Source organism: Polypterus senegalus, chromosome 1 (assembly GCF_016835505.1).
Source record: "Polypterus senegalus isolate Bchr_013 chromosome 1, ASM1683550v1, whole genome shotgun sequence".
In the NCBI taxonomy this organism is placed as follows: Eukaryota; Metazoa; Chordata; class Cladistia; order Polypteriformes; family Polypteridae; genus Polypterus; species Polypterus senegalus.
This window is the reverse complement of record NC_053154.1, coordinates 47,148,594-47,220,682: the sequence shown is the minus strand read 5'-3', so window position 1 is coordinate 47,220,682 and position 72,089 is coordinate 47,148,594.

Sequence of the window (72,089 nt, the reverse complement as noted above, 5' to 3'; positions counted from 1 at the left end):
GAATGAGCAAAAAGACAGTAGATAAAGACATAACTATTAAGTATAATTTTCTACAAAAAATATGGTTGTGAAGTAGATACCCTCTTTATGGAGTTTACACATTTTCTGAGTGTCCATGTGTATTTTGTTCAGATACTCTCAGTTTAGGCAAACTGGTGAATCAGCTTTGGTATACCATGAGTGTGGATTTGTGAGTGACTATGACCCCTGATGTCATGGCATTGCATGCCCAATAAAGTCAGGCATGCCCTGCATAATAGTATAAGCTCTTTTAGAAAATGAATGCATGCATCAGTGAATTAATGAATTGATGAATGAATGCATCATTTCAAACGAGTAACAAGAAGCACACCATTCTCTATGTTTAAGATCTAGGTAGGGATGAGCAAAGTGAGTTGGAATGTGCACAACATATGTAGTGCAATTATACACTGTCATCGAGTTGGGGAATAGCACAGTCCATAAAAAAAAAAGAAAATGTAGTGACACCAATCGGGTCATCCCATTTAATTCCCTTAACAAAACATCTCTCAAAGGTGCAATATCAACAGTAATGTCCAAAATTCAAGGAAAACCTCTGTGGGCAGATTAGAGCCATTTCCTCAGTGGATTTCTCGAATAGGAGGGAGCTCTGTTCTATGGTCAGTTCAGTTCAACAAGTGATGCCAGGGAGTCTGGGCTTTATAGGGTTCTTGACTGAAATGGGTGGAGTTAGTTGCACTCATGGGGTGTTTTGTCAGAGAGGAAGGGTAATGACACAGTCAGTGACAGCGCCCTTTCTCATCCCAAGATGGTACAACATATCTCTGATGATCCTAATGTTGACAACACACAGGTAATTAATATTTAACTTTCTGATAATAACGGGGATCCATAAGTGTGATCTGTCAGTCTCCAACTTACACAGTTCAGAGAGCTGCCCACGTTGTCAGTCCTCATAGCCGTTTCTCATGTCTAATTACAAGGAAACTGCAATTGCAGATAAGCATCGACAAATGTTTCCTAAATGGTTTACATGCATGAAATCTTTGAACACAGACTTAGATTCAAGAGATATATATATATTTTTTGTTTTTCATTTTATTCTTCCCACGCTGTGAACTAAATATGTGCAGTAATGGAATGAAGAATGTTTGAGCATGTGTGTGCGAAGAAGGAATGAGACTACGTGTGGGTTGCACCCGACTGAGAGAAATTGTCGCAGTAACCTTCTCCCATTTGGTCAACAGCACGCAGCAGCTCCAAATGGCCTTTCAACGACTTGCAGTCACGTGGCCGTCTGGGTCAAAGGTCACAATATGTATTTCATTTTGCCTTTTCCGTCCGGGGTACCTGTCGAAGTGAGACGAAATGCGAGAAGCCCAGTCTTTTTAAACGACCTTGAAAAATATTTTATAGAGGCAAGTATAATATCAGATGGAATTTTTGACTTAGAACAAAGACTTTTAAAAACTTCATAGCTCTTGTATAGGATAAATGAAAGCAAAAAAAAAAAAAAAAAAAATCTGGCCCAAGTTTAATCCTACTTCCTTTTCTTTCACCACCACACACCCCCCAGCAAACCTGTAACTTGAAGGATGGTGAATTAGTTTTGCAGGGCTTGTAGCGCTGATGTAGGCCACTACCGCTTCAAAAGGTCAGCACTAATGAAATGTGAAAGCATACAACTTGTTATCTTAAGGAAAGTAAAACTTCAGGTACTTCTAAAGCTAACATATTAAAAAAGAAAGGGAAAAAATATCTGGTGAAAATGAGAGACGTACATTTTCCCATATAAGCCACATAGCTGGATGCATTCCTTGACCTCCCGCAAAAATGCCATTGGTAACATCTTCAAACTGTTTTCCAAAATACTATTTTTTTGGGCCCTTATATTCTGCAGGCCCTCCTCTCCCGCGTTTGGATTCAGACCACACCAGAAATCAAAGGAAAAAGAAGATAGCCTCGGAGCAACAGATGGATCGAGTGAAAAAGTCTCAACCACTCCAACACACATCCAGCTTAATTAGAGACTCAATAACAGAGTTTTTCTGATAATTATACACTTTAATACACAGCACCAAGCTGTTTCCTCTTCAGCTATGAGAAATTGAAGATACTTCTATAATTAGCCAATGCATCCATGAGAACCTTCTTCTTGATTGCATTCAGGGATGTATCGCATTTTCCGTGCCTTGCATATTTTACATCCCAGCCCATTGAGTCCTTCAAACTGGGGAGCCTGAAGTTCTTGTGCTGGCCTGCTGCACTCATTGTCATTAACTGGAGAGTCATTACTGGAATTTCTAGAGCCCTTAATGGTCGTCCCTTTGTCTTGAAAAAAAGAAAATGGTGAGACTGGGGCTGGTGGTTGGTGGGATGACTCTGGGGCCGGGGTCTGCATAGGGGGGGTGTATGTGTGTGTGCTAATTTCCCTCCTTTAACATGCATAGACAATACTTGACACCGGCGGTTTGTCTTCTGTCACCTTTCACTCATGCAGATGTGGGTTTTTACAGCCTGTACGTGAGTGAGGCTACTGTCTGGTGTCAGAGAAGCAAAGAAAATGCAATTCTCAGGAGCGACTGTAGTTTAATGATGAGACTCAGAGGTGCTGGCATTGGCCAGTTTATGGTCAGTCCAAAACGCCAGCTCGTACTTCATCTGTAAATTAAGACGACAAGCTAAGTACAGACCTGTATAAACTGAATTCATTTAACACATCTGATAATTACTGGCAAGACAAGAAAACACACAGCACCCCACCCTTAACTGCAGGAAAAAAAATTAACATTAGCCTGTTTAAATATTGGACAAAATATACAAAAAATGAAAAGGGAAATTTTCAGGGGAATATATACCCATTGATTTTCTGACCCCACATAGTGGCAATGAGTATTACAGAGGTAAACAATACAATATAATTTATTTTTGTATAGCCCATAATAACACAGGAAGTGCCACAATGGGCTTTAACAGGCCTTGCCTTGACTCTCTAAGAAGACAAGAAAAACTCCCAAAAAAAACCCTTGTAGGAAGACAAATGAAAGAAACCTTGGGAAAGGCAGTTCAAAAGAGACTCCTTTCAAGGTAAGCTGGGTGTGAAGCGGGTGTCAAAAAGAAGGGGGTAAATACAATTTAATGCACAAAACAAAACACAAGTAATCCTCAATACAATATAATAGTGCAGATATTACAAGTACAGAGCAGAATTCAACAGTAGATGATATCACATAATATGATTTGGATTTATTTAGAGTCCTGGAGACCTCGACCATCATGCTGCCTCTCCCTATTGGCCATTCCACAGCTGAGACAGCGCTGGCCAAGCCAATCCAATGAAAGGATCCCTCTACCCGATGATTCCTGCAATCCTCCATCAGAGATGACTTTACGTTAGGCAGGCAAAACAATTTGTCATGTGGGCTGTGGCACCAAGTGCCACATTTGAGTACTGAAAAGAGAAACAGAATAGGTGAGTGTTAGTAACAAATTATAACTCATATCATATTACTTATGTTTTAGTGCTAATGACCAACAATAGAAATGCAGTCTGTACTGTTAATCAGCAGCTCTAGTCAGGATATGCTAAACTGAAGTAGCAAGTCTTCAGCCAGGATTTGAAAGCTGAGACCGAAGGGGCATCTCTTATAGTAGCAGACAGACCATTCCACAGTTTAGGGGCCCTGTAGCTAAAAGCTCGACCTCCCACTGTTATTTTATTTATCCTAGGAATCATAAGCAGACCAGCATCTTGAGATCTTAATTTTCGCTCTGGTTTGTAAGTCATGATATGTTCAGACAAGTAACCTGGACCTTGGCCATTTAAGGTTTTATATGTTAATATGAGGATTTTAAAATCTGCCCTAAACTTAACCGAGAGCCAGTGTAAGGATTTAAGAACTGGAGTTCGGTGTCCTTATTTTTTTGTTCTTGCAAAAATTCCTGCAGCAGCATTTTGGATTAACTGGAAGCTATATAAAGAACAATTTGAACAACCAGTGAACACCGCATTGCAGTAGTCAATCCTACTAGAAATAAAGGCAAGAATTAATTTCTCAGAATCCTGTTTATTTAGATACTTTAGTAAACAGACTTGAACAAGATGCCTGTCTATCACAGGGCACTGACACTCTCTCAATCATCTGTCCTTTTTCTATTTAGTCCACTTTCAGTCTCAGAAGGTTGGAGCCTTTCCTTGCAGAACTGACCACATGGCAGGAGCCAACCCTAAATAGTGTAGAAGTCCATTATTGGCACACTAACATCTCCCACTATTCCATCCATTCATTTCTCCCATCTATTATTCCCATTGCTGGGGTAAGGGGAGCTCATGCCACTCCTGAAACTCTAAGCGCACAGCAACAAAGGGTTAATTTTCTACTTCATCATAGTGCACATCTACCAACTGTGAAGGATTGCCGGCCGTTTATCCCAGCCAATACCCCCAAGCCGCCAGGTGGAGCCCTCCTTGTAGCATAGAGGTCCCCAGAAGACCAGCAGGGTATCATAGACAATGTGGTTTTTATGCACAGCCCTGCTGGATGCCATGGGTGCCACAAGAGGGAGCTACAGGGAGGACCGAGGACTTCTTTGTGCCCTATGACCCGGAAGTTCGTCATAGAAAGAGCAACGGGCTTCCAGGATGAAGAAATGAACTTGTACCTGAGCCGGAAGTGATTGAGAGTCACATGGACTGGGGATGGAGAACACTTCCGGGTCAGGAGATATAAAAGGACTGTGGGAGCTCCCAGATGGCGAGCTGAACTGGGTGGAAGGGTGGCAACGCGTCTGGGAGCTGGAGGATTGATTTCTTGTAGTATTTGTGTGAGTTTAATGAGTATTGTGGTGGAGAGTGTGCTTTGTGCACTGTGGCAACAAAATAAAGTCAACATTTGGACTTTTATCTGGTGTCTGGAGTCGTGGACAGGGGCTCAAGGGAGCAAGAGTGCCCCCTATCTACCACACAACACACTCACATTTGCCCAACCACCAGTCTAATTCAGTTTTCTAGTCATGCAGAAGCACAGACTATCTTGGCACTGGGAAGCATCAGACAACTCACCCTGGACAGGATGCAAAGCTCTCACACAAACTGACACTAAAAGCAGTCTACTTATTTAATTCCCTAATTTCACTACTAGGGGTGTGGGACCTGGAAACTATCCTGCACAGAGCAGTCATAAAGCAGGAACCAACTTTGGATAGTGGAAGTCATTCATGGAGAACATGTACATTCATATTCGTATCTTGGCTTCTTCTATTTTCGAATCTCAGGGAGCTAAAGACTAACTTGGTATCATTCAAATGGAGATAAGGTCACTCATTCATCCCTTTATTGTCCTATGGTGCAGTTTAAGCACTTCTATGGTGGAAATCAAAGTGCTTATCCACTCAAGGTGCTAGTATTCACTGTTTGTTTCTGCTCCTTGGTTCTCCATACCAATATGATGCACTTTACCCAATATATAAATGGAGCTTGCATTACCCCTTTGGAGTTTTGATCGGGATGACATTCATACATTAGAACAGAAAGTTGCCCCCTTGAGGATTAAAGTAGGAGGTTTAGAGTAGGAGGTTCTGTTTGCAATCAATTTCTACTGGTACACACCATTTACTGCTGGTACAAAATGGAAAAACGTCAGTAATCCTAACTGGTGCATACCGGCCGCTTCAAGCCCTGGTTAAAGGAGTATTGCTTATCATTGCAGGGGAGTGAGGGCTCCCACATCCAGCTGTTCAATACACCATCATTACTCTACAGAATTCAATACTTTCCATTAAGTAAGCTTGCTTCTTGGGGAGCCAGAGCCTATCCCAGAATTCAACACTACCATTAAGTGAGCCTGCTTCAGTAGTAGAGTCAATCCTGTCACGACTAACTGCCAGGTAGCTCCAAACTCGAGAAAGAATACCAGTCCATCACAAAGCAATCTTATTCACACCAAGTATCATTAAATACATCATTCTAGTTAATCTGTGGGAGAAGTTAAAAAAAAAATACCTGCTGCTAAAATTTGAACCCAAGGCCAGCAGATGTAGAAATACTACAGATCAGCAGATTATTAATTCATTTTCCTGTTTTCAGTCATTTTCTAACCTGCTTAGTCCTGAACAGGGTCACGGGGGTCTACTGGAGCCTATTCCATTCTTCTAAAATGTCATTTTTTTGTTGTCACATATATTTGATGTAAGCACATCATGTGCTTAATTCAATTTTTATATTTATGAAGAAATTGTTAATTATGTTTTGTCCAGATCAAAAAACAATTCAAGCATATCCTCCAATTCCTCCTTACTGTGTAAACAACAATGGGAGAAGGTGAGATACAGTAGGTAACTCCAGAAATTCCCCCAGAATGTGAATGCAGCATCAGGCAGTTAGGCTGAGGTGCCAGTTCTTTGTTTGTATGTCTTCAGGTGACCTGTAACAGTAATACAAGTAGCCATTTAAAGTCACTATAATGCACAAATAACATGTACTGCTTGGGTGGAAAAGTGGTGAGTCCTGCTACTTGATGAGTTCTGGTTTTAAGTCAGTGTGAAGTTTGCAAGTGAGTTCTCCCTTCAGTGCTCTGACTTTCCTTCTACATTCCAAAGATATTAGGCTCATTAACAATTAGAAATGTCCCCCATGGATGTGTGCGAGCGTGGACACTGGACTAAATTGGCAAATGATCCAGCTGTTGCTGCTGGGATATGTTTTTGACTATGCAACCCTGAATTGAATAAAGTGAGTCTGAGAATGTTAGGTTAACTTTTATATACAGCATATACTAAGAGATTTCCATATAATTCTGTAAAAATAATAGAATTAATATTCATCCTAGACTGAATTTAGGCAGGCATTTGCCCTGTGTTGGCTGGGATTGGCTCCAGCAGACCCCCGTGACCCTGTGTTCGGATTCAGCGGGTTAGAAAATGGATGGATGGATGGATGGATTCTTGCAAGTGTTTAAGCCAATTTCTTGCTTCTTTGCATCACTGATATACAGTAAATGGAACTAGTAAGCCTTGATGACTGACTGACCACAACATATCCCCCTGCCCTTTGCTCAGTGGAGCTGACTGACAAATGGTACAAACATCATTCAGAAATAACACCAAAGTCCGCTTTAACACAGCTTTACAAATATCACCATGTTAATGGTGAATATATAAAGAAGATGACTCATTGCCACATTTTCCCTGAAGAGGCCACATGCACAGTGTGATGACTTCTCACTGAATAATGCCAATTTGTACAGTTGTTCAAGGTTTTTTTTTTTGTGGAAATGTAAATTAAATCCACATAAGTGATCACATATCTCTGCACATATCTTGCAGGCTTAATGCCAGGATTCCGACAAATAGGGTTTTCAAAATGCAACCAAGCGACTGGTAGAGTTCATTAGTGTTACTGTCTGAAATTGTTTGAATGCAGTGGTTTTCGTGATTAATTCCAGGGTTGTTTCACACATTTTTTTCAATGTTCCTGAGTCAGACACTGCCTCCCTGTCACTCTGAACTGATCTGGATAAGCTGTTTGGAAAAACTGATAAAATGATAGATTGATAAACATCAGCTCAACATAGACCTCAACATCGGCATATAAGGAGCTGAAAGCAACACTGAGACTCCCAGGTTGGCACTCATATCAAACTCCCAGTTTTAACTTTTGGATTCTTCCTTGTGCACCTTATCACTCATACAGCAATGTGAAGTTAAATGACAAATGACTGATAAAGAAGAAAGGTGGTTAATGTTATGCCCCTATCTTATTTTAGATGTGAAAAGATTTGAAGGATAGCATCTAGCACACAACACCAAAAAAACTATTTAACTACTGAGAGGCTGATTCTGCAGCAGGTCAGGAAATATTATTTTCAGTTGAGTCACTCAGGAATGTTATTACATAGCACTGTGTTTCCCAGGGACTAAAGATGTGTCATACGGCTGAAAGTGTGACCTATTGCCTGTGGACACATTTTTTTGGAGTTCTTTCAAATTAGGATCTACTGTATAGAGGAGGCAGGTTTGATTTTTACTTTTTTTTTTTTGCCTAAGTAGATTCTGAGATAGGATTATTAAAAAAATAATAAACAAACACACACATACTAAATAAATAAATAAATAAATAATAAGGTGGCTTAGTTGCAAAGAGGTTAAGATTGCCACTCTGGGTTTGAATCCTGTGCCTGGACTCGACCAATGGTCAATTCATGAATGAACTCATCAGTTCCAGTTCAACTGAAGAACTGGAATTGAAATTAAAAAAAAAACATACAGAAATCTGGAAGCTAAATTTAATCCTGGTAAATTTCATATTTTTTTGTTTTTCTTGCCACATATCTGAGATTAAATGTAGTGATATATATGTATGTTTACATATTGTCCTACACTGACACTGGGAATGTGCCTTTAAAACCACAGGAACGTATTGAACCCAGCTCAACAGGACAGCTTAATTAACTTAGTTGTTCACATGCTCTCCTCTTCATTCTGTAGAGTAGAAGACGATGCACAGGAGAAGCAGTCACATCACTTCTGGGATGAGCTCAGAAGCCCCTTTCTTTCCACCAGTCATTTAAACAAAGTCAAACCTGGAAGTCACCCATCATCGCAGGACCAGCCTCTGCAGGAGGCAGATCTTGCCCCAGAAGAGCACCATATTGAGCCAAGACAGAAATCTACTGGATGGTGGTGTCATGCCCTTTGTTCTCTGTTTGTTTTCATTTGTGACAGCCTCTTTTTATTATAAAAATGAAACTGGATGCCCAAGGGTTCTCATATATATATATATATTGTCACACACGTGCGCTTAGGAGGCAGTCAACAAGCCCTGAGGTGAGTGAAACATCACGAGATGAAGGGTTGATTTATGGTACTAATGCCTCTCTCTCTTTTTAATCAGACCAAAAGAAGAAAAATAATTAATTGTACTCACCACTCCAGCTTCCAGATTCACAAAATGGCCGTCCAAAGTCACTTCCTCTCCTGGCTCCCGATGATGACGTTACTTCCAGTCTTGTCCTTTCGATGACATCACTTCTGCCCACCCGTTCTGACGTCATCTGCCATATCACTTCCATCAGCCATGTTTTCCTGTATAAATGCCATGTCACTATTTCTGTTTATGAGTTGCTTTGCTTTTTGATCACCTTTTATCAATCATCTTGGGGACATTTCCCAACTCTTTTTTATATTGTGGAAAGTCTTTTTCCCGACATATATATATATATATATATATATATATATATATATATATATATATATATATATATATATATATATATATATATATATATATATATATATGTCAGGTAATGTTAATTAGAAGAATTACTAATGTAAAATAAACTAAATAAAAATGAGAGCTGACATGGAGTACAGGGTAAGAAATGAGACACTGGTAGAAATATATTCGAAGGTATGGTTTTGATTATACTATTTTAGCTGTTAAAGGAATACTTGAATATGAAATATAATTGAATGCTATGAAAAATACATTTTAAAATACAGCCTACCGTACAGTAATTGCCAAATATTTTGCAAAATGGGTGGCTTCAGGTTTTGCGCTGGCAATTCACATTGTTTTTATATTATTGTGCAGTGTGCTCAGATGCATTTTAATTCATTGCAAAAGAGCTTTATTAGCATAAAAAGTTAACTTGATCACAAAAATTTATTTTGGCCTTGGTACAATATGATCAGCTAAAAGTATCCAGCAAGCACCAGGACCATCTTCTCCTGAGGAGTCAGCTCCAGAATTGTTTTGCCATCAGGGAAGTATTGCTCAGTATTGGCAGCACGTGGGTATGAGTACATCTGCACGCACAGTGAGGTAAAGATTTTTGGACAATGGCCTTGTATCAAGAAGGGCAACAAAGAGCCACTTCTTTCCAAGAAAAGCATCAAGGACAGACTGGAATTCTGCAGGAAGTACAAGGATTGGACAGCTGAGGACTGGTGTAAAGATATTTTTTTGGTTAAATTCTCCTTCTGGCAGTTTGGGATAATTGGAAAATCGATTGTTCAGAGAAGGAAAAGGTGAATGCTACCATGAGTCCTGTGTCACTCCAACAGTGAAGCATCCTCAGACAATCCGTGTGTGGTGCTGCTTCTCATCCATGGGATTGGGCCTACTCACAATTCTTCCCAAGAACATGGCCATAAATAAAGAATAGTATCAAAATGTCCTCCAAGAGCAACTTCTCCCAACAATCTAGGCACAACTTAGTGATCATCTGTGTATTTCCAACATGATGGAGCACCATGTCACAAGGCAAAAGTAATAACAAAGTGGCTCAGAAATTATAACTTGAAATTATGGATCTGGGGCCAGGAAACTCCCCAGATCTTAATCACATTAAGAACCTGTGAACAATTCTCAAAATGTGGATGAACAAGCAGAAGCCCACATATTATGATCAACTTCAAGCACTAAAAAGAAAAAATAGATCACCATCAGTCAGGACTTGGCCGAGAAGCTGATATCCAGCATGCCAGAGAGAACTGCAGAAGTTATGAAGAAGAAGGATCAACACTGTAAATATTGACTCTTTACATAAATTTGATGTATTTGCCAATAAAAGCCTTTGAAACTTATGAAATTTTTATAATTATTCTTCAGTATACCATAGAAACATGTAATAAAATAATCTGAAATGCTGAAGCCACATTTGTGTCACTGCCAAAACCTTTGGCCACCACTATACATTACCTCATGAACTGCTAGACGCATATGTTGCCTTGTTGCTATACTGCAATATTTGATGGCTCAAACCTTAAAACACAATAACGAGCACATGTTTATCAATAAATTCATATTAATTTATTCATACATTTCACAATATATTATGACATTGAATCATCATTACAACTTCAAATTGCTCAACAATAAGATTACATCTCTCAGACTCAAATATATTGTTACTGATACTGAAAATACATTCCTCAGATGCAGATTAAGTTGGGATTTCTACAGCCTGGGATGCATGTTATGTGGTGTAACAGAACAAATAAGGAAGTTACCCAGAAGTCACACCTTCACCATAGGTACATTTGTCCTTTACCTAAAGTCATGAATATTCACTCAATTCACCCTAATTTTATGTAATGGTTTTTTGTTATCAAATTATAAACAGTATAATTGTTTTGTAAAATAGAATGAAACAGTGAACACTGAAAACTGATCCTGCAAAACTTGTTTAATATATATATATATATATACTAGACATTAAGTTGATTACAATAACGGGTGCTAGAACAGTAGTGCATAAACATTAGTAGGAACAGTCTATATTAAATGGCAAGGGACCTTGTATGTGGTTGTAATATGCATCACTTTATTGTGTGCCTTTAATTTTCTCTCGCAGTAATACTGGTTTGTATCTCCTTAAAATGGCAGTAATTTTCTCTGACAGTAATACAGTGGAACCTCAGTTCATGACCATAATTCGCTACAAAACTCTGGTCAAAACCCGATTTGGTCGTGAACTTAAGTAATTTCCCCCATAGGATTGTATGTAAATACAATTAATCTATTCCAGACCGTACGAACTGTATGTAAATATATATTTTTAAGTTTTTAAGCACAAATATAGTTAACTATACCATAGAATGCACAGCATAATAGTAAACTAAATGTAAAAACATTGAATAACACTGAGAAAACCTTGAACAACAGAGAAAACTAACACTGCAAGAGTTCGTGCTATAGCGCTAGGAAGTGCTTGCTAAAAACACTTTTTTTTAATGAGTTTTAAGCACAGGGAAAAAAATGAACATTTGAAAAATCCGTAATTTAATAAACAACCAAGAAAAGTAACATTGCAACAATGCACGTGAGCGCCGGTGTGTGTGTGTCTCTCTCGCCCACCTGTGTGTGTGTGTCTCTCTCTCTCACGCGCCTGTGTATGTCTCTCTCTCTCTCTCTCTCTCTCTCTCGTGTGTGTGTGTCTCTCTCGAGCACCTGTGTGTGTGTCTCTCTCTCGTGCGCCCGTGTGTGTGTGTCTGTGTGTGTCTCGCACGCCTGTGTATGTGTGTCTCTCTCACGCATATATATATATATACATATATATATATGCAGGTGGAGTCCATTTATCCATTTATAACAAAACTAATGGAACCATAAAAATATTTCATTATAATAGTAATTTCATTATAATGAATATGGAGAAAATTGCATATAGTATTATGACTGGGTTTGGCTGCGATTTGCAGTGCAAGGACAGCTCTGCAGATGTTCTGCTGCATTTGGTAAACAGTAAACTAAAGGCAAAGTAATTTGTTGTCCACTGCAGGATCAGCCCTACTGTGTAATGTGCTTGTCGCACAATGTTTAGAACATTTAACAGCAGGCTTTGATCTGCTCTTCCTTGCACTCTCTTGATCTCTTTTCTCCAGACCATGTCTGCCACAGTGTTTGTTCCGAGCTGCTGGTGTTTTTCTAATCTGACCATGGGAGCTAAAGCAGAACGATTGCCTGTGTCGGGGCTCCTATTTTGAATGAAGTCTTGAGACTGTACCTGCCTTCTTTATACAGTAATAATGTACCTGCATTTATTTTCCTTGGAATCCTGGACTCATCCTCTGGTCTCTCATGTAACTTTTTGACCCAGCTTGACAATATCTGTATAAAAAACAGTGCTTCTTCAATGGCAAAAAATATTTTATTTGAAAATGAGAATTTACATGCAACTTTTTTTATATAGAGTAATACATGTATGAAAATACAGAATGAAAATGAAACATACTACAAATACTAGATGGCTCCAGATTAGTTGGATTTTTGCACAGCCTTGGTTTCTGTGGGAGCCACCAGGGAGTGCTGCACAGCCCTACTTTGGGTTTCCACAATACCTGGGAGTATTTCCAGACAATGCTGATGAGCTACCCGAAGTGTTCCCAGGTGAAGCATAAAAGGGACTGTTTCGCTTCACTTGAGAAGCCACAGTCAGAAGGAAGAGGATGAAGCTTGCCAAAGGAGGAGTGGAGGTGGAAGACAAAGACAGAGACAGAGAAAAGTGTTTATACTTTTGTGCTTTGTACTGTATTCTGGTACTGTGCAGGTGAAAACGATTTGGGAAACATTTTCTCAAACTAAAATAAATGTGTGTTGTGCTAGACTTGTACTAAGTGTCTGTCTGTATTGGGTTTGGGCAGCTGTTTTTATATATATATATATATATATATATATATATATATATATATATATATATATATATATACATGCCAGAGAGTCACCTTTCAGGTTCAGCTAAAGTAAGTAGTACCACCCCCAGAATGAGAGGGGTCATTTTCACTATTAGTCACCTTTTTCCCTCACAACCTCAAACCGCCCTTTGAAGGCACTGAAGCAAAGGAAGGCCCTCCTCTTTTCGTCTGCCTGTTATAAAAGTTTAGTGCTCACAGGAAGCTGGTGTCTCATTCAAATGCTGACCTTGATTCTGTGCAGACCTAAGCCAGAATCCATAACTTGTTCTTCCAGAGAGAACTGTATTCTCTAAAAGCACATATTTTTCATTACCATTCATATTTATGTGTGAATATATGTGTGAGTATATATATATATATATATATATATATATATATATACACACACACAGGGTGGGCCATTTATATGGATACACCTTAATAAAATGGGAATGGTTGGTGATATTAACTTCCTGTTTGTGGCACATTAGTATATGTGAGGGGGGAAAACTTTTCAAGATGTGTGGTGACCATGGTTGCCATTTTGAAGTCGGCCATTTTGGATCCAACTTTTGTTTTTCAATAGGAAGAGGGTCATGTGACACATCAAACTTATTGGGAATTTCACAAGAAAAACAATGGTGTGCTTGGTTTTAACGTAACTTTATTCTTTCATGAGTTATTTACAAGTTTCTCTTTGTTTACAGCCATTGACATGTCGCAGAGGTTAACACGTGAGGAGCGGATAGAAATTGTGTTGATGTCTGGTGAACGCAGTAACCGGGTCATTGCAGCAGATTTCAATGCAAGACACCCTACGAGACCACCCATCTCCCATGCTACAGTTAGCAAACTGCTTGCTAAGTTTCGTGAAACTGGTTCAGTGTTGGATTTGCCAAAATGTGGACGCATGAAAACTGTCACTAATGAAGAAACATCAGTGGCTGTCCTAGCTTCATTCAGCAAGAGCCCACAGCGTAGCACTCGCCGCATGTCACTGGAGAGTGGCATTAGTGAACATCCCTTCGGCGGATATTAGCTACTCACAAATGGCACCCTTACAAACTCCAGCTACTGCAGCATCTCAACGAGGATGACCCAGATCGGCGCTGAATTTGCAGAATGGGCAAAACAAAATTGGAACAGGACCCTCAGTTTACACAGAAGATTTTGTTCAGTGATGAGGCAAACTTTTATGTGAATGGTGAAGTTAACAAACAAAACCACCGCTATTGGTCTGACACTAACCCACATTGGATAGATCCCTCCAAGACTGTTGGAACAAAAAAAATGATGGTATGGTGTGGTATATGGGGTACAAAGATAGTGGGGCCATTCTTCATCAATGGATATGCGAAACTGCTACATGATGATGTGTTTCCCTCTTTATGCACTGAAGCTGGCACGTTCCCTGAGTTTTTCCAGCAAGATGGTGCACCACCACATTATGGGTGTCAGGTCCGAGCATTCCTAGATGAACAGTTTCCTGGAAAGTGGATTGGTCATCGTGGGCCAGTTGAATGGCCCCCAAGGTCTCCCGATCTGACCCCCTTAGACTTTTATCTTTGGGGTCATCTGAAGGCAATTGTCTATGCTGTGAAGATATGAGATGTGCAGCACCTGAAACTACGGATACTGGAAGCCTGTGCTAGCATTTCTCCTGTGGTGTTGCTATCAGTGTGTGAAGAGTGGGAGAAGAGGGTTGCATTGACAATCCAACACAATGGGCAGCACATTGAACACATTTTATAAGTGGTCAGAAACTTGTAAATAACTCATGAAAGAATAAAGTTACGTTAAAACCAAGCACACCATTGTTTTTCTTGTGAAATTCCCAATAAGTTTGATGTGTCACATGACCCTCTTCCTATTGAAAAAACAAAAGTTGGATCCAAAATGGCCGACTTCAAAATGGCCACCATGGTCACCATCCATCTTGAAAAGTTTTCCCCCCTCACATATACTAATGTGCCACAAACAGGAAGTTAATATCACCAACCATTCCCATTTTATTAAGGTGTATCCATATAAATGGCCCCCCCTGTATATTTATATATATATATATATATATATATATATATATATATATATATATATATATATATATATATATATATATTGTGGCTGACAGCCAGGTCCCATGGTGGTAGCCTCCCTGGCAGACGGTGATCCCCCAACCTGTCACATGGCTTCATGGGAGATGGAGTCTTCCACAGCCTGGTTGGGGGCTCGGATGGCAGCTAGGGGGAGCTGCATGGAGTCAGCAGCCCAGCTGGACGAATCTTCAGCCCCTCCCGGGTGGGCTATAAAAGGGCCAGTCGCCACCACTCAGGAGCCAGGAGTCGGGAGGAGGAAGACTATGCTTGAGGAGGAGTGGTGGTAAAAGGGAGAAAACTGTTGGTGTGTTGGAATAGTGCTTTTTGAACTGTGTATTGCCTGTGGGTCACGGGGAAGACGTGTGCTCACGGGTAAAGAGAATAAAAGTCTTGTGTTGTTTCATACGGGCCTCTGTGTCTATCTGTGTCGGGTCAGGTGGCCATATAGCGCCTTTGTTACAATATATATATATATATATAAATAAATAAAATGATTAACACTAGAATTCCAGAAGCCTACAAAAAAACACGTAATCCCAGGTCACCTTAAATTCCTTCGCAACTCTCCTCATCAGCGTCTTTTGTTTTGTAAATGTGTCAATCAGCGCAAGTAGCCTACTGTCCCATCCCCCCACTGTCGGAGCTGAATTTCTGCAAAATTCTCTGAGCGAAAGTGTGTTTATCTGTTTTTTGTATTTATATATCTGTATTTGGAATACATGCATTCATGTAGGATGAAAGAAAATGCGAGGTAAGAAATGCTGAACACATGCCTAAAAGAGAAACTTTTTACATGTTATACTAATAATGACATGAAGTGTATAATGTGTGAAGACTTTAGTCCAAATATAAACACGTGTGCTTTTATTCAAGAATATAACCAAAAAAAAAAAAAATCACTCGATTTACATGTTGCTGTCATTGAGTTAAAAACCCAAGCTCAAATGTCAATCAACAGAAAGTTGATATGTATTCTTGGATGGTGCAGAGGTAAAAACCGCCACCTTATAACCAAAAGGTTGGGGGTTTGAGTCTGGGTACTCCATGTTTTGAGTAGTGAGCTGCTATTATTATTACTATAATATAATAAAAAACATGCATTTGATTGGAATCTGTAACACTGGTGTCAGTTTTGGCTACTTTTAAAAGTTAGTGCTTGATTTTTACTTTTCAGTTTTATTCTGTCAGTGACGTTCACATGGTACAATGAACTTGCCTCTCCCTCTCTGAGTTGATGGCATTTATCTCCATTCTTTTCACAAGAGCAGTGATGAACCCAGTTGGTGCGGTGATTGATGCCTGCTCAGAAATATTTGTTGTACTGGCAATCAAAGAAACGATGTCCCATGACTGCTATCAGACTACCGTGGCATTTGCGCTTTGACAACAAAGACACCCATGAAAAGTGTGAAAAACGACAGATTTACTGTGATTTCAGACATGTGGCAACGTTTTGTTGAGAACTGTGTTTTGAGTTACAACTCAAGGCAAAGACTTTCCGAGTCTGTGGTCATAAAGCTTATGGAGCCGTTTCTGGACAAAGGAAGAACCGTAACAACAGACAGCTTCCTCACAGCGATTTCACTGGCTAATAGACTGCTGCACCGCGACACAACTCTGCTTGGTACCATAAGTAAAATAGGACTTCCACGTGCAGCTAAAGTCACTTCAGTACACGTGCAATTCGCCACACTGGTATTTAGATCTGCCAGTGCTGTGTGCAAAACTGATAACCAGCCTCCTGAAGCAGGGTTAGTAGTCTGAATAATTGTAATGGTAGGTCTGTTCTATTAAATTGAAAGGGACAGTGGAGGTTACTAAGGTAAGGCACAGAAACAGAATTGTACACCACACAGGAGATGTTAGAACAACTTGGAAGGGCAGAGTGGCCAAAATCCTACTGTCCCATCTCATCATATTCTATTAATCTGTGCGTTATTGTGTTGCAGTATTGAATAGTCCGTTATCCAATGACTTGTCATAAACATTGAGGGGAAGAAATTGAAAAATTTAGCACTAGAAGACCTCAATAATGCTTTAATTTAAATAAAGCATTAAAAAATCAGAAGCATTTGAGGACCCTGATCTTCACTATGCAATTTTTTGAATATTTTTCTTAATTCAATATAGAAATACTATATTTCTATTGTTTGGTGCAACGAATAGGTTGATGTAAATTCTTTGCCTGAAACTTGTTTTTTCATTAAACAAAACAATAACTATAAAAATATAAGAAACAGCATCATCAACAACAACAATAGTAATAATAATAATTCCTGAGTAACATATGAGACACAGACTTGACAAAATTTAACCAGATTATCAACATGGTAACATAATTTTAATTCTAGGCTTTGAATGTATTACTATAGTCTGATTTGATTTAAAATATGTCCCAAATGAATTTACATTAGATTTACATTAAAACTGGCATTAAAACCACTGTAGCACTGTATTGCCTTGTTTTAAAAAGCTAAGGCTCAGCATAAAGAACAATCAAGCTTACAGATTGTGAGATCAGTAAGTATTATTGTGCAAATTATTACAGCTTGTTGTATTTCACTTATTGATATCTAATAATCAATTGTTCCAGCCAATATACAGAGTATAACATTGTAAAAATTAATCCGAATGAAGTAAAGCTCTGTGAAATATTGCTCAAAAACAAAAAGTTATATGTCTGAACAAGAGGTTTGTAAACTTGTTAATCACAGAATAAGGCTAATGCTAAATTTTCCTGGATGGTGGCTGAAACTGTCCAGTACTGGTTGGAGGGTTGCAAAAATGAAATAACTTTTGAAGATAAGCCTTTAAGATTTAAATTTCACTTGTGTCACTTTAGCAAGGCTGATGAAACTATGGATGACCAATCAATTTTAAGATTCCTGCAGAGTGACACAGGAACTAACCACAAATGGTGCATTAGCATAATAATCGTAATAGCTAATCATAGGCTAAAAAACAATAGGGTTTTTAAAATTAAATTATATGACTGGGTAACATAAACACCAAGATATGTAGGCGAAAAGTACTTTTAAAATGAAATGGGCAGTGAGGAGTATTGTTTTGTCATTGATCACAGACATGCGACTGGGAGACAACTTGACGGCTCAGCCAGTTGTAATTCCACTGCCTGCCAAGGGTTGGCACTGTCACCTAATACTTTTTCAACTTTTGCTTTCTACAGATCAGATGACTGCCAACTTCCGAATTGACGTCTCCTTGCCCCACGCCTTCTGATCCAGCTTCCTTTTAAGGGGCAGGGCCTCCATCTTGAGCCTGGACTTGGCCAGACTCCAAGATCAGGCTGTTTCTAATGAGTTTGGACACAGTTTGTGTGAGGAACTTGCAGATTTGGGTACGACTGCCGATCCTCATGTGATGTGGGAGACCTTCTGTGACAAGACCCTGAAGTTTGCTGCGGGCTGTGTTGGTGTTACCGGTGTTCCCAGAAGGAGGTGTTTCATCTCGCAGGGTGCGCTGGATATCATTGAGAGGAGTCGCAGCGCATGGCTCAATGGCAACTCTGGTCTGTACCGGGAACTGAGAGGGACGGCTGTGAGGGCTCTGAGGGCAGATAAAGAGGTGTTTGTTAGAGGAATATGTGAGCAAATGACACACCATCTGTGGTCTAGTAACCCACGTCCTGCTTACAGAAGAATTGAAGCATTACGCACATCTAAATCTGTTCTTCAGAGAGTCGCAGTCAGAGCGGCTAATGGAACGGTCCTTACGGATGACACTGCAGTAGTGACCCACTGGGCTGGCTACTTTGAGCAGTTGTTCAAAGCTGATCCTCCAGCTAGGACGTTGGATATCTCTGGGTCCACGGTTCTTGATGCTGATCCTCCAATTAGCTGTGAACCATCCAATCTTACTGAGATTGCACAGATGGTGAACCAGCTGAGGGTGGGATGGCTGCTGGGGTCTTTGGTATCCGGGGTGAACTTCTCCAGGCTGGAGGTAAGGCTGTCCTCCTGGCACTGCAAGCAATCTTTGCTTCAATTTGGAAAACTGGCATCATCCCAACTGACTGGAAAATGGGACTTATCGTCCCTATCTGAAAAGGGAAGGATTTCAGCAACTACAGGGGGATAACACTTCTTTCTGTTCCGGGTAAGGTCCTTGCTAGGGTCATCCTCAATAGGATCCGTGATCACTTGCGCACCTACCAGCGATCGGAACAGTCTGGTTTTACGCCTAAGAAATCTACCATCGACTGTATCCTGGCACTGAGGGATCGCTTGGAGCGCAAAAGCAAATATCGGCAGAGTTTCTTTGCAACCTTGGTTGATTTTCACAAAGTGAAAATGGACTGGGTGTTGGGCAAGGCCGCGGGGTCAAGCGGCTGTGGGGCATCTGTTGGTGAAGAAAGATTCACGGATCTTGACTTTGTTAACAATGCAGTGATCTTCGCAGAGTCAATGGAGGCTCTGATCGAAGTGCTCGAGAGACTGAGTGAAGAGTATGAGTGTCTGGGCTTGCCAGTGTCCTGGAGTAAAACCAAGATCAAGGCCTTTAATGACCTCTTGGGCACAGCAATCAGCAGTGTGTCTGTTTGCGGAGAGAGTGTTGACCTTGTCGAGAGGTTTTCTTATCTTGGCAGTGATATTCATGTCTCTGGTGATCCTTCCTATGAAGTCAGTAGACAGATTGGGAGAGCATGGGGGGTCATGAGGTCACTGGAAAGGGGGTGTGTGGCGCTCCCAATATCTCTGCAAAAGGACAAAGGTCCAAGTCTTCAGAGTCCTGGTGTTTCCTGTCTTGCAATATGGTTGCGAGACATGGACGCTATCCAGTGACCTGAGATGAAGACTGGACTCCTTTGGTACCGTGTCTCTCCGGAAAATCCCTGGGTACCATTGGTTTGACTTTGTGTCAAATGAGCGGTCGTTCATGGAGTCCCAGGCGAGGCGTATTACCTGCATTGTGAGGGAGCATCAGTTACGGCACTAGGGCCATGTGGTGATCCGGCTCGTAGGATCCTCATTGCTGGGGACCTGACTGGCTGGACCAGGCCAAGGGGTCGCCCACGTAACACCTGGCTGCGGCAGATAGAGGGTAATTTCCAGAGGCTGGGACTGGACCGCATGTCTGACTGGGGGGATTGCAAACTGGGATTCCGAGTTATTTCGTAGTGGGTGAGGCAATGTGCTTTACCAGTGCATGCTCCCCAATTTGACTTGACTTGGCCTCCATCTTTGCCTTAGTCAACAAAGTGACCCCAGTCTGAAAAGACCTATACAGGGTTTGACTTCGAAGTGCGCCAAATCTTTCTAGCTGTCTTTTGTTTTTTATTATACATGTCTTTCAAGCAGTGACAATAATATGACCTGTGCCATTCTCAACATCACCAGATCAAGCTGCAAAGGGCTTGTCAAACCAAAACAGCCCACCTGTCATATCTAACACAAAATAGATTGATAACCTCAATTAACAGATATGATGCTCCAAAGCAATTTCACAATATAGTGTACTGGTGCATTTGAGTTTTTCTCTGTATATCATTTCTGGCTACATGGCAGTAATGGCTGGACATGCACTAGGGCTGTTTTTAACCAGTTATTTAGTATAGCCCTGTTCCAGATAATTGATTCTTCACTAATTTGCTTTTTGTGCCATTTCCTTTATTTGTGGGTCACCCATTTTGGCCCTGAGTTTTGCATCGCCTTTACTTCTATTAATTTTCTCTTATATGAAAGCCCAAATTAAGACCTCCACAAGCCTCTTGGTGATTTAACACAATCCAGCACACGGACAACCTGTAGTTGACAAGATCGTTTCATCAATCAAGTTGGTAGGGGTGTTCCCCCGCAAAGACTAGATAGTTTCATTGTGATGCAGCGTGGATTGGTGACTCCTTGCTGTCACACTCAGAACACCCAGATGGTAGAGCCATCCCTGTTGATAAAAAATCAAGTCATTGTTTAAACTCTACCTGTTTTCTTGACATTTGTGCCTGAGCTACTTTTCCAGTTTCCAATTTCTTTCAGATTTTTGGCTCCATTTTAACAGTGCTTTATCTGTTGGAGTGTATCTTGTTAGCTTGAAGTAGCATGGGTTTCACTCAGTTTAAAGAAAGTCTGGTCAAATCCCTGGCAACTCGCAGCTTTATTTTTTTGGCTTTTCCATTTTAGTTAAGGTACTGCTTCTGAGGTTAGTGAATCAAGTGAAGATCATATGGCTTCTGATATAAATGCCAAGCACAGTACAAAGATCACACAGAATATTGATTGATTCTGCTGTCATGCACCTATTTGTTGTTTTTGGTCAAAGGCTGGCATTTGTTACATAACAGCCCATACCATGCCATATTATTCTCAAAGTTGTTTAATCAAATTCTAGAAGACACAAGATGAGAAACAGCCCTGGACAGGGTGCTGGTACATTATAATGTTTACTCACTCCCACACCTACCTCACACTGGAGATATGTGGAGTCACCTGCACTTTGAAGTTGTGGGGGGAAAAGTGGAATACCCAGAGGAAAACCCAAGCGGATATGGAGACAATGACGAGATCTGGCAATTAAGCCCCACATGCTGGATGCATGAGGCGTCAGTCCCGTGCAACATCTGACAAAGTCATCTTGTGATTGAGACAAACGATCAGAGAGGCTGACCAGATATCTTCTACATTTTGTATATACATGGGTAAAATAAAAAGTACATTTGAAAATTACGAGGAAACCACCATGGGTAGCAGCTGATACAATAAAACACTTCTGCGATGGTTTATAGGTAATTCGCACAGGCACAGTGCAACGCTCTGCCATTAATCTAGCTGAAGCCAAGGCCAAAAGACCCTGTATGCGCTGCTCTTGGTTTGCACTGTTGTTGAAAAACGCAGTGTTGTGAGACTTCTTTGGGTAGAGGAAGTGAAACCCACTGTTGCTCAACAAAGCATCCATATTCATTTGACCTTGCCTTCATCTAGACTAACAGTATGTGTTTGTACTACCCATAAGCCATTGCGAACACGTATTTTGTCAGCTTCTATCAGTTTATGCATAGTTTTCAAATTTCCTTTTTCTTTTTCATTTACCCCCATACCTTCCCAGTGTAAGTATTCCAATTTACTCAGAAAAATCTTTATTCATCTTGTATTTTAGATGTGACTGATCTTTCAAATCAGTAAATTATGCAGATATTGCATTGGTACACATTGTTGCAAATTGTACATTGCTAGATGTGTATCAGTGCACTACATTTAATTACCAATCACATCAGTTATATTCAAAGCAGGTAAAACGTAACCAATCATATGTCCTTTGATTGTGAAGCTTGTTAACTGAGGACCGAATTAATCCTACAGTTTTTGCTATCAGCCTGGTTTGTACACATGCTAAGAAAGAAGGGTGCAGCAATTAAAAAGAGATGGAGCAGTTCAGCAAGTAAAGTTTCTCTTATTTAGGTAGTGCTTCCTTCATAGCACATTCTCCACTGTGTGTGTCCTGATGAGCTGTCTCCCTGTTTGAGGTGGGCCTCTACCTTTGGCCTCATGTTGCTGTAATAGAAATGTCTATTTAGATTTTCTCAAACGTCATGCAGCTAATTTTTTAATTGTTTGTCTTTCTTTACATATCAGGTTCTCCGTTCGAGGAGTTTGTATGTTCCCCCTGTGTCTTCACGGGTTTGCTCCTATTGTTGAAAGAGGTTAGGTGACATGCAGGTCAGGTGAGCTGGCAATGCTAAATAGGCCTTGGTGTGTGTATGTTCACCCTGCAATGGACTGGCACCCTGTTCACGGTTCGTTCCTACCTTGTGCCCTATGCTGGCTGGTATAGGCTCCAGTGTCCCAGTGACCCTGGTCTGCTTTAAGCGGGTTGCAAAATGACATCGACATAACATATTTTATAGTTTTAACCATTTTTTTAAATAAAAAACTTGAGAAAACTGACTTAATTTGCTTATTCTAGTCAGGATATGGGGCATCTGATGCCTCACCAGACCATAATGGATTGGAGGCAAGAACTTACCCTCAAAATGAGACAGCATGCATCCAGACATGGCAGAACTTAAAATTCTGATCAGATATGTTTTCTTGTATAGCTGGAAATGGAAGTCTCCACAGGAAACCCCCATTTAATACACTGGGAGTGTGCTTCCTTTATAGAGAAGGCAACTCATCCAGAAAATGAACCCAAATGAAGCTAGGTGGTAAATCTTCCCAATATGCTACCATACCACCAAATTTTGACATTTTGGAAAAAAAGAGCATTAAGAGATAGAGTTTCAGATCAGCCTCGCTCATCCCAGCCACATCTGAAGTACTCTTTCACTTTCTTCAAGCCCATTGCAGCTGGTTTTATTTACTGACTATTTTGGTAAATATCTATCTGTTTTTGGGTCTAGATGAATGGGGGTGGTGTCTATTTTGGATCTGTAATAATATACATTGGCAGTAAAAGATACAAAGTCCAGCCAGATTTTTAAATGTAACATTTTGCTTTTTTTCTTCTTCAGTAACCACAAAAACCCAAATCAACTGCCACATCAGATGTTCTGCAAACCAAGCTCATTTTTTGCTGGGGTTTTCATAGCCACACCCATAAGTGAAGATTTGTCAGGCAGATGTTACTCAGACAATAGTCATTTTTAAATATCTGCAGGATGGCTATCATTATGAGGTTGCTTCAGAGCTTGAGCACCCACTGAATATTTCTTGTGGGTGCAAAAGGCTAATAGGAGCCGTATGCAAAAACTAGAAAAGGGCAACAGAGGGGGTCCCGGGCAAACAGATCTTTTTATGAGATGGTAAGCTAAATTTACTCAGCCTGTTGACTATAAATGGATAATGCAACAACTTACAGAAAGGAATGTTATGCAGAAAAAGACAGTAATTTCGAGAGATAGAAATAGATTTTTAAAACGAGACATTCTGCACTTCATGAAGTGGTAAAAGTCAGAGCTGAAAAAGCACAAACGATACTTGTTTGATGCCATAATAATAATATAACGTAAAATAACAGTCCCAAACCATTTAATCCATTTCAGGGTCTTGGTGTAGCCTGAGCAGTTTTGTGCACAAGATCAGATGCAAGGTATTTACAAGACATCATAATAATAATAATAATAATAATAATAACATGGAGCAAAACAATGTGTTTAAATATCTGGGAGTTGATGAAAATGATGGTTGAAAATGCAAAGAGATGAAGAGCAAAATCACAAAAGAGTATTATTACTGCACTTAAAAGCTGACTCAAGGTCAAAATTAGTGCCATTTACAGCTGTTCCTACTTACAGTTTTGGGACAGTATATTGGAGGAAGGATCAAACTGATAGGACGGACAGAAAGACGCGCAAACTTCTAATGATGCACAGACTCCACCATCCTACGGCTGATTCTGATGGTATATCAAGAGACATGACAGTCAGTTTCAGTCTACATAAAATATAGCCTTAGTTACATTGGACAAGGCAAAGAACAGTTAAAAAATGGCCAAGTACTCTCTGATTAGCAAAACCAGTGGCATCTGCTAGCAATACCTGTTTACTCAGAATTGAGATCAATGCTTCAAATAGAAGATCAAGTGTCAAAGAACAAATCTTCTTAAAAGCAAAGCACTACATGGACAGTTTAAAAAAGACTTAGACTGTACATCTGTTGACAAAAAACACCAGTTTACCTTAGATATAAAGCTCAAATCTTAAGGGAGAAACAGAAAACTTGATTGTTGCTGCACAATACCAAGCACCCAATACAAGGTATTACCAATATAAAATTCTGAACTGTCAATGTAGAATATGCAATGCAGCTAAAGAAACCATTAGCCATATTTTATCAAGTTGCACTACACTGGCAAATACAGAATATATGAACAGACACAACTGGGTAGCCAGATATATACATTGTTTGATTTGGAAAAGAATTGTCTGAGCAATGGAATCAGCATCTTGCACAACCAGTTATTTACATCCAAGACTTTTACAAATCATAATGAATAAATCCAATCATCCAGCTAACACAAAAGGAGAATGTTTTTATAACAGTTAAGATAAAACAAATGTTATTCATACATGATGACCACAACATCACAGTCAAAAAAAAAATATCTAAAGTACAAAGAAGTACAACATAAGTGGAACACCAAAAGCTAAGGACATGCAAGTGGTAATTGGTTCACTGAGGTACATGAAGAAAGGTTTTGAAAAGTTCTTGAAGTTGACCCCAGGTAAACCAACAGTGTCTGCAGTGCTACTAGGATCTGCACATGACCGGTGAAAACTCTTCTTGCAGAAAAAGTCTTTAGGACTTTGGTTGAGTCACAGAAACACACCAAAAAATCCTTGAGACAAAAAAAAACAAATAATAATAATGACAATACACTATGAATCTAGGAATATCTAGATTGCTTTTGAAGGAAATTTGTCTTAGAGTCATTTGCCTTATCAATTCATTTCCTGAAGATTCATTATTTTTGCATTACACCTTTTATTTTGATAGCAGAGACAAACAAAGAAGATCCAGCTCTAGATGACTATCACTTTCAGGATAGGCAAATTTATGCAGGCTGTGAAAAATTCACAAGACAGTGGAGGTTCACATGCAATCTCAACAGTGTTTCCTGGTGTTATGAGTGGTGCTAAACAGGTGTCTGTGCAAGTGTTCCCCTCAATGGACAATTACCAGGGCTGGAAACAGCAAGTTCGGAAAATGTGCTTATATTATTATTATAAACATCAAATATTTATGTGTGTATACATGGCATAAAGGTACAGTTAATTTATATGAAACATAACTTGACTAAGATAACAGGTTCATGCCAGTATTCTTTTGTCCATTTTGCTTGATATTCAGTGGTCTTAAACACATACTGAAAACTTTCCATTAGTCTGTTCCAAAAAGACAACAGGCTACAACCACATGTGATATATTATGGAGTGTTTGTATTGATTAATTTACTTCCATACCCCAAGTAGATTATCCCCATGCTTATTATGATTAAATGTCTTCTTTCCTTGCTGAAAAATATTGTGTTTTTCCTCCCATATCCAAAAAATGTTCATGCTAGGTTCATTTGTGACTTTAATTAGACACTATATGAGTGAGGGTGTCTTTCAGCAGACTCATACGAAGTCCAGGCTTGGATCCTGCTTGGCATTGAGTGCTGCTTTGATATCTGCTGACTTTGTGCAACTCACAGTTGGTATGATGTCATGAACCTATATAGAGAAATTACAGCACCGGACCTTCAATAAGATTGATTTGTTCATCCTTTCCATGTAGAGCCAACATTTAACAACCTGAAAAACTGAGTGAATTCTTTCCTAAATATAAGAAATTATCTTCCATATTGTTTTTTCTTAAATATGTGGATAGTGAAGTTACGACAAAATATAAAAAATTATATATATATATATATATATATATATATATATATATATATATATATATATATATATATATATATATATATAAGTGGAGGACTGCCGGCTTTTCATGCCGGTCCTCACCCCCAGGCCGCCAGAAGGAGCTCTCCCAACAGCAGGATAGTGCCCCGAGGTCCAGCAGGGCCTCATGGACTTTGTAGTATTTATACACAGCCCTGCTGGATATCTTGGGGGCCACCAGGAGTTGACCCCTCCGGGTCAGGGGCTATAAAAGGACGATGCCTCAGTCCAGACACTGAGCTGAGCTGTGAGGTAGGAGGGCGAAGTGTCTGGGCGAGGAGGAAAGAGAATAGTGTTGCTGTGTTGGATTTATTTGTAATTTATGAGTGTAGAGTGGAGGGTGCTTTGTGCACGGTATAATAATAAAAAGAATAGTTATTATACTTTCACCTGGTGTTCAGAGTGGTACCTGAGGGCGTTAGAGGTGGACCACGCCTCTATCTGCTACACTGGCGTAGCCGGCAGGATTCACTGGCCGTCCGTTGGCAGGGGACCTGCATTTAAAACAAAATTTGTAGTGGCAGGGAACCCTAAGAAGGTCCCTCTTGAAACCGCGGAGGTGAAAACCCCACCCGCGACAAAGAGCTCTGCAAGTGTGAGCCGTAAAAAACAGCAGACCGCGATGGGGAAGAAATCTGGGAAGAAGACGGTATATACCCAGAAGACCTTGGTCCCAGATGGGCTGGAAATGCTGTGGGCTTGCCTTACAGGCGGTGAGGAAGACCGGGCGCAGTTTAGAGCCGAGCAAATCCGAGCGGGGCAACAGCCGGAACGTTGTAGGATCGCGACTCCCGAAGATTATTACAGGGAGTTGGAGCGGGATCAGCTACGTTCCTAGGTAAGTGCTGGGAGAGCAATTGCACCGCCGGAAACTTTTACTTTTTGTTTTGCAGAGGCCTGTCTGCACAAAGCGGACAAAGAGCACGCCCGCCTCAGACCTAGGCAATATGGCCGCGACAAGAAGAAACCAGGCCAGTCTAGGAGTCCGCAGAGGGGAAGCCCATACGGCAAAAGCCACCACGTGACCTCACGCGATGGAGGCCGGGAAGACGGTCAGAAAGGATCCATCGGTGAGGTCAGTAGTTCCCCGACGGAGCCGAGCTTCCTGAAAGGGAAGGGGACGGCGAGCGACGCAGCGCCACAATTTAAAAGAAATAAAGAGGAGCGGGATGTGACTGAACGATCTGCCGACAAATTAAAAGAGGCAGATTGCAGTCCGCCGCTGCAGGCTACCTGTTCCTCTTCGGACTCCATGTCCCAGAAGCCTCCGCGAAGACCAGCAGAGCACGTGCCAGGAGCGGATGTGCTCATTGGCTCCCGGCTGGTAGGTGAAACGAATGCGGAAGCAGACTTAACCCCAGCTGAAATAACTAACTTTGTGGACTTGCGGGAGCTCGAAAAATACCTCGAGCCTGTGTATGCATTCTTCCAGGGACTGAAGGAACTGAAGGCTCGTTTGGAAGAGCTGGGAGCTACAGCCGAGGCACCGCTGAGAGGACTATTGGAATACCTGTGGCGATTAGGTCGAGAAGGCCCGGTCTCGAGTGATTTGGCGGTGCAGGTGAGTGAAATCTGTGCCGAATATCATAACGGGATACAGTGCGATCTGACCCCGCTATTAATAAACGGCGAGTGTCAAAGTGCTGTGAACCCGACAGTGGAGTGTGGCATTATGACTGACTGGACGGGGGAGGAGGCGATCGAACCGAGGCATGCGTGTGACGTGGCCTTCCGGAGCGAGTCGCCACTCCAGACCCCGACCGGTGTAATAAGGGCGTTGTCGTTGGTTACCGGAGGGGCAGGGGAAGTGCCAATCACCCCGGTACAGCTAAACAGTGCTGTTACCCGGAGCGATACGGTACTAATGACGCCGACTCCGAAACAACATAGAAAAATGGGTGTGCAGGCAGCAAAGAGGCTCTCTTCTTTCCATAAGGAGCCTCTGGCTGAGCACAAGCCCCAGATCAAGCGGGAGATCCCCAAAAGAAAAGGTGGGTCTCCCGACATAATGGAGAGAGAGGCTGAGAGCAGTAAAGCGGCCGTAAAACCCTCCTTGGCAGAGAAAGGGGCGGAGATGTCGCTAACGGAGTTCCAGAGGTGTTTCTGGTCTCGCAGAGGGAGACAACCAGGAGGACTTCGCCGGTGCTACAACTGCCGGCGGCCGGGCCACGAGTGGCGCCATTGTCCCCGGGGGGGCAGAAGGTACGTCGTTCCCCCAAGGTTCGCTAGAGGACAGGGACAACGCAGCCAAGGTCCGGCTGACGCGTCCTCCTGGAGGAGGACGTCCCTCATGGGGCTGGACGCTCCGCCCCAGAAGTCTTCGCTAAGTTGGGGGTAACTGTGGAGGACTGCTGGCTTTTCATGCCGGTCCTCACCCCCAGGCCGCCAGGAGGAGCTCTCCCGACAGCAGGATAGTGCCCCGAGGTCCAGCAGGTCCTCATGGACTTTGTAGTATTTATACACAGCCCTGCTGGATACCTTGGGGGCCACCAGGAGTCGCTGTGGGGGGGCTTATGGGCTCTTTTCTGCCGTATGACCCGGGAGTACGTCACGGTTATGTGACAGGAAGGAACGACGTGCTCCCGGGTTGAAAAAAAGAACTGTTTGCCCTGACCCAGAAGGAAAAAGGAACTGTGGACTGTTGGGACAGGAACACCTCCGGGTCAGGGGCTATAAAGGACGATGCCTCAGTCCAGACACTGAGCTGAGCTGGGAGGTAGGAGGGCGAAGTGTCTGGGCGAGGAGGAAAGAGAATAGTGTTGCTGTGTTGGATTTATTTGTAATTTATGAGTGTAGAGTGGAGGGTGCTTTGTGCACGGTATAATAATAAAAAGAATAGTTATTATACTTTCACCTGGTATTCAGAGTGGTACCTGAGGGTGTTAGAGTTGGACCACGCCTCTATCTACTACTATATATATATATATATATATATATATATTGTGAGCTGGGGGGCTGATCGCACCCCTAGAGGATACAGACACTCTTCAGAAAACACCTCCTAAAATCGCTGACAGACTACCATCACGTTGCTCCCATACTTGCTGAGCTTACTTGAGGCTGCTCTGTCACACGATATGCGTCCTGCACATCTGCATGCTTAAAAGCTTGAACAGCACCTGTCGGTTTTGATTTTGATTGCATCTCTCTCTCTCTCTCTCTCTCAGACATTCATAAGCTTTTGAAAGAGACATATGTGTGTTTGCAGTGTTCGAATAAAGTTCCTGTCTCTACATCCTCCTCTGTTTCTGTGCAAATCTGTGACTCAAGGGTGACAATATATACATTAATATATATATATATATATATATATATATATATATATACTTGCTGTGTAAGCCTGTGCTGTGAAAAGTCCAGGCTCCTAGAAACCATTGAAATCATCAGAAAAAAATATTGAAATGGAGAGTCTGTGGTTTCATTTTGTGGACGTGCTCGCCCCTCTTGTCTATCAGCGGCTTAGTGAGTTTCTCTCTCTTTCCTTGGCAGTTTCACTTTGGTGACAGAGAAACTTTCTTTCAGCTTCATGCTGCAGCCTCATACGTCTTACATCTTCCGAGTCGTTAACTTGGGGCCGCCTTACTGGGTTTTTGAGCTTCATGCAGTAGCCTTGCACTTCCAGGCTGGACAGACAGACAGACGGGTGGACAGACAGACAGACAGGATGGTTTACACCCAAACACACATTTATTATACACTAGCAAAATACCCGCGCTTCGCAGCGGCGAAGTACTGACTTAAAATTTTTATTAAGAAGAAAATTAAATCTTATTAAACTGAGGGAAAATATACCAATAATTATTTGTTAAGGATCTCTTTGTATACCACATTGTCAGTTCGGCCCTCCGGTTGTAATATGACCAAGCTGTGCGCTGAGCTTACTCTTGAGCATGCAACGTACAGTTGGCCATATGAAAAGTAATCTTGTCTCAAATCGCACAGATTGGATTGCTGCTGTCATAATTGGTTTGAGTTTCATGGTTTGTTTCAATTACGTTAATATTTGCAGGACTTGTGTTGAAGTGACATTCGGCATCTGTCAAGCGTTGTAAGCACGCAACCGGTTTCATCGATAACTTCACATCCAGCTTTTGAGTGTTTAAACATTCATAAACATCAAAGTGTCCACTACTGAAATCGTCACCGGTGAATCTAAGATGTTTAAGAGGCATTGGCGGTTGTCGAAAGGTGTAAAATATTTGGTCATTTCGGTACACTTGAAAGTGACAACCGAACAATTCAGCAGCAGCCATCAACTCACATGCAGAACCATAGGTGTAGGGCTTAAGCATTTCACTCTTATAGTGCTCCTGTGTAGTCTAATTATCTCCTGTATCATCATCAGTCCACACCTTGAACTTTTCCCAGTCTTTCAATACATAAGACACAATGTTCCTCCAGATATCAAGAGTGAGCCTGATATGGTTGTGCAATATGTAACAAAGAGAATGGAAAAGGGTAGGTGGTATCTCCGGGCATGGATACCACTCGATAATTGATAGTTCTTTGATCGATAGTGATCACCTTGCTAGACATGTTAATAGGGGTATGGTTGGAACGATAAAGGAAATGGGTACCTGAACTAGGTAAAATAAGTCTAAAATACCTACACAATAACTATAATCGTAATAAATGAACAATAAAACAGCGGAGAAGCCATGGATTAAATAAAAAGGTTGTAGTTATCAGCAGCGAGACGTGAATCCTGTGGCGAAGCAAGGAAGGGAATGTAGAGACCGGAGCGATGGACGGCCTTATATAGGCAGGCAGCCAACAACGTTGGAGGCGTTGGGATGGTGGACCCAACGGCACCTCACACTGTGACGGAGCTGCAGTCTATGGACATATATATGTGCGTAAGTAGGATTCAGTTAGCGTTGGGAACCTACGTACCAAACTTCTTGAAGATGGGCCCATAAGTAACCAAGATCATTGGAAAGTTCAATATGGCGGCTGACAGTTCACAATTTCAAAATGAAACCTGCTTAACTTTTGTAAGTAAGCTGTAAGGAATTAGCCTGCCAAATTTCAGCCTTCTACCTATACGGGAAGTTGGAGAATTAGTGATGTTGGAAAGTTCAATATGGCGGCCGGCAGTGGCGTCATACCACTGAAATAAGTACGTACATCGGTTTCGGTTAGCACAGGGAAGCCGCCTACCAAATTTCGTGAAGATGGGGCCATAGATAAGAAAGTTTAACATGGCAGACGTTGTCGACCGTTATGACCGTTACGTGTAAAATTTCGAAATGAAACCTGCTTAATTTTTGTAAGTAAGCTGTAAGGAATGAGCCTGCCAAATTTCAGCCTTCTACCTACACGGGAAGTTGGAGAATTAGTGATGAGTGAGTGAGTTAGTGACTCAGTCAGTGAGGGCTATGCCTTTAATTAGTATAGATTATTTACAAAAGTGTACCACACACAACCTAGTGCCCCTGCACCAAATCACCCTGAGTTCAGGCCTCTCTCAATAATCCCTCTTCTCCTGACTGCCTCCATTCCTCTCCACTGAGCTCTGGAGGGAGGTGGTCCCTTTTATGTTCACCCGAATGTGCTCCAGGTTTCTCCCGATGAACATCCGCCGGCACCACCTGGTGTGGCAGAAATGACGGCTGAGCACCCGGAAGCACTCCGGTTGTCCCTGGTTTTCCGGAGGTGCTGGCGGAAGTGCTGACGTCCAGGGCTCTTCAGGCATCCAGGCGCCCCCTGGCGGTGACCACGGGCCCCTATAGGGTTGTTCTGTTCCCACTTTTTTTTAGCTTTCTTTTACAAGAATGAATTCACCATATCAATTTTATGTGTCATTTGTTCAAGTATATCAGATTATCAAATGATCTGTTGGCATTGCTTACATGAAGATCTAATGTTTGCCTGTTCTAGTATATTGAAAAAGTCATATACCATATATATATATATATATATATATATATATATATATATATATATATATATATATATATACTCAGCAAAAAGAAACGTCCTCTGACTTTCAACTGTTTTTACTTTCAGTAAACTTAATGTGTAAATATTTGTATGAACACTAAAAGAGTCAACACCATAAGACATAAACTAAAAATGTTTCACAATGTGTCCCTGAATGAAGGGAGGCTCAAAATCAAAAGTACCAGTCAGTATCTGGTGTGGCCACCAGCTGCTTGAAGTACTGCAGTGCATCTCCTCCTCATGGACTGGACCAGATTTGTCAGTTCTTGCTGTGAGATGTTACCCCACTCTTCCACCAAGGCACCTGCAAGTTCCTGGACATTTCTGGGGGGAATGGCCCTAGCCCTCACCCTGAGATCCAACAGGTCCCAGACGTGCTCAATGGGATTGAGATCCGGGCTCTTCCACTGCGAGGATGATCAGCTGTCCTTCCTGTCTCCCTGTAGCACTGTCTTAGGCGTCTCACAGCACGGACATGGCAATTTATTGCCCTAGCCACATCAGCAGTCCTCATGCCTCCCTGCAGCATGCCTAATGCACGTTCACACAGATGAGTAGGGACCCTGGGCATCTTTCTTTGGGTGTTTTTCACAGTCGGTAGACAAGTCTCTTTAGTGTCCTGCGTTTTTAGAACTGTGACCTTAAATGCCTACTTTCTGTAAGCTGTTAAGGTCTTAACGACCATTCCACAGGTGCATGTTAATTAATTGGTTATGGTTAATTGAACATGCATGGAAAACATTGTTTAAACCCTTTACAATGAAGATCTGTAAAGTTATTTGGATTTTTAAAACATTATTGTTGAAATACACAGTCCTGAAAAAGGGACGTTTCTTTTTTTGCAAAGGGACGTTTCTTTTTTTGCTGAGTATATATATATATATATATATACATATTCACACACAAGTATATTTGTATATACAACAATATATAAAGTACATATACACATGAAATTTCACATTGCATATGTGAATATACAGAATATACGTAAGTATATTTACAATAAACAGAGTACATATACAAGTACACATACATTTTTACATTGTATATATGAGTACATATACACACACGCATATATATATGCATATATATCTACATATATATATATATATATACAGTATATATATGCATATTTATTTAATGTTGATAATTTCAATGTGCCTTTTCCTTTTTGCACACTATAAGTAAATAGTATATTGTTGGAGATGCTTCTAATTAGTAAGTTGTACGGAGACCTCGGGCCTGGCTGCATTTGCATTCATGAAAAGTAGCCCGTTAATTACTCTCCATGGCTGCCGCTCCTGTAGGTTGAGAAAATAATCCTTCCAGCTTTATTTTCTCTAAAGAAAACAAAATGTAATCTGGTGAAAAGCCATGCTTTTGCTAGCATCCCCAAGCCTCCTCGTCCAAGCTGTTCACATCGTTTCAGCAGTTCATTAGGGATGAATGCCTGCCTTTGAGGGAGGAAGGGAGAGGGAGAGCAGCACAGAAAAGATTTGATAAAAGATGAAGGGGACTGCACAGAGACACAACAGCCATCGGGACGGCCAAGTGGGTGGCTTATCAAATTCCAAGGATGCCACAGGAGGTGAAAAAGGGAAATCAGTTAAGCCGGGAGGGAGCCGCATTGTTTATTGCACTGAGGCCTGTTTGTTTGGGTGTTGGTTACAAAAGCAGCGGACAGTCCACGATGGCAGGTGGGGTAGGGCATGGATGAGCCGTGTCTTTACTCAGGTGGCATGATTTGAGCAGCCAAACGTGCATGTTTTATTTATGTGTTTTTTGTAAGCAAATGAAACAGGTTTCTTCCCGTTCAGGTGCACAGAGTGTGACTCATCCACAGAAGCCTCCTTGTTTTACTTTAAACACAGTACATGCAAAAAGGGAAATCTGAGGCAAATCGTAGTTGGTTAGAAAGCACTTCCTCATATCAGTGATAACGTTATTAATTACAACACCTCTATTGAATGTCCCTTTCGTTTTTTGCAGGTCAGTTATTCAAATCTTCATAGAACGAAAAGGACTTGGCAGCTGTTCCAGTGGGTGAGGTGAATGGGTGGCGGGTGAAACAAGTGCAGTGATGAGCTCAGTCACAAAGGGAACCGGAGAGGCCAGGAAAAGACTAAAATTACTAAAGAACGTGGCTTGGATGATGCCCCTATCTCTTAAGGGCTTCCCCTCAGTAAATGAAAAGCTTCAGTCGCATACATAGCCACGCTACTCACTGTGAGACAATGTCTGACGATGTGCCCACTTGAAACTGTGAATAAAAACATCTCCAGGAAGCAGCTGAATGATTAAGGCTACAGTTCACATTTGGACTTAAGTAAAGGGAGGAACATCTGACATACCTGTTTTTAGTTTTATGCAGATTCAATGTGAATTAAATTAAAGTCAAAATAGCTTTGGGCACAATTCTCCCGTCAAAATGATCTCAGGGCACTAGTTTGCATCATTATTTAGATTTATAATTGGCCTGGGGTGACCTGACCAGAGAACAGGTGACTGTATCAACAAACCATGCTTAGGTCCCCCATGACCAACTAGTTAGACAAAAAAGTGCAAATAAAAATAGCTTTCAAAAATATTCTTAATTATCTACACAGACCTGCATGAGAATCTTTTATTGCATAAAAATGGATTCTTCTGGTCAGCTTAAGTTCTTTTCACGGAATTACATCAAAGATGATCTCCATGAATGTTAACCCATAAGTCACCCTAATTCGGGGAGCTCATAAGAAATGTAATAATTGATTTCATCAGGTAAAAGTACATAATAATACACAACACAAATAAAACACAAAAATAGTTGTGCCAAATACCTGAAATATTAAAATGAATGCTTCAATTGAATATTTAAAGTCTACATATTCTTCATTGCTGTGGTGGGTTGGCACCCTGCCCAGGATTGGTTCGTGCCTTGTGCCCTGTGTTGGCTGGGATTGGCTCCAGCAGACCCCCGTGACCCTGTTCGGATTCAGCGGGTTAGACAATGGATGGATGGATGGATGGATATTCTTCATTGTAATTCAAAATTGCCATTTTGCCTTTTGATAAAGGTCCACAGGGGGCTAGATCCCTAGAAAAGGATCACAAATCAGAAATAACATAATATTCATAATCAGTGACCTTGAAATAGCATAAAATGATACCCCACATACTTAAGTTTGAATTTTTTTTAACCACCTGGAAGAGGCTCTTTGAGGGATAGGACCACCAGGAAAGAATCAAATATCAAAAATATGATCACAGTCATGATCAGAGACAATCGAAATTGCATAAAACGATACCCCACAGACTTGTATTACCGATCCCCATTTTTCAAAGTTTTGTGAAAATGAGTAACTATGACCTCTTGTATCCCATTAGGGCAGTGGTGTCGAACTCCAGTCCTTGAGGGCCGCAGTGGCTGCAGGTTTTCATTCTAACCATCTTCTTAATTAGTGACCACTTTTTGATGCAAATTAACTTCTTTAGCCTTAGCTTTAATTAGCTTGACTCAGTCCCCTTAGCTGTTTTTTTCCTTAATTAGCAGCCGGACAGTAAAGACATAAAACAAGCAGGACATGACCAGCTCACCTATACCCATCAAACAAAATCTGAAAATAAAGATGAAGGTCTCAGTAAGGTTGATCCCTTAGCTTACCAAAACATTTTAGGAGTTCTTAGAAAAAAAACAGAATATCAACATTTTTGGAAATGTCTGCTGTGGCAAAAAAAGAGCAGCAACAAGCCATGGAATTGAATAACGGGTTTAATTAACAGCAGGAATCAGCTTCTCATTAAGGAACCGGTTGGAGTTTGAAGCCCCAATTTAGCTGGTCATCTGTTGGCTTGTTTCACGTCTCATTTCTGTTTGGCTGTCATTTATTGAAAAAAAGAATCAATTCAGAGGACTTAATCTTTAAAAACAGGGCTATTAAAATAGAGGGAAAAGAAGTTAATTAGCAGTGAAAACTGGACACTAATTAGAAAAAGGGTTAGAAAGAAAACCTGCAGCCACTGCGGCCCTCCAGGCCTGGTGTTTGACACCCATGCATTAGGGGGTGAACCCCAGGAGTCAGTTGATGTGGCATGCACAACTTCAAGTCCTTCTGGTCATTTTTGATGAAGACACCTATTGGTTAATTCTTTATCATAAGGGTGTAATTTCTTAAAATAATATGGTCCAAAACTGAATGTCTATAGAGGTAAAAAGCTTGACGTTTGCATAAGTAAATATCATAAGAGCCAAACACTATTTCATATCTGGAGGTGAGTCAGGATACACTGGACAAAAAAAAAAAAAAAAACTGAAGAGATTTTAAAAGTAATTCATGTAAACACAAAGCTGGTGTGAACGCTCAAGATCTCATGAAAATCACCCTTAAAACATCCAAGTAATATTTTCTCTCCTAGCAGTGGTGAAGGAATTCCATAATTGTTGCCTAGATTTCGCATGAGAGCGGTGCTGATGTGCATGATAGAGGGCACTCTTGAGCCAAACCCCCAAATGAATGAATGCCAAGAAGGCAAAGTATCTAAAAAGTGTGCTTTTATTATAAATAAAGATCACACAAAGTGACCAAAACACATGATAAACAGACCTTCCTAAAAACAACGTTAATTCCTTGTCGTCATGATGTAGTGGCTGACCACAAATTCACACACAGTCCTCACACTCTGTGTCCTTTTCTTCAACCACCAGTTGAACCCTCACTGTCTGACCCTAAGATCACTGCTGGTTTGACTGAAATGAGAAACATAGTGATATTTAACGAAAAGCATTAAGCTCTTTGGACAAAACAAAGCAGGAACAGATTTGATTTAATTCATGCAACTGTTAAAGTAAATGTGTAGTTCATGTCCCAGTATCTCAGAATTTACGAAACTATGAGAACGGCTCAATGCAGTAAAAATAAACCAGGCCACCTTCACACTAAACGCCAGTGATCCATCATTCTGCCAGTCACGCAAATATCTTGAGTGTGTTTCTCATTTTTTTTTGTTTAAGAAGCAGAATGAATAATGAATGCCATAAAAGCAGAATTCAGTGAATTCAATAGTGTCAATCAAGGGTTCAAAGCTGCACGCTAAATCACAACTTCTATGTGATTCATATATTGCTGAGCCTTAACGACAGGTTAAACTCTTCCCTATTTAATGAATAAACATTTTTGCCCCATTTGTTAATCCTTTTTACTGAGATTCACATAAAAATGACCATATAAACCTATAAAATAACATTTTCTACTGTCAGTGTGAGTTAATGGAAGAACTTTCTCTGACAGGACCCCCAAAAGCCTTGCACTATTAATGTGAATTTCAATTAACTCACCTTATTAGCACTTTTTTATATATGTTTTTGTGTAAAACTAGACACTTGTGATCAGTTGCAATACTGGTAATCAAAAGTGATTTTGATTACAAACACGCAGACAGACATGTTAAATAAATAAAACCATTTCAGAAATGTATGATGAAAATGAGAGTAGTAAACAGAGGTGTACAGTATATGAAATTAGCGTCTAATCTTTTTGACATTGCTCAGGTTTTGTTGCACACTTGGAAAATTCCAGTGCTAAATTAGAAAGAACGAAAAAGGGATGCTTCAACGTGAAGTTAAATAAGCTGTTGTAATGCTTCATGACCAGGCTGTTGAAATCATTAATTTACACTACTACAGTAAATTCAAAAATGGCAAGAATTGTAGCTGTACAACCTGAGTTCTTAAATCCATTCATATATTTCAAGGTTAAGTTGATTTTAAAAATGTTCATTCTACCAGCAAAGTCTTCAAAGGTTTAGCACCCTAGCCCCCTTACCTTGCAGATAATGCCTACCTTCCAGACAGATGGAGTCTTCCTTGAAACTACAAGAATCAATTAAACTAATATAGGAGACAAAGTCTTTAGCTAAGGGGCACCAAAACTCTGATATGGTCAACCTGCTTGTCTGGATCGATGAAATTCACAAATTTGTTTGAAGTAAATATGCTGTGTTCACCATGTGGCTGGCTTAGACAAACTATTTGGTCCTAGCATCCCATGATGCTTGTAAGGTACGTGTGACATCACAGACCATTGGATGGGACAGCCCCCAGTATATTACGCTTTCAAATACAGTAAGACCTGCTTAACGCTGCTCCATTTAACGCTGTTTTGGTATTACACTTTTTTTTTTCCGATGTCTAATTTTTCATTGATTCACTTTGTAGTCACATAAAAGCGTGGTTTTCACCACAATAACATGACTTGATTAGATACTCGCATGCAGTCTCGTGGTGCGCTTGATATCAGTGTAGTACAGTACATTACGTACGCCTGCTGCGTCACTGTTCATTTATGAACATTTATTTATTGGTCATCAACGTTATTGTGTAATGATATAAACATAACATTTTATTTTACTGTAATAAATAACAATTATCCCTTTTAAGTTTTAAAATAAGTGGTTGCAAAGAAAAAGAAAGTAAAGTGACAAGAAAAAGCATTTCGCTGGAAACGAAAATGCAAGTGCTCAGACGATTAGATGCAGATGAACATCAAATTGATATTGGCACTGCATTAAATTTGTCAACTTCAACAACATGGACAATTTTAAAAACTAAAGAGAAAATTGTATCATCAGCAACTACAACCACAATAACTTTTGCAACAAAAATTACCCGTTCCAGGAGCAATGTGATTGAGGAAATGGAAAAACGACTTTCCATCTGGATTGACGATGAAGTTGAACGCAATATGCCATTAAGTCGAACAATCATAATGGAAAAAGCAAAATCAATTTTTAACGACATTCAGAATGAAAAGGGCGACACCAGTGAAAATTTTATAGCTAGTCGAGGATGGTTCCATCAATTTTAAAACAGAAACCTTCATAACATACAGATTACTGGAGAAGCGGCAAGTGGAGATACAAAAGCAGCTGCTGCATTTCCAGCGACATTAAGAGCCATCTTTGAACGAGGAAATTATCCTGCTGAATTTTTTTTTACATTCAGTTTATACAAAACAATCCAAATTTTGCTAGAAGTTCAAAGGCAAGATGAAGCGTTATTGATGCGATGTCTTGTCTTTTATGTTGCCTGTATGTATTACTGAGACTACCACCTTAATAATATTACCCAGAGTGCTGTGCAGTTGATGCAAGTAGGAAGGACTGAAGAATCAATGTGCTTTAGTATAGTGCTTATTGGTAGCATTGGCAAAACCCTAACCTGTACCTTTTGCTATCAAATCTGTGGGGGGCAAGACATTGAAAATTCATGCTTCCTGCCTGCAAACAATTTTACTGTTTTGATATTTAGTTATATTCATTTTATCTCAGGTAGGCATGGTGGGGCAGCCTCACAGCTCAGGTCATATTTTTGGCCACAATAATTGGTCCAGTATAGTTGGCAGACATTTCCCAAGCCATCAGTGACACTTAAGGGACACTGTACCATTATATTTTACTCAAGACTAGTTGGGTTTCTTCTTCCCCATTGACTTCTTTGTATTTTACTGAATTTCCATGAATCCACCAAACTCGAGATGGAGCAAATTCAGTGGGGTTTGCTCATCACTGCTACCAACAGTGTCAGTATTTGCATGCAGACTAACAAAGCCTTTATTTTAGCACTAGTAAAATACCCATCAAGAAATGATGGCCAAAAAAATGCAATATCAAGTAAATGTGTTGTTTTTTAAATTGAAATAACTTTACTGAGATAGTCGTAGATGGTTTTGTGATTACTGGGTCTTCTGAGATCCACCTTCGCTGAAAAGCTCATCATGTCCATGCTACAGCAACTTCTTTGGGTGTTTCATTGGTATTCCAAGACCCTTGTTCTTTATGTGTCATAATATAGGATGCTCTTCAATGTTTTCTTTGGTTGATTTATTAGTTTTAGCTGAGGCATTGCTCTCATTATCTAATCTTTGGAATTCCATGATGATGGGCCTATCGTGCTGGATAGGGGAGCACACTGGATTTTAAAAGTAATCAGACATGGTCAAAAATCAGAAATGAGTCAAAAACCAGGAGATCAATAGCACAGCAACCAAGGCAAAATAATGACACAAATATCAAAATGGAAGAATGAGTGAAAAAGTTCTACATCAAAAATATTGTTAAGAAAAAGAGAGTTAACAAAAGTAAAAGTTTTGATTGAAAGCCTGAATTCGAAGTAGGAAATGACCTTGAAGGTGAAATTTCACCCCAATGCTTCATGATTGACCTTTTACAACCTCAGAGAACACACCACTAACAACATGGGTGCTGCCCAGATTTGGGAACTCAAAATGGCATAGCTGGTAAATAATCAAAATGGCGGCTCAAATGGCCCAATTCATTTTACAAAAACAAAACTAACGCATAATGTGAGAAACTAATATCACCGCTATAACCTTTGATGAGGAAAAAACACAATTTGAGTGCTAAACCACACAAAAAGAGCAAGGAAAAGGTATATGAACAAAATTCCCAACAGGGTAGCGACCTCGATCTACATTTAATTTGGTTGTGTTCTAGCTAGGTTCAAGCATGTTTGTTGCTTTCTTTAATAATTTTGTTGTATTTTGAATTTTATTTTATATATTTTGTTATTAATTCAATTGTTGGATTTTCTTTATTATATTTATGTCATATTATGTTTTTTTTACTATTGTGTTTATTTTTTGCCTTCCAGTTTTGTGTTATTATTATTATTTATTATGTGGCTGACAAATACTTGAGAGACAATTGGTTACATTTCTTTTGTTTTTCCAATTGGAGCTCAGGCGTGTGAAGTGACTTACTTGTGGTCGCAGAGTATAAGTAGCAGGATTTGTACCCAGAACCTCAGGATCTGAGCCGTTACCACTACACTGCACTATCTGCCTTATGTTATGTTAATATTGTTAATATTAAGTTCATATTTTACTTTAAGATATCTGCTTTGTCTCCTTAAAGTGGAGAGCAGGGCCACCTGATGTTGCAGCTGACCCCAGTTGTATAAAAGGAGAAGCTTTGGTTTGTACAAAATTGTATCTGGGTTTTGAGTACTGGTTTTGTGCTTCTTCTTTTAATTTTTGAAATTTTGACCCCTGTCCTTGTTTAAAGGTACTGTGTGTTTCCTAATACTGGATTTATTTACTGCAAGTTTTAGGCAAAACCAATGTTTGATCTTTCTTCTCTGCCTGACATTTAGTGCTGCCTTAGTTTGAATTCTATGAATAAATTCTTTAATTTTAAAGGAACATTATTTTGTTATTATGTACTCAAGGTTTGATGTTGATTCCCCTGCCTGCCTTAATAATATTTGAAGCTATTTTTAAACTTTTTAAGTCAGTCCCCTCATTTGGGCCTGTGCAGGCACAAAAGCTTGCCTCTTAAGTTTGGGGTATGGCTGCCTGGAGTGAGGTCATAGACTGGTGCTGAGGGCAGGCACTATTTTTGTGGTTTTCTAAGGCTGGTTATACTATTTTTAGATTTTTATGAGTCACAGTTCATAACTGATTAGCCCAAAATTCCCATGTAGCATCAAGTACTCCTTTGACTTCACCATTGCAGCTTTTAAGCATTCATGTTATAATCTTTTTGAAAATCTTTGCATTTTCAACAATCAAGTGACGACCTGCGTTTGAAATAAAAATGTGGGTAACATATAGTCACTACCACACGTATTAACAAAGCAAATTACAGTTTATATATATATATATATATATATATATATATATATATATATATATATATATATAATGTATAGGGTGATCCAGATCTAATTATGCAATTTTCATTATGCTATAACTTATTAAGTTTATTACATAGAAAATCACTTGAAAAATCCCGGACCATCGAGAAATGTGCAAACTGACGACATGAAGAATCATCTTCACGCCGAACTGGAATTGTCCCTGCATAAATCAAAGTCATCCAGACGATCTGGATCTGCATAATTAGATCTGGACCACCCTGTATATATATTGCCCAGTCTTAAAAAATTTCCCTCTCTTCTTTTCTATGTGTCTCAGGCACTTAGGATGGTTTCATATATGGTGGACGTGTTTTCAAACATCTATTATTTTCCAATTGAAAGATTCTTTTCAGAATTCAGCTGACCTAGGAAATCAGAACTTTGGCTTAAATCCACTCTTTGTATAATTATGTTTATGTATTGTCAGAAACGTGAGCTTCAGGAGCATTTTAAAAATTTGTGCTGGACAAAGATGGGGAAGAAATGAAATGTGATGCCACCACATTTGTTCCATCTGTTTCCTCAGAGTAAAGGAATACTGTGGTCATTTCCGGTTCATGCAAGACCCCATCCCTTCTAGTTTCAACTATATCTAAATTGACAAATTACCAAAGACTCTGTGTTCATTCCTGAACCATCTTTTAAGGGCATTGGAGTTCTGCATTTTGGAAGATTACTAAAATGGCAGATACCAATCTATATTCCCCTTGGCACGATCATGCCCTGTTTTCACCTTTTGGACATATTCGTTAAACGGGGCACCCTTTGGGAGCCCACCCCTCATTTATTTATTGCTTTATTCTTTTACCAGTATGTGTACAAGGTGGCCCATGAAATAGTAGCCCTCTGCATGCTAAGCATCCCCACCCTAGTTTTAGCAGCAGGAAACACATTCAGGTGAACCCAGCAGGTGGGTTCCGCTTAATTAAGTTAACTTTGTTATTTGTACGTTTGACATGCCTCATTCACCATATTTACCGGAACAGGTGTATTTTGATTGTGGAGTTATTAATACAGACTTCTCCAGCTAATGTATAAGAAACATGTTGAACAATATCCCATCGTGAGTACTCTTGCGAAACATACATTTAAGCAAAAATTAAAAACTGGTGTACTACTAGTGCTGTTATTGATTCACCAAAACCAACAGACCCATCTGGAGGTAGTCTTCAGCAGTTCTGACCATACAGATAGACAATCTCAAATCTCAATCTCAATTGCAGACTATTTTCTTGTGCACCACCATGAGTTTGTAATGAATTGCAAAGTTTTTCTCTGTTTCAGCACTATATTTATGTTTATGTTGCATTCCTTTTTTTACACTGGTTTTGTAATGGAAGTGCTCTCAATAAGAATAATTTAAATGTCTTGTGTCCACCCAAAGACAAGGGATTCCATAAGAGGGTCATACACACAACACTAGTTGTTAAAATAAACAAAGTGTAAATGAAAAATGAAACTAGAAAAATCAGACCAAGAGAGTGAGCGAGGGACTGTTATCATAAGGCAGAGCACTGTGTCACCTGTAATGAGCAGCAAAGCAGGCCAGTTTTGATCCGCACAAATTTGTGTGAATATGACAAATTCGGTTTTGTAATTGAGAAATACAAAACTCATTAAAAAGCATTTAAAGTTTTTCTTTTTTCTTGGGTGGAGGAGGAGGATGTTGGGAGCATGCATTGATTATCCACTACATGACAAACCACTCGGATCGGGACCTGAGTGCAGCCATTCAATGGGTGACACCTCAGCAACACACTGGAACAGTGTGAGGTTGGAAAGCAAAGAATATTACTACCTAATGCCTTGTCGCATTTATGTGTTTACGTGTGTTCTTTCCTACAGCTGCGTAATGCATGTAATCCAGTAAAATCAGTTTTGTTTATGTCTCTTATTCACACCACTGCAGAGGATTACCTTTTGTAAAATGTGAAATGTAGGATATTTTCTACACTAAAATGCACCTTGTGCTAATTACTGTGTTTTTTACAGTGTCACACATGTGCGCATGGGAGGCAGCTAAGGGCCAGAATGAGGGTAATTCCATGCCAGACTAGGGGATGGCAGAGAACACTAACTCTCTCACTTCTCTGCAGACCAGTTGTGGGAAATTCCGCCTGGCCCCAATGATGTCACTTCTGGTTCCGGCCTCAATCACGCCACTTCCGGTTCTTGGTCCAGTGATGACATAATTTCTGGTCTCATGCCCAATGACATCACTTCCAGCTCTGGTCCTACTGATGATGTCACTTACGGTCCCAAGCCCAGTGACACCACTTCCGGTTCTGGCCCCAATGATGATGTCACTTCTTCCACTCTCCCTTAAAGCTAGCAAGTCAGTTGAGTTGTGGACTTGAACCTGTACAAATCTTTACCTAACAATTATCCATTGTAGCCAGGGACACTATACGGGTAGCTGCCCCAAACCTTTTTTTTTTTTTTATGTGGCTCTTTGTCGTGCTTATGACAACAGGAAAAGTTGCCACCACCCTCGCTCTCACTATTAATCACCAAAAACCTGCATATACACTTTTTCTTTTTTCACTCTAGATCTTTATTTAAATACTAACTGACATGCAGACATGTCAATCAATCAATCAATCAACATTTATTTATATAGCACATATTCATACAAACAAATGTAGCTCAAAGTGCTTTACAAAATGAATAGAAAAATAGAAGACACAATAAAAGATAAACATAAGTCAACATTAATTAACATAGAATAAGTAAGGTCCGATGGCCAGGGTGGACAGAAAAACAAAAAACTCCAAAAGCTGGAGAAAAAAATAAAATCTGTAGGGGTTCCAGACCAAGAGACCACCCAGTCCCCTCTGGGCAATCTACCTAACATAAGTCAAACAGTCCTCTTTGTATTTAGGGTTTTCATGGAAGGACCTGATGATGATGGTCACGTAGACTTCTGGCTTTCAGTCCATCAATGTTGGTGCATCATGATGCTTTGAGTAGGTGGTGGTGGCGCAGGCAGCCACCACAAAGAAACCGGAAAAAGAAACAGAAGAGAGAGTTGGGGTCAGTATGGATTTTAGAGCCACCATGAATAGTTATTGTGATGAATTGAACATACAGAGTATCAGGATTAAGTTAAAGTGAAGTTATGAGAAGGCCATGTTAAAGTAATGTGTTTTCAACAGTATTTTAAAGTGCTCTACTGTATTTGCCTGGCGAATTCCTATTGGCAGGCTATTCCAGATTTTAGGTGCATAACAGCAGAAGGCCGCCTCACCACTTCTTTTAAGTTTAGCTTTTGGAATTATAAGGAGACACTCATTTGAAGATCTAAGGTTACGATTTGGAATATAATGTGTCAGGCATTCCGATATATAAGATGGGGCGAGATTATTTAAGGCTTTATAAACCATAAGCAGTATTTTAAAGTCAATCCTGAATGAGACAGGCAACCAGTGTAGTGACATCAAAACTGGAGAAATGTGTTCTACATGTGTAGAATTAATGCGTGGAAAGGCTTGTAGGATGGAAACTGAGCACCTTTCTTCATGTTTGGATGACACAAATTTCACTGGAAGTCAAACACAATTTATTTCACAAATGTTTTGGCAAAGCAAAACAATGAGTTTCAAATTCTGTTTTTACACAAAGTGTTTAGTCGCCAGCAACCAGAGCTAAACATAACCTAAACAGGGCCACATCAGTGGTGCTCCGACTGTGGAGTTCAAAGTCAGGAAATATTGGCCATTTCGCACTGTTAAAGAAGCAGAGAAACCATAGCAGTAGATGGTTTGTTATTACTTCTTTTAGAAAATAAATAAGCAGCAGTCAGTTAAAATTCAATAGATCTTTATTGGTTATTAGACACAATTAATTAATTTAACTACTCAATATTTTAATCCAGAAATGTAGAATAATAAATGACTTGTTCTATCGCCCTTAAGATTGCTGCTTTTAAAATTGACCCCACATCACAGGGTAGACAAATACGTGTAGCTAAAGTCTCAGCAGGCTGATGAGTGCCAGTCCATCACCCATCACTCAAGAGGAGCTGTTCTTTGGCCTTTGGGAACCTTTCATGCTGACTATGCTTTTCATCTTTCTGTCTGTGATACTTTTGCCCCATAACTGATGAGTCACCTTCCGTCATCTAATTTATCATTCCATTGCTGTTGGCAGATTCGCAATTATGTTGAGGGCTGCTACCTTGTGGAACTTAGAAAGAGTAACATCCACCTTTGGGAACTTACCATAAACTCTACTCTGTGTATCAGAGATGTCTGGTTTTGTTTATTTCCTTTAACAAACATACATTCCTGGAACAGGGTCATGGTTAATAAGAGCAGACTGAAGCAAATATGAACCTAACATGGTGTGGCCCAGTAGTACAGTGGGTAGTGCTGCTGTCTCCCAGGTCCTGGGTTCAAATCCAGTCTGTTAAACTTTACATATTTCTCTTTGTTTGTATAGTTTTTTTTTTTCCTTTGGGTATTTGGGGTATCCTCCCATGCTACAAAAACGCATGCAGCTTAAGTTAACTGCAAACTCTCCACAGGCTCCATATAAGTGAATGAATGTGTGCCCTGGACTCGACTTATGCTCCATCCAGAATTGGTTGCTGCCTTATGTGAAATATTCCTGAGCTAGGCTTTGGCTTCTGCAATTATAAGTAGAGTCCATGGACATGAGAATGAATGAATGTAAAAGTAAAGCTGTTTTTCCTTTAGTGTCAAATTAATTGTTAAATAAAAATAGCTAGCATAATATGTAAGAAATAGAATTCCTTACAGGAATATTCAAAGTGCCAGGTTGTACCCATCTTTCTTAACCATTAACTAAACTTTTGGGAAATATTCAAGGAATTACAAAGTCTTCTTTGACACACCAGTCTGTACAGAAGCTGTCATTCCTTTCTTCAGTTTGACCCTGAAAATGATTTCACTTGCCATGTGCAACGAGTGCATTGCAATGCTTTCTTGTTAGGCCACACCCAGTTACATAGAGCAAATATCTGTGCTTGGAATAATAGGTATCAGTACCATACTGACTGTGCTCACGTGGCTGTAAAGAAACCTCATTGTACAATAAAGTGACACAAATAACAATATCAATGGGCACATTCATACAAATGTAGGCAGAATTGGCTAGGTGTAAGCAATTAAGGTGTAAATGGTGTTATGTTGAGTTAATTAATGTTATTAATGTTGGACAGTAGGTGGCACTGTAAAACATGAATATACCACATATACTTGCATATGTCAGGTCTTGAAACTTGAAAAACCGATCATAAAATCAGACCCAGACTTTAATGCGTGTTCAAAAATACAACACATTTTTTTTTTTTTTACATCTTCTTGCTTCCTCCAGTCTCACACCAGTTTCTTAGACATATCAAATTTTGTTGCAGCAGCGCGGAGAACAATTTCTTTCACCACTTTCACGACTTTTAATTTAAAACCAGTTTCATATTTTCTTCTGTTCGAATGCTCCATTGTAGATAAGGGATACTCTTACGATAAAGGTGTATAAGGGTGTGAGATACAAAAAACACAAAACAGTGCAAACGTCATTTCGTAATAGTTTGGGTATTACCGTGTGGTCACGTAGGAACAATGCATAGTAAAAAAAAAAAAGGCCATGTGCTCTGTGGTTTCTCTCTCAGGTGGGTGTTAGCGTATCATAATCTCTTGGACTAATAGTGTGAGTTTTCCGCATTCGACTTATACGACCATCATTATAAAATTATATGGTAAAATCAAGCCTGACTTATCCGCGGGAGAACTTAAATGCAAGTACTGTATATACGCTATATGCAGCACTGGGAGAGGGAATGGGAAGATAGTTCCTAAATTGAGTGAGAGATTCATATAAAGTAGAGAGTTGCTCTAATTAAAGGTGCTTGGAAGTTACAGCCCTGAGCTTTGTTTATGTACTGAGAGATACAACAAAATTGGCAAAGAGGACACTTTCAGTCAAGGATGGATGTATCTGCTGTTCCACTACAAGTTACCTTTCTTCCCTGTCCAGGACAGCCCAAGCTTCTATTTGATACATCAATGTAGCTTTTTGAAACTTATTTGCTTGTTTTTGATGCTGATGGAGACAACTGGACAGAAGCTAGAAAATGAGCATTGCTTTTGCACTGCTTAGGCACTGATGGACACAGACTTTTCTATACATTACGAAGTACTGGTAAGACACACGTGGCGGTGGTAGCAACGTTGAAGGTGCATTTCCTACCCAAGTGCAATGTGGTCATTGAATACCACATTTTCATTGTACTACTCACTCACTATTCATTTATTTTAGTAATAACACACATTATCTTCAGTGCCGATGTTCTTGGAAATCTAACGGTAACCAAAGAGGGGGCAACACATCAACGCAATCATTTTTTTAACTGGTAATCTAAAGACCACCAAACAGTGTCAAACACATCAACCTATTGATTATTTTACCCTTTTAAGGTCAGGTCAGGTCAGGTTGGGGAGCATGCACTGGTACAACACGTTACCGCACCCACCCCAATAAAAAAACAGCTCGGGATCCCAGTTGGCAACCCCTCAGACAGGCATGTGGCCCCATCCCACCCTCTGGAAATGACCATCTACCTATTGCAGCCAGGTATTACCAGGATGTCCCCTTGGCCTGGTCCAGTCGCTCAGGTCCTCAACAATGAGGATACTGTGAGCCAGATCGCCCTTGATGAACCGCACCACATGGTCATAGTGCCGTAACTGACGCTCCTTCACAGTAATGGTAATGTGCCTCATTTGGGACTCCATAAGCAACCTCTCATTCAATACAAAGTCAAACCAGCGGGGTCTCCGAAGGAGACACAGTACCGAAGGAGTCAGTTTATCCTTTCAGTGCAACTAAAGTAAATAAGTAAATACTGTGATATGGTGTTGGAGTAGTTGCCATTTGTCTTGTTTGAATGACAACTAATAAAACTCCTGCCTCCTTGTTCTCCATAGTAAACAGATATCTCTTTGTCCCTCACTGGTTACACAGTGTGATGAGCAGGATTCTTCAGCCTTTGATAGAAGATGCATCCTACATGTCCATGGAAGTAAGTCCATGTAAACTGTTTAAATACAAAGATAACCCTTGCTGAGTTCCTTCACCTATGTTGTCTCCTTGCCTTTGTACATATTTTGTGCTCTTGTGGCACTTAGAACTCCATAGCTGAGTATTTCTTGAATTTGATCCCTACATGTGCCATCAATTTGAATAGCCACCTTCTCTACTATTACCATTCTTTCTGGGCCTGAATAAAAGATGTTTCCTGACTGAGACCTTTTTGTTTATTTAAATAAAAGATCATCCCACATCTGAAATGTGAAAGAGTTAAGTTCACTATTTTACAAATGGAGAAGAATGTGCAGGCTATAAAACAAGAACCCTGAGTTCAATTGTGAGTTTGTCTGTGTCAACAACTTTACATGTTTAGTTTGTGCCTATGTCATTTTTCACTGTTGATTATGAGGTTTTCCTCATTCTGAAGATGTGAATAGTTGCTTCACTAAAAAATCAATGAAAAGTACTTTCTGAGAAAATGTGACAGGGCCCTTCAGCAGGCTGGTGTGTCATCCATCCTAGGATGTTTCTAGTATCTTTCTCTCTGGGGTGCGTTTGGTGCTCAAAAATAAATTTAATAGAGTGATTTCTGGTGACAACATATATTTTATTATTTACATTTTTGGCTTTGCAGTTTTGTACACCAATGTTATGTCTCCCATGTTCTTTTTATTTTTCAGCATGGTAATCACCTTTTTTTGTTTTGCAGATTCACATTTCTTTTCTAAGTTAGTTTCTTCTTCCATTATACTGACAGTAGACCTGCATCTAATATGTGAATTGTAGCAACTAAGAATGACTGAAAGAAGCTTTAGTTTGCTTTAAAAACAGGTAAAAAACAAAATTCAATGAATTTCATGTGCAATTTCAAAAGTTGTCTGCTTCATTTAGGGTAGGCTGGCGACTGCCTGATGGATGGCTAAGTTGATGTATGATTAAGGACTTTGTGGCTTTGTTCCTGCATTTTCATCAGTTCTCTGGCAAAATTACTTTTTATTCTTCTCCTGACATGATTGGAACAAAAAGAATTGATGTATGACTTGTTCACATATGCAAAAAGGGCCGAGTTAGATAAAGGTCAACCATATAAAGAAGGAATCGAATAGAAATCACGTTTAGAAGTAACTTTGACTTTTGTTGGGGTCCTTTTGAAGGCTCACATGGCGTTGAACATTTTCGTTGATTACTTGAACTTCCAATTAGATGATACCCAACAAAATTTTATTCCGTCTTTGACAAATGAATTGCAGAGTCAACACAGCCTATTCAGAATGACCTGATTTATGGGAGGTGGGGACTCAACAAGTTTTAAGGAACACAACATTTTTGAAATTCCCAGGTTGTAATTTACTTTTAAACTTAACAAATATTCGTCTATTTATCCATCCATGCATTCTCAAGCCTATATAATCCAGTTTGAGGTCATAAGGGGAATGGAGCTGGGTACTGGGTACAAGGCAGCAACCCTGGATGAGGAACCAGTTTGTTGATGTCCAAATTTGAACTGTGAATGAAATAAATTAAAACTATGATTTCTGTACTTTAATGTTGATAACAAAATATAAAAATATACACATGGTGTAACATTGCATACCTTTAGTGACTTAACTATTTTGAAAAGTTAGATTAACTGTTGTTCATTTACTTCACCAAAGATGGAGATGGCACATAAACAGCATTTCACTCATTCCAGTACTGGAAGTAGAAGGAACTTTTGAAGCATCTCGGAACTCCACTTCAACACTTCTGCTGTTTCATTTTAATACACGTATTAAATCTAGCTTGACCAAGGGACCAATATATATATATATATACATATATATATACTGCTCAAAAGAATTAAAGGAACACTTTTTAATCAGAGTATAGCATAAAGTCAATGAAACTTATGGGATATTAATCTGGTCAGTTAAGTAGCAGAGGGGGTTGTTAATCAGTTTCAGCTGCTGTGGTGTTAATGAAATTAACAACAGGTGCACTAGAAGGGCAACAATGAGATGACCCCCAAAACAGGAATGGTTTAACAGGTGGAGGCCACTGACATTTTCCCTCGTCATCTTTTCTGACTGTTTCTTCACTAGTTTTGCATTTGGCTACAGTCAGTGTCACTACTGGTAGCATGAGGCGATACCTGGACCCTACAGAGGTTGCACAGGTAGTCCAACTTCTCCAGGATGGCACATCAATACGTGTCATTGCCAGAAGGTTTGCTGTGTCTCCCTGCACAGTCTCAAGGGCATGGAGGAGATTCTAGGAGACAAGCAGTTACTCTAGGAGAGCTGGAGAGGGCCATAGAAGGTCCATAACCCATCAGCAGGACCAGTATCTGCTCATTTGGGCAAGGAGGAACAGGATGAGCACTGCCAGAGCCCTACAAAATGACCTCCAGCAGGCCACTGGTGTGAATGTCTCTGACCAAACAATCAGAAACAGACTTCATGAGGGTTGCCTGAGGGCCCAAATGTCTACTGGCCCTGTGCTCACTGCACAGCACCGGGGAGCTCAATTGGCATTTGCCATAGAATACCAGAATTGGCAGGTCTACCACTGGCGTCCTGTGCTTTTTACAGATGAGAGCAGGTTCACCCTCAGTATATGTGAAAGACGTGAAAGGGTCAGGAGAAGCCGTGGAGAATATTATGCTGCCTGTAACATCGTTTAGCATGACTGGTTTGGTGGTGGGTCAGTGATGATCTTGGAGGCATATCCATGGAGCGACTCACAGACCTCTACAGGCTAGACAACGGCATCTTGACTGCCATTAGGTATCAGGATGAAATCCTTGGACCCATTGTCAGACCCTACCCTGGTGCAGTAGGTCCTGGTTTCCTCTAATGCAAGACAATGCCCGGCCTCATGTGGCAAGAGTATGCAGGCAGTACCTGGAGGATGAAGGAATTGAAACAATTGAATGGCCTTCACGATCCCCTGACTTAAACCCAATAGAACATCTGTGGGACATTATGTTTGGTCCATTAGGCGCCAGGTTGCTCCTCAGACTGTACAACAGCTCAGGGATGCCCTCATACAGATCTGGGAGGAAATGCCACAAGACACCATCCGTCGTCTCATTAGGAGCATGCCCGACGTTGTCAAGCATGCATACAAGCTCGTGGGGCCACACAAGATACTGAAAAGCATTTTGAGTAGCAGAAATTAAGTTTTTGAAAAATGGACTAGCCTGCCACATCTTCATTTCACTCTGATTTTAGGGTGTCTACACAATTGAGCCCTCTGTAGGCAGAAAACTTTTATTTCCATTAAAAGACTTGGCATCCTTTTGTTCCTAAGACATTGCCCTGTCGTTATTTGTATAGATATCCAACTTCATATTGAGATCTGATGTATCTAATGTGTTTCTTTAAAGTGTTTCTTTTATTTTTGTGAGCAGTTTATATATATATATATATATATATATATATATATATATATATATATATATATATATATATATATATTGTGAACGCTGGCTGGACACAGACAGACAGACATGTTGTTCATCACCACACACTGTTTCTTCACACTACTATTTACAATATTACCGTGCTCACAAAACCCCAGTGCCTCTTGCACTGATTCCCCAAAGTCCAGGGCTCACAGTCTCTGTGCCTTTCTTTCCTTGCCGCCTCCAGTCCTCTCTCCAGCTCTGTCCACTTCCACCCGACATCCACTGCTCACTGAAGGGAGGCGGCCCCTTATATATGATTCCCGGACAAGCACAAGGTGTTCCCGGCATTCTTCCCTTGGCCACGCCCCAGCGTGGCGGAAGTGCCGGCTGTCCAGGTGTCCTCCAAAGTCTTCCCCCCAGCACTTCCTGGTGTGGCGGAAGTGCTGGGCTCTCGGGATATCCAGGCACCGGGGCGCCGCCTTGCGGTGGCGACAGGTCCCTACAGGGCTGGGCTCCTCCGGTCATCCTGGGCGTCAAGTCAAATAATTTTTTTATACAGCACATTTAAAACAACAGCAGTTGACAACAGTGCTGTGCAATTTCCATAAATCCACCAATAAATATATACATATAAGAGTTAGACCTCTTATATCACTGAAAGATGCTGAGAAATTAGTTCACGCGTTTGTTTTCAGTCGTCTAAATTACTGTAACGCACTCCTCTCAGGACAACCCAAAAAAGACAAAAAAAGACATAAAACCAGAATGCCGCTGCTAGAATCCTAACTAGAAAAAGAAAATCTAAGCACATTTCTCCAGTTTTGATGTCACTACACTGGTTGCCTGTGTCATTCAGAATTGACTTTAAAATTCTGCTTATGGTTTATAAAGCCTTAAATAATCTCGCTCCATCAAATATATCGGAATGTCGGACACCTTATATTCCAAATCGTAACCTCAGATCCTCAAATTAGTGTCTCCTTAGAATTCCAAGAACAAAACTTAAAAGAAGTGGTGAGGCGGCCTTCTGCTGCTATGCACCTAAAATCTGGAATAGCCTGCCAATAGGAATTCGCCGGGCTGATACAGTGGAGCACTTTAAAACACTGCTGAAAACACATTACTTTAACATGGCCTTTTTATAACTTCACTTTAACTTAATCCTGATACTCTGTATGTTCAATTCATCATAATCACTATTCATGGTGGCTCTAAAATCCGTACTGACCCCTACTCTCTCTTCTGTTTATTGTGTTCTCAGTTTTATTTTAAAAGGGATAAATTTGCCAGTTTTGTGCATCAATATACACTCAATAATCCTTTGCGACAAAGAGAAATATTTTCAGAAAGGTTTGCAAATGCATTGAAAATCTAACAGAGATTTCAGTTTTTAACTTTTAATAAGCTTGCGAATGTTTCTGAAAGCATGTTTTCAGTTTTCCTATTTAAAATTAAATCTACAACAGAATAAAGTTTGCAGAAAGTGAAGGTGTCTGAATATTCCATTAACTCACCATATATATATATATATATATCAGTAAATAGCTTGTGCAACTGTCCGCTTTGGAATCTTCTCAGGGTGTGTTTGTGAGGTCTTCCGATGGCAGAATGTATGTCAATGAGCCTTAGGCTGCCCAGTAGGCAGAAGAGGTCAGATTAAGGTAGTCTAGTTACAGAGTAAAGCCATACAGGAAAAGCTGGAGGAATGGTTGTTATAAAAAGGAAACAGACCCGTGACTTCCTGTGTACACATAAACACTTTCCCCCTTTGAAAGTGACTTGTTAGAATAACACCAGAGCTGTTTGTGTTACTGTCTCCTAGATCCAAGAGGCAGTGTTTGATTTCCAGCTCAGTCACTGCGAGGAGTTTGGTATGATCTACTGGCCCATATGTGTTCTTTTATTCCATATCCCAAAGACATGAGGCTTAGGTACATTGGTAACTCTAAATTGACTCATTGTGAATATGAGAGAGTGTGTGTGTGTAAGTTTACCCTGTGATACCCTGGCATCCCATCCAGTTTTTTGTTTTGCACCTTATTCTCCTGTGATGGTTTAAACTTCAGTCAATCCTGGATGAACCAAATTCAGGAAATGGATGGATTTATGAAAATAATATATTGACATCAATGACAGACTACCACTTCATTCCCTAAAGATTCGTGCCAGCTTCCATCATGTTGTACACGAAAAGTTGGATTAGGGGATGCTATAGAAATGATTCCAAGTGTTATAAATACGTTTTGGTGTAATTGAATATAACTGAAACAAAAGGAATGAATGATGGCAATGATATCTCCAAAATTCATTTAAAAAATAATCAAATAGAAGGTTTCATAAAGCAGAAGTTACCCATTTTCTAGTACAAATGTTCAGCTGAAGATTATAGAGAAGTGGAGCCTATCCCAGCATTGGTCGCAAGGTGAAAAGCTCATTGCTTGAAGCACTCATGTACACAACTACATAAATCAGACTATAACATGAACATCTTTGGGATGTGGGGCACCAGCTGCAATGAAATAAGAACATGTAAAATACATTGTCTATTATATAATCCAATTTCAGATTGCATTAATGGCAGAATTTAACTCTTTCAGTTAAAGTCAGGGCTGATGTTGACTTTTGTCAAAGTTCAGGGGTAGAGGGCAGTAATTGGCTGTAAACTGTGACAAAACTCACCCTTATGTTTTAGTTCGACTCTCTTTGCTTGAAGGAAAGTTAGCTTTGTTGATTTGACCTCTATTCCCTGCAAATGCATGAGTAGTGCAGGGCCAACAGCCTCTAAAATGGCAGCAACATCTGGCAAGAGACTAAAGCAAATGTGCAAAGCAAAATACTCCATGGATGTTTTACGTATTATTTCTGAATCGGACTTTGACTTTTCGGAGTCCGAGTTTGATGCAAGTGATCTGGATATGGAAAACAAAAATAAAGTACCTGCATCAGCCTATCGGTCTCCAGCTAACTGTGGTGCTGAACACATTCATGTAGCGGATAAGCCTACAGCAGCATTCGCCTAGGAGGACCACCACTTATGATGACAAGAAGTACAAACCATGTTGCATCACAGTGCAGCTGCCACCGTCACCCACCTGCTTTGCTAAAACAGATTGGTAGCCGGCCTGCCGTGCATTTCTGCTGGCCATTGAGCAACCATTGCGCAGCCACTGCTGTCAGAGATGCACATATGTTTTATGTTGATGTCTGTGTGAAACCAGTGCATTGTGTGTTTTTCAGAAAACTGAGTTTTTTGGAAAAAATATTCAGCCCTCAAAGAGTTAAGGACGGTATGTGTAAGTGTTAATTCATCTTGATTTTAGTTAGGTAGTTCCTAATTGGCCCCGTGGGGATGTGCAAGTGTGAATCCTGTGATGAGTTCAAGCCCACCTTCCCCTCATCCATCCAGGGTTGATCATGATGGAGCAACATTTGGCCATTTTTATGGTAAGCAGAAATGTAAAGTTCAAAAAATGGGATTTATACAATGTAAGCTGGAGTCTGTGCTTTTCTAGTTTATAAAAAGGACAAAACATGGGTGGTGAAAGTTAGGTTAACTGTAGAGTGGGTATGTGCATGTCCTAGGATTGGTAGGCATCCAGGCCGTGTCTTGATGCTGCCTTTTTCTCAGGGATGTAAGGATATGGTCTCTGCAAACTTTTGTTGGAATAATCAGTTTCAGAAAAAGGCTTGATATAAGTGTGGATGGATGGACACTTAAGTGGGCATTCTGTGGGCAGGTAGTGCCAAATGTTATATATAAACGTCTATGTGTGGAAGTGTGTGTGTCTGTCTGTCCGGCACAGAAGTGTGAGGCTACAGTATGACGCTCAAAGAAATCGACTCTGTCGCCAAAGTGAAACCATCAAGAAAAGAGAAACTTGCTTAGCCACTAATACACAAACGAGGCGAGCACATCAGCAAAACGAAACCACCAAGGAGAGAGAAACTCTCTTAGCCGATGACAGACAACGGTACCAAGCACGTCAACAAAACGAAACCGCAGAGGAAATAGAAAATTGCTTAGCCGTTGATAGACACCGGTAACGAGCACTTCAACAAAACAAAAATTCAGTGGAAAAAGAACCTCGCTTAGCCGCTAATGCACAACCGATGCGATTGATTGATTGAAGTGCCAGAATCAATGGCTTCTAGGAGCCCAGGCTTTTTACAGCACAAGCTTACATAGCTAGTGTAGTATATTTTGATGTTCTTGAGATTCTGTATTCCTGGATATACTGTAATGGTTCATTGGTGTTATGGGTGGGATATGGTTAAGTCTCAATTTAGGAGAGATCAGATTTAATACTCAGATGATTTGGCTTTGAGCTGCTTAAACTGCCTCTCTTTGGAGCTCTCAAAGCTACATTAATATCAGAAGAAGGCTCTTGAGTAGCACAATGAGATGTGTTAGCAGTGATTGGAAGGTTGTTATGTGCCTGGAGGGTGATATAGTACCTGCAAGGGGGAACATTTACATGACTAGCAGGGGTAATCTTAGCCCCGAGGAGGGTGATTACTAATTTTTTAATGGGTGATTTGAGTTTCCCTCCCCTCCACTAGTCATAAGCCTATTACAGTTTATCTTAAGTGCTCACATGGCCAACCATGAAATGAATGTTCTTCGCAAAGAGAAGGCGGCTTCATTTATTTCACCATATTTTGTCCTGAATCTGCCCAGGTCTGATGTCTAGGTCAGTTGGGTAGCTCAATACATCCCCTCAGGATGCAGAAGAATGAGGCTTCACTTTCAGAAACACTCCTCATTTCACTCCTAAGTGCTTACAAAGACAAATGATCGCTGTCCCCAGCAGGAACTTGCCAGCCTGCATTGACCCACTTCGATGAGTAATAGCTCATCGGCTTGTAATATGCAAAGTGCGTGAATGTCTTATGGAGAAAGCTCAACAGGTAAAAACAAATGAAACTGCGAGCACCAATATGATGATCCCAAACTTTTCTAAAGCTGGATAGAACTGAAGGGGAGCAATGTCCACATTGTCTGCTGGGTTTCTGGTATCTAGGGCAAATCTGGTGAAGCATAAAAGGCTTTCAGTTATCTCTTTAGGTAGCTTCCCAGCCACACATAGAGAAGTTGGAATAAACAATTCAAAGTTAACCTAGTAACCCGCACCCCCTCCTCGAGGCTGAGCCACAGAAGCAAGCCTCTCCGCAGGACAGCTTGAACTGAAAGCTTGCATTTCCTTGGCTACCGATTGACACACACAGAGTTAATTTTAACAGGCTTTTCAATGACCTGGGAATCTCATTTGAATTGCTCCAAGCAAATGCAAGTGGGTTAATGGTGCAAGGCAGCAACATCTGCCTGACGTGCCGCTGTGGCTATTGTCCGCGCATGGGCACCCCAAACTCTTGATGCTCCTGTAAACAAGTTTAAAACAAATGGCTTTGCCTAATATTGTCTTAACCAACAGGACAACAATACAGCTGAATTTGCTTCTGTTGACAAATTCAGCTCAACAGAACTCCTCAAACAAGCAAGGCACTTCATTTAAATGACATTAAGCTGTTGTCTCATTAACAGTACAATGGGGCCTGCTTTTTAGTTAGTTAGCAGATACTTAAACTTTAGTCCAGGGGTGAAGAACAAAAATCTCTCCACTAATAATGCTTGTATTTCTCATCTGGATGAAGTAAGTAGTCCCCATGTGAGTGTTCTGCATATGCGAAAATGTAAAAGCAGGGATAACAATAGAGCTGACACCTATGATTAGATTAGGCTTAACTCACAAGGTGTAGCTTGAGGCTTCTAGAATTCAGTTTATAATAAATTAACTACACAAACCTTTCCAATCATCCATGTTGTGAGTCTGCATACTGTATTCCATATCCTAAAGATGGTTGCATCAGGTTAAATGACGACTCTCACTTGGGCACATATCAGTTAACGGCCTGGGATCGATTGCTCTCCCATATAAGGATTTGATTCCTGTTTTGCACCCAATTTTGCTGACATAGCAACTATTAAAATATATTCTTAAAATCAAAGCATGTTTGCATTTCAATGGAAAGCCAACAATCCCCCTAAAAGTGTGGGAAAAAATGAAAGGGGAGCTTATAAACTGTACACAAAAAGCACCTTAACAAATGAAATGCTACTATCTGCACATCAGTTTCATTCCATTTTTCGGAATACATTTGTGTTTCTTGTCCATTCTGATATCTATGCCGAGGGAGAATTTTGACCTTTGCCCTTTTATTACTTATATTTGGTCTGGCTTGTTCACAGGCCTGTGTTAGCTGAAGATCATTGCAGCTCTATAAAAATTAGATCTCTTTGTGCATTACACACTCAAGAATCAATGTTGGCACAACACTGTAAAGTATAATGACAATACATTTAATTATATGTGCTAAAGGAAAAGACATGTTCAAATATTAAATAATAACATTACATTATCAAGGCAGTTGAATTCAATTTAGGGTCACAGGGAGCCACAGCCTATTCCAGAAGCATCTGGCACAAGGCAGGAGACAATCCCAAACAAGTTGCCAATCCAACCTCAGCCTTAGTGTCACACTCCACCACTCCCAAATTAGGGACTATTTACAAAGTTTAACTTACACATCTTTGACTGGGAACCGCAAGGTGTTGAATGTTGGTCAGATATACAAGTGAAAATGTCTCTGTACACATAATGACAAGTCAGCAACCAAACTACCTACAGAATAGGAAATCCACCTAAAGCTAAGCATGTTTGAGGACGACCAGTACTTGGACCGAAGACCAAGTGGATACATAAACACTTTCCCATTTAAAAATGGCTTGTTAGAACAGCAAACAGAGCTGTTTGTGATATTGTCTTATAGTTCCAAGAGTCAGACTTTCATTTCCAGCACTGTCACTGTGAGGAGTTTTGTATGATCTACTAGGACCATATGTGGTTTTTTATACCCATATTCCATGAGGCCTAGATACATTGGTGACTCTAAATGAACTCTTTGTAAATCGAAGAACATCTAGGGAACGGTTGGGTTGCTGCTGGTGGAAGTGTACGTGAGGCCATCAGGGGTTGCTTACCCTGAGGTCTGAGTATGGATCCCAATGCCCCAGTACAGTGATGGGGACACTGTGTTATAAAAAATGCTACTGTCCTTCAGATGAGATGTAAATATGAGTTCCTGACTTTATGTGGACATATTAAATCCCTGGGAATCTTTCAAAAAGAGTAGGGTGTGCCCTGATGTCCTGGTTAAATTGCCAACCATGGCGTTGTCCATTCTGGTCCCTGATCTTTTACTATCTAATTGGTTAATAATCTGTGGTGAGCAAATTGGCACAAGAATGTCTGGCATCCAAGTAGATGCTACACATTGGTGCTGGTTGAAGTGGTCAACTCTGTCTATGTAAAGAGCTCTGTGTAGATTATAAAAGCTCTATATTAGTATTATTATTATTATTATTATTAATAATAATAACAAATAAACTTGAACTTAAAAATACAGTATATTCAGAGACATGGGGAGATGTGCAAATCCCACAAAGCAACTAGGCCAAGGTTCAAACCAGGCCTACTAAAGTTGTGAAACAGCCACACGAGCTAATGCCCCGTCATGTCACTCACATGCATTAACTCAGAATAATACATTATTAAACTTAAAACAGCCTAACATGAATACTATACCATTTTTGATTCCTGCTTAATCCTGGGTTCTGGGTCTACAGTCACACACACCACACACCCACTAAGGTTAGTTTAGCATTGCCAATCCACCTAACCTGCATGTCTTTGAGCTCTGGGTGGAAACCAGAGTGCCTGGAGAAAACCGAGGCAGACACAGAGAGAACATGCAAACTCCACGCAGGGAGGACATGGTACACTTACCCTTACTGCACTATGTAGCCTCCCAATATGGATACCTCATTATCTCATTCTTTCATGGAGTCAAGGATTCTCCCCAACTGAATGCAGGACTGTGTATCTGTAAGGGAGCAATACTAACCAGTGAGCCACTGCACACTTTAAAATTAAAAGTGTTACATAGTATAGCTAATGAGTACACTACACAAGGTAATGCAAGTAATTGATTTAAATAGTTTAGTTTCAAAACCTGATAACTATATTAAAGTCTATTTGAAGAATGTTTTGTTTTATTCTGGTTGAAATTCTGGCTGGGATCACAACATTTATTTCTATAACATATTCATATACAAAGGGTATAGTTCAAAGTGCTTTACAAATAGTAAAGGAAAAATTAGAATTACAAAGTAAAGAAATACCTAAGAACAGAAAAGTCCTAAAAATGACAATTTAATTACATCTTAATTTAATAAGTTAATGAGTTTCTACTGCGGTGTGCTGGCACCCTGCCCAGGATTTGTTCCTGCCTTGCGCCCTGTGTTGGCTGGGATTGGCTCCAGCAGACCCCCGTGACCCTGTGTTAGGATATAGCGGGTTAGAAAATGGATGGATATTGACTGACTGACTGGCTGAGTTTCTAATGGTTTTAATTGGAAAAGTCAGTCAACCAGTCATTTTTTATTCCTGAACAGGGCTGTGCGTGTCTGCTGAAGCCCATCCCACCGCGGACCGGGTGCATGGCAGGAAAAAACCCTGGGAAGGGTGCCAGTCTATCACTGGGCAAACACTCACATGCACACACACCCCAACCACACACCAGGGCCAATTTAGCATTGCCATTTCACCTAACCAAAGTTTTAAACATGGACGGCAGATCTGGACTACATTACGGTCTGGATCTAAAAAATGTGCTTTAGCTAAATTTGGAAAGTGCTAGTAGGACTGTTTGCTTATGTACAGTAGTGCATGCACAGTCTAAAATGTGAGTAAAGAGAAGTTACAATTATTATATTAAGCACACTTATGAAGACACATTTGGAATACTGTGAGCGGTTTTGGTCTGAACATCACAAGATGATTACATTAACACTAAAGATAACCCAGAAATAGACTGTACACTTGTTCCAAAACTCTGGACATGTAAGCTTAGAGGAAAGGGTGAACGATTTTTGTCTACACAGAACTATAAATATAGGGAACAAATTTGCACATGGTGCAGTAGGGAGTATAAATTTGGGGTGTAGTTCAATGCATCACTGGGCGAACATTCAGATCTCATCACAATGGTATTTCAGAAATGCTGAATGACTGATGAACAATGTTAGAGTGAATGAGTATGAGTGAATGTGTATTTCAATAATAGTGGCGTGTTTATTTTTCTTTGGCATACTTGCTGACATAAAATTAATTTTACCTAAAATAACTTTGTAATATTGGCCATAATTAATAAAGCTGTGTGTAATTTTGGAAGACATTGTATATGACAGCATTCTGATATAATAAGTATTAAGTGTCTCTTATTACTGTGTACATACACAATCATTACAAAAACAATTGCTTTCATGTTTACAGTATAATCTGACATGTTCACATTGTTCTTACTTTGTAACTCATGGGGCGACACAGTTAAGTATACTGGGGATTACAATGGTGTATACTCACTGTGTAATTGAATTTCCGGCGCCGCACGAGTGGCAGCCACTCCAGCAGCTCCGTGTATGACTTTATCTTTTTACCTTTTTTTTTTCTATTTTTCTCTATTTCACTGATCATTTCTACCACTTTCTTTTATGTGGAATTGCTCCCTGGACACTTTTTACTATTTTTACTACTTGACATGGATTTTTACACACCGAGACTCGCCTATTCAAGTAGTCAACTTAAAGCACAGAGAAGACATGCCCACGCCGGTGTGGTTCCCGATTTACCTGACGAGGTAAGAAGATGATATCAGGGCAGCCGAGCCGGCGTAAAGACAAAAGATAAGATTAAAGCCAAGCAGCTTGCGAGAAAATCGTGTTATAAACGTCGGTGCCTTCTGTGATCCTTGGAAATGTGAACTCACTACCAAATAAGATCGACGAACTGGCTGTGCTTGTGAAAAATGTCAGAACCTACAGAGAATGCAGCTTGCTGTGTTTTAGTGAAACGTGGCTAACAACTGCCATCCCAGATGCTAACGTGGAGCTACCCGGGTTTAGCACAGTTAGAGTGGAAAGATTTTTCATATGAATTTCCCTTATCTATCTATCTATCTATCTATCTATCTATCTATCTATCTATCTATCTATCTATCTATCTATCTATCTATCTATCTATCTATCTATCTATCTAATTCGAATGACAATGTACTGTATATATTGTAAGTACACTTTCTCACTCTTATTACATACCTGATTGTATACTTATTTATTCTGTTGCTCATGTTACACAAACAGGTGCAGTATACTAATCCACCTAAATACAATAATAGGTTTCTGTGTGTCTCTTTGTGTGTTCGTCTGGTTTCTATGTCTCTGTCATTCCAAAAGACAGTGCATCAATTTTATTACAATTTTAGTATTACATTTGTCATTCCAACAGATGGTACATCACAAACATTAACACTGCTTTTACAAACCCCATACCAAATAGCATTTAATAGAGACATATGCATTACACGGTGCACTGCACACATTAATGATAGAGTGTATGTTGATTAGTCAGATTTCAATCTCTCTTAGATGGATAGCACAAATAGTAATACTGTACAATAAAAGACACATAGTGTTACCATATAGGTGTTTAGAAATGTCGACTCATTTAGTACACCTAACAGCTTGAACAGCTGGAATCCTGCAGAGAGAAGAAAGAGAAATGTGGGGGCTTCAGACAAGAATTAGAGATGAACTTTGATCAAATAGCATTTAGCACAAGCACATGGGAACTAGTATTGTGCTCAGTTTGTTGGAGACGTTGGTGGTCTTGCCATGTTTTGAATCTGCAAACTCTGTCTTTTTATAAAGCTCATGTCCAAAATTCTTTCAGTTCTATCAAATTATTGAAAAATAAACAGCAGTGAAGGGAAGGAGTCCCAAAATAAGGTAAAAACCCCCATTGGAGAGCTAAAAATATACCAAAGACAGTAGGCTAAAGGTAAATGGTTAATTCAACACATCTGGTCTTCTCACCTCCCGCAGAATTTAATTTATCTTCTTTGACCAGAGCTAATATTTATCTTTTTAAATGACAGAAAAGACAGTTATTAGTGTAGGGTTATATTTAAATAATCATATTTCAATCTGAGATATATATACTGCTCAAAAGAATTAAAGGAACACTTTTTAATCAGAGTATAGCATAAAGTCAATGAAACTTATGAGATATTAATCTGGTCAGTTAAGTAGCAGAGGGGGTTGTTAATCAGTTTCAGCTGCTGTGGTGTTAATGAAATTAACAACAGATGCACTAGAGGGGCAACAATGAGATGACCCCCAAAACAGGAATGGTTTAACAGGTGGAGGCCACTGACATTTTTCCCTCCTCATCTTTTCTGACTGTTTCTTCACTAGTTTCACATTTGGCTACAGTCAGTGTCACTACTGGTAGCATGAGGTGATACCTGGACCCTACAGAGGTTGCACAGGTAGTCCAACTTCTCCAGGATGGCACATCAATACGTGTCATTGCCAGAAGGTTTGCTGTGTCTCCTTGCACAGTCTCAAGGGCATGGAGGAGATTCTAGGAGACAAGCAGTTACTCTAGGAGAGCTGGAGAGGGCCATAGAAGGTCCATACCCCATCAGCAGGACCAGTATCTGCTCCTTTGGGCAAGGAGGAACAGGATGAGCACTGCCAGAGCCCTACAAAATGACCTCCAGCAGGCCACTGGTGTGAATGTCTCTGACCAAACAACCAGAAAGACTTCATGAGGGTGACCCAAGGGCCCCATGGCCTCTAATGGGCCCTGAGCTCACTACCCAGCAGCATGCAGCTCGATTGGCATTCGCCATAGAATACCAGAATTGGCAGATGCACCACTGGTACCCTGTGCTTTTTATTATTTTTTCTACGTTTTTCTACTGTTTGTAGTTCTTTGTTTGAACAAAAACCCTGTAACATTTTTGCGAAATTTACCCTGCAGAACAACTCATTTTAAAATAGCAAGCTCATGTATCCCTTTGAATTTCTCTGTTGCTACTTCCATATACATATTTGCCTGACACCTTTATCCAAAGCAACTTACAACATTTGTTATATTAGGGATTCATTTGGCTTGTTCAGGGTAACATAGTGTCAGTACTGGGATTTGAACCCACAACCTCAGGATATGAGGTCCAAAGCCTTAACCACTACACCACACTGCAGGCCTTATTTTATCAATATTTCTTTGATTGGCAAGTATGCCATTGTAATGCTCTCATTTTCAAGAATAAAATTGAAAAAATAAAGATCCACTGTATTGATTCACTTCCTAATTTAAATACTTCAGTCATGTTGAATGTTAATCTTCATTTTCCTAAACTAGAAAAGTTAACTCATTCAGTCTGTCCTCATAGTTCATACTCCTAGAATAAGCCTAGTTGTCTGTCTTCCACATTGTCGGTAATGCATGTTTGTGTTTCAGGTATATTGTGCAAAAGAAATTATTAGAACAGTGAAACACAGCAGTCAACCCACCAGTTTTCAATAGGACTGTGAATATTTTTGAACTGATAAATCAGTGGGTGAATCTGTGACAGGTAAGAACCAGAACATAATAATAATAATAATAATAATAATAATAATAATAATAATAATAATAATGATGATGATGATGATGATGATGATGATTATTATTATTATTATTACTATTATTATTCAAGGCATACATGAACACCATATAGAACATATTAATAATAACAGTCACAAAGTTAAATTAATTAAATATTACAGTACAATAAAACCAGAATACAGTTGTGCTTGAAAGTTTGTGAACCCTTTAGAATTTTCTATATTTCTGCATAAATATGACCTAAAACATCATCAGATTTTCACTCAAGTCCTAAAAGTAGATAAAGAGAAACCAGTTAAACAAATGAGACAAAAATATTATACTTGGTCATTTATTTATTAAGGAAAATGATCAAATATTACATATTTGTGAGTAGCAAAAGTATGTGAACCTTTGCTTTGAGTATCTGGTGTGACCCCCCCTTTGCAACAATAACTGCAACTAAACGTTTCCAGTAACTTTTGATCATTCCTGCACACCAGCGTGGAGGAATTTTAGCCCATTCCTCCGTACAGAACAGCTTCAACTCTGGGATGTTGGTGGGTTTCCTCACATTAACTGCTCGCTTCAGGTCCTTCCACAACATTTCTATTGGATTAAGGTCAGGACTTTGACTTGGTCATTCCAGAACATTAACTATTCTTCTTTAACCATTCTTTGGTAGAATGACTTGTGTACTTAAGGTCGCTGTTTTGCTGGTTGACCCACCTTCTCTTGAGATTCAGTTCATGGACAGATGTCCTGACATTTTCCTTTAGAATTCTCTGATATAATTCAGAATTCATTGTTCCATCAATGAAGGCAAGCCGTCCTGGCCCAGATGCAGCAAAACAGGCCCAAACCATAATACTACAACTACCATGTTTCACACATGGGATAAAGTTCTTATGCTGGAATACAGTGTTTTCCTTTCTCCAAACATAATGCTTTTCATTTAAACCAAAAAGTTCTATTTTGGTCTCATCCGTCCACAAAACATTCTTCCAATAGCCTTCTGGTTTGTTCACGTGATCTTTAGCAAACTGCAGACGAGTAGCAATGTTTTTTTGGAGTGCAGTGGCTTTCTCCTTGCAACCCTGTCATGCACACCATTGTTGTTCACTGTTCTCCTGATGGTGGACTCATGAAAATGAACATTAGCCAATGTGAGAGAGGCCTTCAGTTGCTTAGAAGTTACCCTGGGGTCCTTTGTGACCTCGCTGACTATTAAACCTCTTGCTCTTGGAGTGATCTTTGTTGGTTGACCACTCCTGTGGAGGGTAACAATGGTCTTGAATTTCCTCCATTTGTACACAATCTGTCTGACTGTGGATTGGTGGAGTCTAAACTCTTTAGAGATGGTTTTTTAACCTTTTCCAGCCTGATGAGCATCAACAACTCTTTTTCTGAGGTTCTCAGAAATCTCCTTTGTTCGTGCCATGATACACTTCCACAAACATGTGTTGTGAAGAGCAGACTTTGATAGATCCTGTTCTTTAAATAACACAGGGTGCCCAGTCACACTCGATTTTTATTCCATTGACTCTAATTTCACCTTCAAACTAACTGCTAATCCTAGAGGTTCACATACTTTTGCCACTCACAAATATGCAATATTCAATCATTTTCCTCAATAAATAAGTGACCAAGTATAATATTTTTGTCACATTTGTTTAACTGGTTTCTCTTTATCTACTTTTAGGACTTGAGTGAAAATCTGATGATGTTTTAAGTTATATTTATGCAGAAATATAGAAAATTCTAAAGGGTTCACAAACTTTCAAGCAGAACTGTAAATACAATAATAAAATTCAATTTATGTTTATCAACTAAAATGTATATCAAACAGAATATGTCAGCTTAAAAAGATGTGCTTTAAGGTGAGATTTAAAGGTAGGAAGAGCATCAATATTACAAGTATCTCGTGGGAGAGAGTTCCAGAGGTTAGGGGCCGTTCAGCTGGAAGCTCTAAAATCCCATGGAAGTCAAGTCAGCAGAAGGTATAATAAAATTAAATTCTGGAGATATGAAAGAAGATCAGAAGGATAAGGAGGTGCCAGATTATGGAGGGTCTTGTAAATAATAAGCAGAATCTTAAAATCAATGCGATCCTTAACCGGGAGCCAGTGAAGATGCTGAAGGAGAGGAGTAATGTGTTCAGTGTAAGGGGTTCTGGTAATAATACGAGCAGCAGCACTCTGAACCAATTAAAGTTTGTAAAGAAGTTTGTGAGGAAGACCAGAAAGGATAGAATTCCGATAATCAATATGAGATGTAACCAGAGCATGAACAAGACTAGCAGTGCTGGTAGCTGAAAGAAATGGGCATAAACAGCTGATATTACATAGATGGAAATATGCAGAGTGAGTAATAGTATTAATATGTGCCTGAAATGTTAAGGTACAATTGAGAATAACACCTAACCTCTTAACAGATTAGAGAATTACCAATAGTCAACAAGATATTATCACACTCCACTCGCATCCAAGTAATTTTTTCGGGATTGCTTAACCACCTCTTCATATAAAAACACATTTGCCATTTGATGTGTTATATAGAAGGAACCCTGAAGAGTCCCGAGGTTAGGAGAAGGAAGGGGAAATAACTGTGTAATTTGAAAAACAAATAACTCATATCCAGGTTCACCCTTAGTAAATTTGAAGCCTGTGTGATTACACAAGATGTCCAGGAGTCAACCCCACAGGTTGTTTTCATGTATAAATTACTACAAATACTGCATTATAAATTTTGATAAAGAAACAGTTCCAATTATATAGTATGTTGCTTTGATGTGAATTAATGGGTTTGCTCCAGTTCAGCTATCAAGAGAAGCAGTAATTTGCGGCTCAATGACATCTGTTAAATGAGAGCCACACTACTTAGTGGCACAGAAAAATAGTATTCCACTGTGATCGCAATTTACTTTATAAAAATGAATGCTTTATTTTAGACTCCCTTTGAAAAACACATGTTTAACTCACACATATCTAACTTTATATCAATACATCTGTATCTAGTGTATCTAGTGTATACATAGGATATAAATATCATTTATGCAGTATGTATATGAATATTATCCTATTATTATTGTTATTATTTTTTATTTAGCTGACACCTTTATCAAAGTCGTCTTTTGAAGGCCAATACAGAGTACATGACAATGTTTCAGTGAGAGCACAGACCTGACCAGGCTAAGTGATTTGTTTGGGGTTACACACTTAGGCAGAGGTAGGAATTACACTGGCAACCCTTTGGTTCAAATTCTGTTCTAAGTATATTAGATAAATTTAAATATTATATAAACGTAAATATTATCACTGGCCACTTTATTAGGTACACCTTACTACTACCAGGTTGAACCCCCCTTTGCCTTCAGAACAGCCATAATTCTTAATGGCATAAATCCATCAAGGTGCTGGAAACATTCCTCAGGGATTTTGGTCCATATTAACATGATAGCATCACGCAGATGCTGTAGGTTTGTCAGCTGCACATCCACAAGACGAATCTCCCATCCGACCACATCCCAAAGGTGATCTATTGAGATCTGCTTACTGTGGAGACCATCAGAAGATGAGTACACTCTGGTCATAAACGGATGGACGTGGTCAGCAACAATACTCAAGTAGGCTGTGGCATTTAAATGCTGCTCAATTGACAGTAAGGGGCCCAAAATGTGCCAACAAAATATTCCCCACACTATTACACCACCACCAGCCTGAACCGTTGATACAAGGCAGGATGGATCCATGACTCATGTTGTTGATGCCAAATTCTGACCCTACCATCCGAAAGCTGCAGCAGAAATGGAGACTGATCAAACCAGGTGACGTTTTTTCAATCTTCTATTGTCCATCTTTGGTGAGCCTGTGCAAATTGTTCAAGGTTCAACATGTGCATTCAGAGATGCTTCTCTGCATACTTCGGTTGTAACAAGCAGTTATGTGATTTACTGTTGTCTTTCTACCAGCTCAAACCAGTCTGGCCATTCTCCTCTGACCTCTGGAATCAACAAGGCATTTTTGCTCAGAGAAGTTCCACTCTCTGGGTATTTTCCATTTTTCCGTTGTTCTCTGTAAACCCTAGAAATGGTTATGCATGAAAATCCATCCCAGTAGATCAGCAGTTTCTGAAATACTCAGACTAGCCTATCTGGCACCAACAACTATGCAACATGCAGAGTCACTTAAATCACCTTTCTTCACCAATCTGATGCCCAATTTGATCTTCAGCAGGTCATCTTGACAGTGTCTACAGGCCTAAATGCATTGAGTTGCTGCCATGTTATCGGTTGATTAGATATTTGTATTAACAAGCAGTTGAACTGGTGTACCTAATAAAGTGGCTGGTGAGTGTATACTGTATAATCCAATATGTATGCACAGTTCACCCGGACCTAGTGGTGAGTGGGTCCTTTGTGCTACTGTATATGCCCTCTCTGGCCTCCACTCCACTTACAATATGTCAACCTCTTTCATGTTATATTTCATTGTGTAGACATTTTGTTTGTTTGGACAATCACAACCTTCTCAAGTCTGCAAAATTAAACTTATACAATTCTTTTTTAATTGTGAATAGTTATTTCTATTTACATTTGTGAACACAGTAAAATATATATAATTAGAATTTTGCTATCACTTGACATACAAAATTGATAAGAAATTTAAATAAAATGTAATAAATTGCACTGTTTATTCATGAATACAATAGTGTTTTACATTAACTTAACACAGATGAAAATATTTAATCAATATAATATTTATAAATATGTATGTTAAGAAAACAACAGTAAATATTCATTCATTTACATATATCTCCTCTAGTTTTGTCAAAAGATTTTCTTCCAAAACATAATTTGGTGGCTTTTTCTGGTGCATCCCTATGAATCATCCAGCAGTAGTCCACCATCATACTGACATCCCGACATCCCTGATACTTTCTTTCCATGTCCTTGATATCCTGATGGTATCTTACACTTTAATCTTCACTTAACACTCCATGATTTTCAAGAAAAATTCCAAATGTGAATCCAAAACGTTAACTTTCAGACTAATGTTGCAACCCTTAAATAACAAGTTTTTTCACAATTTTTTTAATAATTTGAATCTTTATTCTTTACTTCTCTGAATAATACCCAAGCCTCTCATTCCTGGTTGTTCATCGCAACATCAAATTCTGCATCAGAAATCAGTTTTCTAAAATCAGGTTTCGATTTAGCCTCAGACAAACTTGGAAACTTTTGTCACAAATACATTCAATGGGCTCCATTTTCTGATAGAATTTTGACAAATTGCTTCATTGAGTCAAGCTTAACTTGAAGTGGTGGTAGCAGCACATTATCTGGATTCACCAAGCTACATCTAGTTATGGTTCTGGAACCAAGGTATAGCTTCCTTCTAGCTCGCCCTTCCTAATGAATGAAGTGTATCAGTAGTGGGAAAAGTGACAGCTCCAGACATGTGTTCAGTTCCAGCTACTGTATATTCTGACCTTATTATTTGAATAAAATAACAATTTAACATGATGGAAGAAAACTGTTTTCATTTTGTATTCAGAATCAAAACATATGAATAAACTGCAGTTAATAATCAAAACAACATATACCTGTTATCAACAAAGAGCTAAAGATTGAGTCAGGACAATCATGTCTGTTCCATTGAGGACAATTGTGTCTGTTTCCCCACCCTTTAACTTTTACTTTTTTTGTATTATATACATTTTACTTTCTATCACTTTGCTTTTACCCAGTTCTACGATCCAAGGTAGACTACACATATCATATATGTGCGTATATACAGTATACAGCATAGAATACATACAGTGTACATATACAGTATAGTGGACTTTTAACAGAATTTGAACCAATGGGTTGTCAGTTCAACTCTCACCTCTGTCTAACCTCTGTGTAACCAGGAAAAACTCATTTAATCTGTCTATTCTCATATATTCATGTCTTGTTTTTTTCTAACACACTTAATCCGGACCAAGGTCACGGAATGGGCGGCTGGAGTCTATCCCAGCTAGTAAAATGTGCAAGGCATTAACAAACATACACATACACCCACACACCAAACACACACACACACATATACACTAGCGCCTGTTCAGTGTCACCAATTCACCTAAACTGCTTGTCTTTGGGCAGAGGGAGGAAACTGGAGTACCTGGAGGAAACCCACACAGACACAGGGAGAACATGCAAACTCCTTGCAGGAAGGAACTGAGACACGAACCCTGGCTGTCTTACTGCAAAGCATCAGTGCTACAACTTCACCACCCTGCAAAAAAATAGAAATATAATGCAACTGTAATGTAGTGACCTCAACTAAGCATGTCTGTAAACTCACTTTCAGATCATGTCTAACTGTGTAGTGTCCTATTTAGCTGGCACCATACCACACCTGCTTAATGCATGATACATCTGCTGAGGTACTTCTGAGACTCTACCAAACATGGACAGCAAAGACCTGCAGTAGTGAAGAAAAATGGTGCCTTGGGAGAAAACATGCATAGAAAAAACTAGTACAGTATATACCTTTCTGTAGGATGTGTCTGCATAGAAACTAATTTAAAAAATATAATAACACTACTACAGTATGCATTTTTAGATAGATAGATAGATAGATAGATAGATAGATAGATAGATAGATAGATAGATAGATAGATAGATAGATAGATAGATAAACATTTGCTTTTTTAATGTGTTAACAACTAAGTAGCTCACCATTGTGCACCTTATGCTTATTCTAAAATTTCTTTTTTTACAAAATAATTATCAAACCTCCATGTCTGTTACAAACCTGCCTTCAACAAT